This window comes from Cynocephalus volans, chromosome 8 (assembly GCF_027409185.1).
Source record: "Cynocephalus volans isolate mCynVol1 chromosome 8, mCynVol1.pri, whole genome shotgun sequence".
NCBI classification, from domain to species: Eukaryota; Metazoa; Chordata; class Mammalia; order Dermoptera; family Cynocephalidae; genus Cynocephalus; species Cynocephalus volans.
This window is the reverse complement of record NC_084467.1, coordinates 133,963,898-134,027,416: the sequence shown is the minus strand read 5'-3', so window position 1 is coordinate 134,027,416 and position 63,519 is coordinate 133,963,898. Positions and strand designations below refer to the sequence as shown.

The 63,519-nt window shown below is 44.3% G+C and overlaps 1 protein-coding gene across 1 annotated transcript; it reads left to right on the top strand.

Annotated features, from left to right (window-relative positions):
- Nucleotides 1-2,944: 2,944 nt before the first annotated feature.
- SEC16B (SEC16 homolog B, endoplasmic reticulum export factor) lies at nt 2,945-39,248 on the top strand. The gene is made up of 25 exons (XM_063105914.1): nt 2,945-3,240; nt 4,622-4,734; nt 5,497-5,617; nt 6,494-6,602; nt 7,805-7,949; nt 8,621-8,769; nt 9,103-9,164; nt 10,401-10,536; nt 11,018-11,248; nt 14,949-15,046; nt 17,001-17,082; nt 22,332-22,449; nt 23,642-23,753; nt 25,430-25,535; nt 27,809-27,949; nt 29,119-29,232; nt 30,087-30,162; nt 31,387-31,686; nt 32,573-32,640; nt 36,319-36,453; nt 36,639-36,734; nt 37,132-37,240; nt 37,371-37,450; nt 38,459-38,557; nt 39,177-39,248. Exons 1-25 carry the CDS (start codon nt 2,945-2,947, stop codon nt 39,246-39,248), a joined length of 3,168 nt encoding a protein of 1,055 aa, XP_062961984.1.
- Nucleotides 39,249-63,519: the final 24,271 nt, after the last annotated feature.

The following is a 63,519-nucleotide window of genomic DNA, read 5'->3' as shown; positions in this document are numbered from 1 at the left end:
GGCAGCCAGCTAGGTGGCATTTAAAGGAGTCCTTTGTCAGGGCTCACCCACAGGTTCCTTGGTCCTGTAGGAAAACTGCATTGTGCCTAAACCTTCACTTCTAAGACTGTGGCAAGGGTAACAGTCCCAGGATTGGTGCTGGTAGCTTACGGTACCCGTGTCAGGCTAATTGTCTCTGGCGCAGCACACCTCCTCCTAATAACTGGAACTGCTGACTGGCACGGGATGCTCTGCATCTTGCCTGCCACCCAGCTCACTTGAAGGAAGGAGTCAAGGCCTTGGTGGCCAGCCACCGGCTCAGGCCATGAGTGCCATATCTCTCAGACTGGCTTCAAGTGATGGCTTTGCTGGAGTCAAGAAGCTGCTCCTCACTAAACCTTCAGCCCTTGATTCAGTCTTGGAGTCAGAGATCTGGACTGCTGCTGACTAGAAAGAGCCACAGTGCATCCGATGGTGTTGGAAGTGCAGGTGTGGACATTATCCACATCATCATGTGCTACTCTACCAAAACTTAACCCTCATAGTGACCCTGATAATCTCAGTATTGTTATTCCCATTTTAGAGAAAAAGACACTGAGCCTCAGAGAGGCTGAGTAATAGAGCCAGCCCATGGCAGAGCCAGCAGCCAACACTCCAAAGGTGGAGCTCTCCTGGCCACAGCAGACTGCCTGAGGGCTTTCTGGATTTCCACCCCTTGGTGTCTCCTCCATGTTTGCTGTGGGGGTTGGGATGCTTTCTCATGTGAGTGAACCTGGCTCAGCCCACGACCAGGCAAACAGAAGCACCAGCCTCTGCCTGGGTTCTGAGCAAATAGGCCAGGTCAGGTCTGTCCCAGACGGAGATTGCTGGGCTGTACTTTGCCCTAGTGAATCATGGAGGCTGAGCAATTGCAGAGGTAACTAACTGGATGCAGATCTGGAGGTCAGGTAAGTTTCAGTAGATGTGGCACCTGGACTTTGGCAGTTTGCAAGAGGAGAGGAGGCACTCGTGGGCCGGGCCCCTAGAGCAGCCTGCAGGAAGCTGGGAAGCCGTCAGAGCAGGTGCGTGGGAACGCTGCACCCTTCTTCCCCTCCGTTGAGCTGTGCTTGCTGTGCTGTCAGATTAGGAGAGGAGCTATTGCCCTTACTGAGGCCAGGGTAGGCCATTTATGTTAATGTGTGACTGTGACTTGTTGTTGCAGGTGTGATTTCTTCATTTTGGGAATCTTAGGTGCTTTTCATTTGGTGTCCTTCATTATAACTTGAGGTCTAACTTACTGGAGTTGATGTCTGTTGGCACCAATGATGTGATTTCAGTTCAGAGACTGGGTATTTTGCCTTTGCAGCTGGGGAAGGGCTGCCTAGTGAAAATATCTGGGGACAAGGTGAAAGTGGCTTTCTTGTTCCATGTACTTGTGTCCGTATGGTATTGAGTTGCATGGGCCTCCAGGAAAGGTCCACATACCTTTTCACTGTGTCTGGGGCATTTGGCCCTTCCTGGGATTTGTTGGCAAAGGCTCCCATTGCATCTGGCTTTCCCAAGGAAAAGGGCTAACATGGGAAGGAAGTGACGGGATGGAGGGCACAAGTTCCCCTGAGGTGTGACTGACTCTGAGGTGGAAGGCACCTGCATGACTTGCTCTTCCTGCTCATTCTGCTGCCTCTCAGCTCTCAGTTCATAGCCATGGACCCTGCTCCATGGTGTTCGGGCAGAGTGACATCTTGGTTTCAACATATACCCTTTTGACCTTTTGTTTTGATATGAATTCTTATATGAGGCTGGGAGATTCAGCAGTGGGAGCAAGTTAATTGACTTGATCAGACTCTTGCAACCTAACACAATTCCTAAGGGAGAGAAAAGGTGGGGGCGCCCGATGCTCCTGACACGAGAGAATCCCTGAGCAGAGGTAAGGGCTGAGGTGTGCTTTCTCTTTGCAGGTGCTCCTCTGTGATATGGGCAGAGGCACTGGGAAGGTAATCAGTCCCTGGAGCTTTTTCCCATTTGAGGAATACATAGAGAAAATTAGTTTGATGCTAGGGGGGCTTCCAGGATTGAAAATCTCCAGCCAGGAAGAATCCTGAGTTATGGCTCTCCAGTTTCTCATGTCAGCAATCCCAAACTTGCATCTCATTGGCTCCCCTGGAGGAGAGGCATGTATGGCCATATTATAGGGCCTAGTTCTTCTAGGAGGTTAATGTAAGGATTCAGAAAAGGTATCTCTTGAAGAGGACAATTTAAACTTCTTTTTATTTAGGAAATGTCTCCAGCTGCTCATATTACCCTAATCTTTATCTCTGGTAACACTAACTACTATTTATTGAACAGTTACTATGTGCCAGGTAGCGTGTTTAGGCACTTTCTGTTTGTTACCTCTAACTCTGACAATAACCTTGTAAGGTAGTTATTATGGTCCCCATTTTATGGCTGGGGAAATCGAGGCCTTGAAAAAATTAACTAGCTAGTAAGTGGCAGAGTTAGGATTTGAACTCTGATCTAGCTATTTCTATGATAGAAGGCCCACTCTATTTCTATGATACCACAGGGCCTCCATAGCAAGTATTGAATAAATATTTGCTGGAATATGTGAAGCAGCATTAATTGGGATTCCTCGATAGCATTTTTTAACTGCACCTATTCCTGTTATCTGTTCCCCATGCCTTCCTTCCAATCTGTTGATATTACAAATGTACTTTTTAATTTAAGCAACATTAATATAATTGTCTAGCCTGTTATTTATTTCATGTGTCTGCTAGAGATTTTCCTCATATTTCTCTGTATCTGTGCCCATGAGGTTTGTTTTAGATAGATTTTGAGGACCATCGTTGCTCTTTTCATAACACCTAATGAACCAGCATGTTTGGATATAGGCTTACAATGATGATTTTTTTTGTTTTGCTGTATCTGCAGGAACATAAAATAACTACACAACTGACTCAAAACCCAGGAAAGATTCAGAGGGTCCGGGATGGAACCTTGGGTTCCCCAGTGGCCCCCTCAGCCATGGAGGAGGCCTATAGCACCATCAAAGGATTCAGACCAAGGGCTTTGGAGAAATGGACAGCATCGGCCGGTTCCTCACTCTTGGCACAATGGAGAGAGGTTTCATCAATGGCAAGATGTCTGCAGGAGCCCCCAGCTACAGCAGGACCCCAGGGCAGACCACCAGCAGCCCCATGATGCATCCAGGCCTGGGGAATGGCATCAGCCTGTGTCCCGGGCTGACTGCTCCAAAGGTGGTTGTCCCAGTCAGTTGTATTCGAGGTATGTTTTAGGGCTTGGAATGGACCCAACTTTGCTAAATGCTTATGAACAGATTGTTCTTTTCCTTCTTCCTTTTCCTTTTATTTCTCCTCCCTTCTCCTCACCCAAGTTGGTTATTGTTAACTGAAGATAGTATTTCCTTCCTCTTTATCACCTAGTGGAGCTTCTTAAAGAAGCCATCGCAATGTGATTTGGGTATTAGGGGCAGGGCAGAGGATAGAAAAAATGATGAAATTCAAGAAAGCAGATGGGACCCTCTTGCTCTGGAATCGAAAAAGACAATATATGTAGACTATGGCAAAGCTTTTCCTAGGGATCCCCACAAGTTCATCGTCTTTGGACCACTCTGACCTGGGGTTAGCATGACACCACCAGCACCAAGAATAGTTCTCATGCCTAGAACAGTAACTGGAGGGTGATTGGCACACAAAAAATCTGTACGGAATGAATGAAATCTTAAAAAAAAACAACCTCAGAGAAAGCAGATATAAACTTGCAGCCTCCAAGTTCAGAACAAAGAGGTCACAGTGAGGTACTTCTAGGTTGGAGAATCTGGAATTCCTGTTCCTGGGCTCAAACTGATAGCAGAACTTAATACTTCATGGAGAGTTGGAAGCCGTCTATGTTCTACTTTAGATTTTCCAGTTAGGATGATATTTACCTGCCTACAAATTTAGGGTTGAAATTATGACAATTATTGTAAAGAATTTTGCCTCTACGAAATACTGAAAAATTATTTAATTGATAAAAATACTAACAACATGACGTTCCTTTCCTCAATCATTTTGGATCGTTGAATTCTCAATGGGCGGTATGTTAAGGGCAAAGGCAATAAAAGTAATCAGACTTAAGACGGTCCAACTTGGCTTTTTCAACTTCCATGTAATAAGCGAGGGAATTGCAATGATATGTTGGGTTCTTTCACAGTCATCCCAGGAAGGGGTTTTCTCAGATAGGACAGGGTTTTCCAAGATAACATCTCCTTGTATTGATGGATGTGTGTATTTGGGGAACAAGAGTTTAACTATATAACACCAAGATCCAGGGTTCGATCCATGTGCCAGCCAGCCACCCTCCCCCCATCCCAAAAAAGAGTTTTACTGCAAAAATAAAGGAGTTATAAATAGTGTTTTTTTAAAAAAAAGACTTTTAGATTAAAAAAGAAAGAGTTTTACTACAATCCTTGTTATGTAATAAAGGCTATACTCCTGTTCTGATTCTGGATTTTGTATTTACAGGATTTGAATTAACCGTGGCTTTCAAGCAGATTCTAGATGGAGGTTGCAATTTTGTCCTCTGAAGTTGTTTAGTTTGTCAAGTCCTCCATTGGTTTCTCTCCTTACCACACTCATCCTTGCACTGGCCTTTTGTGATATTTCAGGCCTAGCTATGAGGATCTGTATCAGGGCTATCACTCTCCAATACTGAGGGAAGACTGTGCTTATGGAAGTTATTACTATCATGGACACCCACAGTGGCTTCAGGAAGAGAGAGGTATGGAACAATCTCTGAGAAGCTGTTGGGATTTGGAAATGGTGAAGCTGGTCCGACAGGCAGGGCAGCGACCCAAGGAGCCAGGGGCAGAGACTCACCGTGGGCATTCTTTCTTGGCCAGATGAGACCACAGCTGAGACACTACTCCCAGATGTCTTGAAGGGAAGAGATGGAAGGGACTTGTTTTCTTTTGGGTGTGTAGATGATGGTACTGAAACTATCATTATGTTACTAGTATGATGGATAGTTTGCACTTCATCCACACTTTTCTTTCCTCCTACTCCTCCTTAATAGCCAAGATTATAGTCTCTGACCAAGTAACAGTGAAGTCAGTTCTTAAGGGCATGGAGTACCTGCTGGGCTATAATATGGGTCTGACCATCACTTCATGCTGAGGGCAGATATGCAGCCACTGGAGCTTTATACTCTGTACTAATAGGTGTAGAGTGTGTGCTAAGCTAATGGCAACCTGCTAGCAAAGGGAACTTCATTTCTGTGTTGAACACACACACACATTATGCAACTGGTCCCCACCATTGTACGGTTGTATAGAGCCATGCTAACTTGTTCAGAGAGGACCAAAGGTGTCTCATGGGCTTTCATTGTTAGCTCTCACCCATCAATTTAATTCAACTTGGCAAATATGTTTTTATACCTACTGTGCCCCAGTAACTCAGCTTCACAACTCACTAGTGTCTTTCTGATAGAGCTTTCAGAAGCAGGAAGCAGCCTGTCCTAATTTTGTTTTCTCTGAGGGTGCAGGGCCAAGGCAGGGGAGTCCTTATATCTGGCATGAAGATTATCGACATCAAAAGTACCTCAACGAACATCATCATGGAAACCAGAATAGTCCATTTGGAACAAACAATGAGACCCAGTTCCAGTAAGTGTGAACGCAGACGCCAGTTTGACATGATTCAGTGAAACTCAGACTGTTAGGCAAATATTACTGCATCTGTTGCTGGGCTCTTATGTCCAGAAGCCCATCTGCTTTTGTTCTAGCCACAGGGATATGGGAGCAGCTCAGCATGGCCTGGGCCAGCTGTTAACGTGGACCCTGGGAGAAGAGATCCTTGTCTCTGAGAGGCTGTTCCCAAACCTAGGCCAGTCCGAGTCCTGTCAGGTTACTTGAGGTCTGTCCTAAAGGAGGGTCTAATTCTATGTTGCCCTCAAAACAGATGTGGCCTTGCAAAAGTTCCTGTGTAATTTCTTTTTTTTCTTTACTCTGGTGGCTGGCCAGTATGGGGAACTGAACATTTGACCTTGGTGTTATAAGGCCACGCTCTAACCAACTGAGCTAACCGGCCAGCCTGCAAAAGTTCTCATGATTGGGTCCTGTTGGGGCTGGGCATTTCTCCTCAGCCCACTCCTGGTTGTGAGAATGGGATTCCACCCTGCGATATGGAAGAGCAGGGAGGAGACTTTTGCCCAAGCATCTGTCTTGGTGCCCTTGGCCCTGGAACTCACCAACCCCAGTGCTCTGATTTAAGCCATTCCAGGACATCAAGCTGCAGAGACCAGCCCTTGTTCGCAGAGTCTGAGGCCACCTCCAGTACCTGCACTATGGAAACTAAGCACTCCTATTTTTCTGGGATTAATAAATTGAGGTGGCAGATGGGAGGAAAATGCTTTCCCCTGTGGCAGTCAGGCTGACCTGACACCTGCCCACACTTGGAAGAGGGTGGCCTCTGGCAGAGAGCACTGTGGCCTTGCTGGCTTGCCCAGGACTCCCCTCACTGCTCCTGTCACTTTGCTGCAGGTCTAACAGTCAAAACCCTTATAAAGACAGTCCTGCTTCCAACTCTGGACAGGAAAGGCCCAGGGAGCTGTTTCCAGAGAGTCTGCTAATACGGGCCCAGAAGAACAAGGTAACCCGAAGTGATGTGGGGGCTGGAAGCTGGGGCTGTGCATCACAATTGGCACTGTCAGCATTGACAGGGCAAGGCCCTGGGGGATGCATCTCCAGTGGCCAGCCTCCCCTCTTGGCAGATCCTCCACTCACGCCTCCTCCTTCCACCCCTTACTGCTTCACTCTTACAGCTCTGAGGTCTGATCTGGCCCTTTTGCCTTTTTGTCAAATTGGCAGGATCAGGACATGTCACCCAAGTCACTCCAAAGTGCTGGGAAAGCGAAAAGGCTGCCATCAGGTGTTAGGTCAGGGACCCCAGGCGACTAGTGATTGGTTTACCCAGGATGTGGGAAGTTGCTAGAATCTTTTAATTCAGGTTTGAAAAGCAGGGCTTCAAACCTTTCCTGACTTTTTCATCTTTCTCCTCTAAAATTTTACTGTATGTACCAGCTGGGCCACAAAATGGAGCTCTTAATTTTTTAAATAAACTTTTTATTTTGGATTAATTTTAGATTTATGGAAAAGTTGCAAAGATACTACAGAGATGAGCTCTTAATTTTTGACAGTCTTGCATTAATTTTGTCTCCCTGATTAGATTTGTATGATTTTTGAGGGCAGTTTCTTCTATATACCTACTGCTTAATATGGCAGAGAACATATCATTATAACTAATAGAAACAAGACAATAACAGCAGTCACACACATGTGTATAGCACTTCACAGTTTACAAAGGGCTGTTGAATTCATTGTTTAACTCATACGCTCCTGGCACGTAAGATCTATGCATTTCTTGTACACCTGTATTCTACGGGAAAGCAGAGCATCTGGAGCAAAATAGGTGCTCACGAAATAGTTGGTGAATGAATACAGGAGGAAGTACTTGAGGTAGACAGGGACGATATGATTATTTATATCACAGAAGAGGGTATTGAGCTCAGAGAGCCCAAGTCACTTGTCCAAGGCCACAGCAGCTGTGTATTGAACAAAGCTGAGATTTGAATTCAAGTCTCCCTGACCCCAGGGCCTGCTCGCTTTCCACTGGGCCACAGTGCATCCTTTGGAAAACAGCTGTCAACTCAATGATCCTGTCTTCTCCTTTCAGCACATTGGCTTTCACTGTGTTTATTGGAAAGTTTGAATTTTGTTTCTTTGGAAGAACACTTGAGAGGACCAGCTCTCTGAAACTGCTTCCCATGTGTTGTCATTGTTTTTAATTTCCAGCTGTCTCTGGCCAGTGAATCCAACCTTCTCCAGCAGCATGAGTCTGGTCTCAGCTCCAGCAGCTATGAGCTCAGTCAGTACATGGCAGATGCCCCTGAGTGGTATGATCCCATGGCATCAGCAGCGTGGAGTCCGGGTCAGGCTGGTGGGTACTAATGTGATCACAGGAGTTGGTTGAGTCTGATGACGAAAGCCTGGGTGGCAGGTCTCTTGGAAAGTCACCCTCACCCTGTATTTCCAAGAATGGATCTTTGTCCACCTTATGTATTTATGTAGGTCTCCTGAGTGGAGAGGCCAACTTTGGTTCGATTGCTCAACTTTTCTCTTGTAATAGAAATTGCATCCTAGCTGGTTCTTGGAAGGGAATACTGCCCCTAGCCATTGTCAGGCTGGGAGAGGAGGCACTCAGCTGTGCATTTCAGTAACAGGGGAAGAAAGTGAAGACCAGAGAGAACTAGGCAAAGCAAAAGTGGGACACAAAGCATAATCTCTTTGTCTGTATGTAGGAGACTTGTCATGACTATGGAGGCTGTGAGAGCCAGAGACTCCCTGGCCTCTCACTAGCACTGAGAGTCTGGGCTGGCCACATCATCCTTTGGACTGAATCATCAAATTCTTACATTATATTCTGCCATATTTTCAGAGGCTTAAATCTGACTTGGAGTATGAACTTCTTTTACTTATGTAGCCCACCCAGAATCTTATCTTGGTCCCAGGTGGAATTTGGACAGAAATATGTCTGTGGCATATTTCTAAACTAAAGAAAAGTAGTGAAAGTAATGCTAACAATGTCCATCTTTGTCTTTTGGTCAGAAGATGTCTCCGCAGCTGGTCCCAAAGCACCCATGAAGTTCTACGTCCCTCACGTGTCTGTGAGTTTTGGGCCAGGCGGTCAGCTGGTGTGTGTATGTCCCAGCTCGCCCACTGATGGGCAAATAGCCCTAATTGAACTGCACAGCATGGAGGTAAACACAATTCTGTGTCCTTGCAATGACAGAACACTGCCCACCCAACCACTCTTAACATACTTCTCTTCCCTTTGCCCGAGCCTGATGGGTTGGGGGTTCATGAATGCGTGGGGCTCTTCTCTGAAAGCAGTGGTGCTAGGGTTATGTTTTTCCTGAGTTGCCAGTAGCTCATCTTTAGCAACAAGATAATTCACTTTTGTCCTTCTGCTTTCTTCACAAGGCACTGAGCCACATCTTAGGACCCTGAGATCTGATACTGTACTTAACTGAAAGGGGCATTGGGTGGACATAATCTTGAAGACCAAATCTGATTTTTTTTTTTTGTTTTAGGTTATTCTCAATAATTCTGAGGAACAAGAGGAGATGAGAAACTTCTCAGGACCGCTGATTAGGTAAATCACTGTAAGAGCTGCTGAGTAAGGGCTTTTGAAACCTGGAAAATCTTCCTGTTCAAATAAGCATTATGGGGATTTATTCTTAGTTTCCTTAGAAAAAAATGTCTATCCCTGTTGGAGTAGAATTCTCTGTGCTGCAAAATAGAGCCAAATGTGGCCTGAGCCATTTTGACAAGCTATTTGACAGTTGAAGGACAGAAAGAAAAATTAGCCGAATGGTTTAGAAATCTAAAATTGGTTCCATTTTGCAGAGGTTACATTGTAGAAAGTTTTAGTGTTCCCTGTACTTGACAGATAGTACAAAAGTGGAGCACAGCCTGGGAGATCATAGACAAGTGGATCACAGTGGAAAAAAATTTTTGCAACAGTGGCTTTTATCTTTATTTTTTTATTTTAACAGTGGCTTTTTTCTTGAGAGAGAAATAACTTCCTGAGCTTCAAGGTAGTGGTCAGTGTGCAAGTCCGCCCTCTTCAGGACTGATCTGGAACTGCTTTTAAATTCCTGGTCGAGTTTCTGATATTCAGGAAGCCTTTGTTGTGGAGAGTCCTGGCTGGGTGGGTGTCAGAGGACTTGAGGCCCAGGTCCAGACATCCTGCTAATATGGTAGTGGTACCAACATGGTTGGACAGGTCAGTTAGCTCTCTCTGAGACTTAGTTTTTCCTCTGAGAAATGGTATAACACCCATTCTGCCTACTCGCAGGTGGTGGCTGTGAGATTCAAGTGAGATTATGCACATGGAACCCTTTAAATATCATCACAGTATATAAATGTATTCTTTTCCTGAAGCTCCCCCTCCAAGAAAGTCCCCATATAGTATTTTGACAGCTCCTTCAAGTAAAAATGAGTGTTGTCTCTATGTCTTACACACTAAATGTGTGATATGGGGTACAGCACTGAATTGGGTATTCAAATACTGGGGTACTGGACCCAACCTGGCTTCGATTTTATTGGATGATCTCTAGCAAGTAATAATGCCCGTTTATTGAGCACTTAATATATGCCACACAAGTTGCTAATTTATTTTTGTATAGAGGTATGTTCTTGTGTCATCACTTCCTGTTCTACCAGGAAGTGACTATCCTGTAGCTACAGACGTTGCCCAGCCCTGGGTTGTCAGGCTTCTGTCTGAACCCCAGCCAAGCCAGCACCTGCACACTGTTGGAGGAGCCTGGGTCTGGAAGAGGGGAAGTGTCTGCCTGCTCACTTTTTGCTCCCTGAAATCTTTCCATAGGGAAGATGTGCACAAGGTGGATATCATGATGTTTTGCCAGCAGAAAGCAGCTCAGAGCCACAAATCTGAGACACTGAGAAGCAGAGACTCAGCTCTTTTGTGGCAACTGTTGGTTCTCCTCTGTCGCCAGAATGGGGTAGGTTACTGCTTTGAAGGGAGAGCAGATGCAGGCTGAACTGAAATTTAAGTCTTCATGGGATAGCTAACAATTCAGTTTATGGCATGATTATTTATGAAAAGCAATATTAAAGAAGCAGCAAATTGCCCCAAGAGAAAAAATTGCTCAAATGTCAACATCAGTTTGCTAACTTGAACCTTTCCCCAGATGTTCTTCTCCCCTGGCCTGAGATTATGGAACAGCTCCTGGTTATTGCACCAGCCAGATAATACACCTGTGAAATTGTGGTAACCTTTGTGGCTCCTGACAGGCAGAAAATAACGATGATAGTGAAGGTGAAGTGTGAAATACAGCAATCCAAGTAAAGACTGCCTTGTGTTTACATAATTGACCTCCTTGTGAAGAAGGCAGATGCCCTCATGTCTTCCTTCTCTGGCCTGGGCTGCCAGCATGAGGACTAATAGGCTTTTCCCCCAGGATGACCCTCTTTGCCTTACAGTCCATGGTGGGGTCTGACATAGCTGAGCTGCTGATGCAAGATTGCAAGAAGCTGGAGAAGTACAAGAGGCAGACCCCAGTGGCTAACCTCATCAACCTGACCGACGAGGACTGGCCAGTGCTGAGCTCTGGGACCCGGAACTTGCTCACCGGGGAGATCCCACCCAATGTGCAGACGCCTGCACAGATTATGGAGAAATTCACTAAACTGCTGTACTATGGAAGGAAGAAGGCAAGTATACCCTTTTCCCATACTTGTTTTAAAAAAATTAACTGCCATCCCTCCCTATCACTCACCCCTCCTCCAATGATATGACTAATATACTCTGATTTTAGAGAACATCTGAGAAGTTCAGAAAGGTACAAAGAAGAAAATTAAAACACTCATAGTCCTACCATTAAAAGTAACACCTGTTAACATTTTGATATATTTACTTCCACCATTTTTCTATGCATATATGTTAAATATAAAATAAAATTACATATACAATTGTTTATCTCTTAAACTTAAGATTATATGGTGAAATACCCCCATGGCATTAAATATGCTCCAATTAAAAAAATGGTTTACAATATTCTGTCATGTGAATATATCATATTTTATTTAACCAATCCACTATTGTTGAATATATAGGCTATCTACAGTTTTGTTAACCATTATAAATTATACCATTCGAACATCTTGTTACATAAGTCTTTGGCTGATCTTCTTTTATTTTGTTAGGCTAGATTCCTAGAAGTGGAATTGTTGTGTTGAAGCTATACATTTTTAAAAGGTTCGTCATGTATTCACCAGATTAGTTTCCAGAAAGTCTGTTTACACGTGATGTTCTTGCTGCTGTACCTAAGGTGTGCCTACCAATATTGAATACTTTAATCAAACAGATGAAGAGTGATGTTTTCTTTAATTTTGAAATTGTTTGCACTTTAAAAAATTCATAAAATAAATTTAAATATTTGAAGATATGATTAAAATCAGTTTGAATCAATTTTATTCAAAAATCAAAAGATAAAAAGGATATATTTATATATAAAATAGGAAAATGACCCTCCGTGTACCCAATTTCTTTCTCTAAAATATCCAGAGATATTTTATGCATATATAATTATTTTCTCCTTTTTTCCTTGTATCATACTATTTATCATTTCTGCACCTTCCTTATTTTTGTTTCTATGGCTAAATTATAATTAATTTAACTAAACCCCCTACAGATTGACATGAAAATTATTTCCAGTCTTTGGCTATTACAAACAGTGCTGCAGTGAATAACCACTGTCATTTTGTCCAGCATGAGAGAATATATGTAAGATAAATGTCTAGAAGTGGATGTGTTGTGTCAGATGATACATGGTTTGTAATTTTGATAGATACTGACAAATTACATTTTTAGAAGTTGTCCTATTTAGTCTACCAGCAATATATGAGAGTGCCTATTTTTCTACATTCTTACCAACCCAGTGTGTTTTCAAGGTTTTTGATAGGTGCCAATATTAGGAGTAAAAAAAAAAAATTAGTGTAGTTATTTCTCTTATAATGAATTAAGTTGGCTGTCTTTTAATTAGTAAAATTTTTTGTCATGGGTTTTTCATATTTTTTAATTGGGTCTTTGATCCTCACTTATTGATTTGCTTGAGTTCTTTATGTTTTTGGACTTTCTGTCCAAAATCACAGCGTTTGAGGTTATATTTAGAAAGGCTTTTCCTACGTTGAAATTAATTTAGAAAATGAAGTTGAAGTACTTTTGTAACTTCACTTTTACATTCAAATATTTAATCTCCTGTTTTTTTATTTTACTTATTTTTTAAATTGACAGGTAAAAGTTGTATATATTTATGGTGTTCAGCATGGTATATATATGTGTGCATACATACACATTGCAGAAAGCCTAGATCGAGCTAATACAGATATGCATTACCTCACACACTTATTTTCTGTGGTGAGAACACATTAAAATCTACTCTCTTGGTGATTTTCAAGTATACAATATATTGTTATTAACTATAGTCACCACATTGTACAATAAATCTCTTGAACTTATTCTTCCGGTCTAACCAAAATTTGTATCTTTTGACCAATATACTATGTTGTTTTTTAAATGAGTGCTAGATATGTCACCCAGTAAAAGTTAGTGGCATCAAATTAAAGCCATCTCCTATATATATTCACTATGGCGGTAGGGACTTGCAGTCTCACCAGTGATTCATTTATTCAATAAACATTTATTAGCTGCTACTACTTCTAAGGCATTGAACCTAGTGGGGGATACAGAGATAACTCAGTGATGAACACTTCCCTTCAGAAAGATAAATAATGGCCATGACAACAACAATAACAAAAGCAAAGATTTAAAAGATACTTTCTACCTGCCAGGCATTTGCTTAAATCTTACACGTTATCTCCTTTATCTTGATGGAAACCCTGTAAGTGAGAGTCTCTTCTTGTTTTATGTATTTACAGATGAGGAAAGTTAGTAACTGGGAGAGTCAGGTTTCAGATCTAGGCAGCCTAATTAATGCCCGAACCTGGGCTCCTACCTGCCCCCCCACCCCTTTGCACACCTGGACCACAGGTAAGCAAGGGACAGATGGAGTGCTAGACCGATTCATAAGGCTGCTGGATATCAGAATATCTTTAAAACTTTTATTCACATTTGACTGGGGTCTTATTTCTAGCACTGTATGAGATTGGTATCCTTGATGTAAGTTCTCAATTTCTTCACTTACTCTTAAATTATATTTTTGGACGAACAGATTTTGGAATAAAATGGTAATTTCCAACCAAGCATTAGTAGCTCCTTCTTTTGAAACATGATGATAAAATAGTTAAAATGTACAAAAAAAGTAATACTTTGTGGGGAGACGTTGGGATGATCAAAGAACTTATCACTTGGAGGTGGAATTACTTCATTAGTGACTTCCTGTCCAAAAATCGCATTCTTTTTTGGCACCAAGGAAGTTACTAATACCAGCTCAAAACTTCACATGTAAATTAGGCCCTTAATAAATAATTCTGAAAATAAATTTAAAGGTAAATATATGTGTGTATATGTGTGTGTGTTTAAAATTTGCAGCTCTAACCCATCTCACCCAGTTAATGATGTCCTTAAATTGGCATATTAAGGCATTTGATAGTTAATAAGTAGTTAGTTATAGTATTAGGTGGGTAGGTTAGCTGCTATGTGTACTGGTTAAACATAATAGCAGTTTGTTTCTATTTATGTCAGAGTACTGGGCACGTGAACAGATGGTGGGGCAGCCCTCGACTTTTAGTTTCTAAGGTTTCCCGGGAGTCATTTCCATTCCAGGCAACTAGATGGGGAAAAGCACATGGAGGACAAGGTGTGAGTGGTTTTATGGGCCAAACCTGGAAGTGGCGTGTGGCATTTTCACTTCCATCCCATGGCCTAGCGCTCAGCCACACCTGAGTGCAAGGGAGGTGGGAAAATGTAGTGCAGCTCTTTACCCAGGAAGGAGAACGTGGATTTAATGAGCAGCTAGCAATCTCTGCAACAGTTGTTAATAAAGGCACTGTTCCTTCAATATGCCCTCACAAATGCCATTTTGGTATTCATATTTTGAGACTCAGTGCTTGGGGTGAGTTGCTTCTCTTACTTTTGGTGCTTAGGTTCATGCAAGTATTTTGTAACTTTTGCTAAAGAGAGAAAGCTAACTGGCAACTATGTTTGAGGGGAAGCTGATTGCATGATGAATTTTGATAAAGTTAAGGCTGGAGAAGGGGACAACATAGAGAAAAATACTGTGTCAATTAGAGGATGCTTTCCTCCTATTTCTTTTTCACGTTCATATGTGAGGCTCTGAGAGTCTTCCTGGAAGCTCGGCCTCTACTGCTCAGGATACAGTGGTGCCCAGGCACAGGAATTTGTTGTTGTTGTTGGACGAGGCACTATTGAGTGTGATGTTTTGGTTTCTAGGAAGCTTTGGAGTGGGCCATGAAGAATCACTTGTGGGGCCATGCTTTGTTCCTATCCAGCAACATGGACGCAAGGACCTACAGCTGGGTCATGAGTGGGTGAGTTCGACTTACGAAGGAGACCCCAATGGAGCAGACAGGCCTCCTCGCCCAAGGTGGAGAGTGAGGGTAGGGAGAGATGCAAGATGCACGGAGAAGCCCCATACCCCAAGCAGCTTTCCAATTTCTCTTTTCTGAGCTGGACCCATTTCTCTTTTCCGGATTCTTCTAACCTAGACAGAGATACATTCTTTCTACCTGCTAAGTGGAATAAAACATTTTAGTAATATTTCCCAGGGTCAGAGTTTCCAAAAATTAAGTGGGTTTGTACATTGCAATAGTCTTCTCTCTTTGTAAGGGGCTGTTCGAACTAGTTGTGGCAGTGAGGGCATAGGTGACCACTTGGACTTAACTGATAGAGCCTGGGGACTGAGGGCTTTTAATGTAATTGTCCACTGCTTAGTCTTGCAGTGGGGATCTGTGTACTGAGAAGTGGGTAGGGATATGGGGTAGCCGGACCGTGAGCTGTGGTAGGAAAAGGAGTTAACAGCACTGAGAATTAGATCCAGCAGTCTACAGCTATAGCAGTGGGAGATGTGCTAAGTTAGAAATCACTCCAGCAAACCGTGATTTGGGTGCCAGGTGCACTAGGAAGAATGTCCAAACCAGGATGAGATTGGGATGGAAGCAAGGGTACATAGCTAGGAGTTTTGAATAAGGGGGATGAAACAGAATAAAAGAGAATCAGGATCAGGAGGACGTGGTTGGTATAGGGTGTGCTGGAGAAGGGTTTCTGAATTAGTCCTTCAGGCTCTGGCTAGCATCCACGGGTTGGCAGGGACAAACATGTGGTGGGTGCAGTGAGGGACACTCCCGGTAGGAGCAGGCTTGGGTCAGACAGTGAGAAGGATGTTCTCTTGAGGTGTTTATCTTCTAGTGTTGGTGAAAGCTGTGAAGCTCCCCTCCTGGCTTCACTTATATTTGAGTTGGCCATAAATGACGTTGGGCAGAGGTTAGGTAGGAAGACAGACATCTGCAGTTTAAGTTCAGCCCGTGGGTCTAACAGCTGTCACACTACCTGGGAGCCCATTCTTCATGATGGCCTCCATCCAGTGTCTTTCTTATTCTAGCCCCAGTCTTCCCGGGGACTGGTAACACCGCTGTGCGCTTCTTGTGCACAGAGACTGAAATGGCGAGGAGCACTGAAGTCATATTGTGATAAGTGCTCTGAGCTCCTGTGGCAAGGGTGCTATTAACTAAAAGATGGTGTTGTGAGGGATGATTTTCCCTTGGGTTTTACAAATGAACATCCCACAACCCCACATTGCAGCATACATCTCTGCTGCAGATTTTTGCCTTGGGCCATTGATTTTTGATGGGGCCCAGTGAATTGTGAAAAATATCTCTTCATGAGTATGCTTAAGTCTCAAATCAGCTGTAGAGCTTATTATTTCCTTGTTAAGCATATCCGTGGTTTGTCGTCAGCAGGATCATTTCTGGTCTCCGTTCCACGCCTCTTTGGTTACTGAAAATGTCTATTTAGTGCTTGTGAGTAAAAGCGCTACAGACTCAGGCATGTGATGAATCAGAAATACTTAGAACTGTGGGCTTGGCACGGAGGAAGGCTGCGGGGAGTGGGAACTGAGGGTGGCTGGGAGGGAAGGGCTTCCAGGGGAACTGCCCTGGCTCTCCAGGGGCCTTTGAGATGTGGAAGGTCACCTCAGTGGAAGAAGAAGGCCTACAGAATTGGTTACTCAAGAGTTAGGGCACCGGGGCCAAAATGCAAAAAGTACCCTTCAACAATGAGATCTACTCGGGGTGTGTGGTGGAACGAAGATGCTGCCAACCTCCCCGAAAAGGAGGACGCCACAGAAACACCGCAGAAAGCGAAGAGATGCTCACATTCCAAAAGAGGCTGCCGAAACCAAATGGAAATACACAGGCCTTGAACCTCCTGGCAGTGTGTACAAAGCTCTCTGGGCTTGTCCCCACTGACTGTCCCCTCTCTCTGCAGCTTCACCAGCACACTGGCGCTCAACGACCCACTGCAGACCCTCTTCCAGCTCCTGTCAGGGAGGATTCCACAGGCAGCCACGGTAACCTTGGTGACAGGATTCCTTCGACACTCCAGCGTCCTCAGGGTTTGGGGGGGCAGGGAGTGGGGACTACTCAGGAATATGTGATGACTTTCAAGATGAAACGTAAATAATAATAGTTCGTTAATCACCTACCCATGTGCCGAGCCCTGTGCTAAGTGCTTTGATGCATATTGTTTTGTTTAAGGTACAGAGGTCGGAATTATTTTTTGTTTTGCAGATGTGGAAACTGAGGTGCAAGGTGTAAAATGGCCCAAGATCAGAGGTAGTGAGAAGTGGGGTCAGGATTGGCCCAGGTCTGTCTGCCTCTGAAGACCTTGCCCTCTCCACAGTCCCACAGCTGCCAGCTTTGCTGTGAACAGCAAGAGCACCTGTGCCTGTCCCAGGCCTCTCACAGCAAGGCTGCCCTTCTTTTCCCTGGAGGAACACTTCCCTCCATTGCACATTGTCCTTCGAAGCTGGACATAGTAGATTTTATATCTTCTAGTGTTAAATATGACTGAGGAGAAGTCTGAGGCCAGCCTGATAGTTTCCCCGTTGTAAGAGACTTGATCTTTTTGCCCCAAAGTATTCCTTCCTTATCTTTGAAGTCCAATAGCATTACCAGGATATATTTTGGTGTTGACAGTCTGGGAAAATTTTTTCTTGGGGTATATATAGTGTGCGGTTTTTTCCCCAGATTTAAAAAAAATTGACATATTGTAATTGTACGTACTTGTGAGGTACAATCTGATGTTTTGATACTAGCTGTTATGTAGTGCACAAAACTTAACTGTTAACCATAGTTACCCTACTGTGCAATAGAACACCAGAACTTATTCCGCCTGTCTAATTGTAATTTTGTAGCCGTTGGCCAACCTGTCCCTGTTTACCCTTCCCTTCTCCTCTCCCCAGTCTCTGGTAACCACTGCTCTACTCTCTGTCTCTATAATATCAACCTTTTTCTCTTTAGATTCCAAATATGAGTGAGATCATGTGGTATTTGACTTTCTGTGCCTGGCTTACTTCACTTAACATAATGTCCTCCAGGTCTGTCCATGTTGCCACAGATTTGTTTTCTTTTATGGTCAAATAATATTCCATTGTGTGTACATAACACATTTGAAATTTTTTTTTTTTATCCATTCATTTGTTGTTGGACACTGAGGTTCATTCCATACCTTGGCTATTGTGAATAGTGCTGCAATAAACATGGGAGTGCAGACAGCTCTTCTACATATTGATTTCATTTCCTTTGGGAATATACCCAGTAGTGGGATTGCTGGATCGTATGGTAGTTCTACTTTTATTTTTTTGAGGAGGCTCTGCACTGTTTTCCATAACGGCTGTACTAGTTCACACTCCCACCAACAGTGTGCACATGTTTCCTTTTCTCTACATCTTTGCCAACACTTGTTTTCTTTTGTCTTTTTGATAATAGCCATTCTAACTAGAGAGAGATGGTATCCCATGTTGTTTTGATTTGCTTTTCCCTGGCAATTAGTGATGTTGGGCATATTTTCATATGCCTTTTTTTTTTTTTTTTTTGTGGCTGGCCAGTATGCGGTCCTGAACCCTTGACCTTGGTGTGTGACTGAACTAACTGGCAAGCTTTTTGTATGCCTTTTGGCTATTCGTATATCTTCTTTTAAGAGATGTCTGTTAAGATCTGTTGCCCATTTCTCAATTGCATTATTTGCTTTTCTTTGCTGTTGTTTAAATTCCTTATATATTATTGACATTAATCCCTTGTCAGACGTATAGGTTGCAAATATTTTCTCCCATTTTGTAGGTTGTCTCTTCACTTTGTTAACTGTTTCCTCTGATGTGCAAAAGCTTTTTAGTTTGATGTAGTCCCAACGATCTATTTTTGCTTTACTTGCTTGTGCTTTTGAAGTCTTATTTAAAAAATCCTTGCCCAGCCCCATGTCATGAATTGTTTCCTCTAAGTTTTCTTCCAATAGTTTCACAGTTTTGGGTTTTACATTTAAATCTTTAATCCACTTTGAGTTGACTTTTGTTTATGGTGAGATATTGGTGTCTAGTATCAATCTTCTGCCTGTGGATATCCAGTTTTCCTAGCATCATTTGTTGAAGAGACTGTCTTTTCCTCAATATGTATTCTTGGCATCTTTGTCAAAGGTCAGTTGGCTGTAGGTGCATAAATTTATTTCTGGACTCTATTCTGTTCCATTGGTTTATGTGTCTGTTTTTATAGCATACCCTTTTAATATGTATATTCATATCTTATAGCTAGGAAAATTTTCTTGAATTATATCTTTTGATATTTGTTTTATTCCATTATTTTGGTTTTCTTTTCAAGAGCTCCATGTATACATATCTCATATTTATAAACAATATATATTAACACACTTGCAAATTATATATATAACTTTTTCTTTAATTAAACTCCTTCCTTCTTTCCTTCCTTCCTTCCTTCCCTCTCCTATTCCATCCTCTGTGTCCTTACTGTGTTTTCACCAGTGTCTCTTGCTTTTGTGCTCTTTCTGTCTTTGTCTTTATTTCTTTAATTCCACTCCTTTCCTGAGCTCTGCATTTATCTCCTCTTGTTCACAGTCTCTTTCTTGAGCTCTTACAACTCAGATTTATGCTCTTGTTTCATAGAAGCCATAGTTTCATTATTTTACTTAAATTCATGATGAAATGTTTGGTGACAATTTTTCATTTGTTTTGTGGTAACATTTTTGTACTGAATGTTCTCTCTAACCCCCATTTATTTCTTGTGTTACTTTTGTCTTCCTATCTAATAGTACATTTGTACAGATTTTGTGCTTGTTCCTTAATATCATGTACCTTTAAAGGAGTTGAATCTTTCCTGAAAGTTATTTATGAGAGGTTTGTGCTGAGAAGAGGCCAGGGCCGTATTCCAGGCTCTCCAGCATTTTCCGAGTGACCTGGAGTTTTCCATGTGAACCTGTGTAAACTTTGCTGCTCCCCAGCAGTTGGAGGAAGCTGGGGTTCCCCGTCCCGCTCCTGTGTGCTCTCTGCTTCTTCCTGAATGCACCTCTGCTCAATCTCCACCACTTTTGGCAGCCTTTTCTTGTATTTTGAGGCTTGGGTTTTTGCTGACAACTAGTTGTAATGAAAATGGACTTCACACTTTTTTTCTTTTTTGTCCTTCTTATTGCTTGTGGATAATTCCAGAAAAGAGAAGAGAAATGATGACTTTCATGCTCCATCATCAAATCAACTGGCTATTTTGGAACACAGAGTGCACCTCACAATCCAGATGAATGGTTTGTGCTCTGTGATGAAATTGCATTGTGCAACAAAGCACTAACTGCAGGAAATGACACAATCTGCTGTGGTCCATTGGGTTTCACTGCCATGGTAGAGTTAGCTAAATTTTCCCTACTTTTAGGTAAGAAAACTGAGGAGCCAGAGGTGACGTGCCAATGCAGTATTTGATGTTAGAGCATGGGAGTGGTCCGAGTATCTGAGCATCTAGTAAAATGCTAGACTTCAGTTACATGTGACGAATGGTGTGGGTGGGAAAAACGTGGCAACTGGACAACACAGATGTGGGCTTCGTACAAGTTTAACCCAGACTCTGCTCCTTACCACTGTGTGAACTTGGCTTTGTCACTTAATCCCACAGAGCCTCAAGATTTCATCTTTGTGGGGATTTTGGTTCATAACCAATAGAGTTGTTGTGAAAATTAAAGGAAAGAGAATACCTGAATTGAAGTTAGTTAATGTTTGTTCTTTTTCTCCCCCAGTAGATTTGCTTCACAGTGATTTTTTCCCCCCCAAAACACCAGGGAGGAGACAGGAGAATGGCTTTCAAGTTTTTTGTTTTTAAGCAAGGTCTTTCTTCTCTTTTGCTGGTTCCCTTAGAGCCAGCAGACTGGCTTCCACATTGCAATGGAGGTAATAATAGTACCTAGCACATGTGGTTGTTGGTAGGAGAAATGCTTAGAACTGCTGTTATCATTGTGATTTAGAATCATCATCCTCATGCTTGTTTCACGCTGCATTGCTCAGAAAAGCAAGTTATAAGTAGAAAATGGAGTTGGATAAAGCATTTTTTATTCCCTGGGATAATTACAAAGACCAAATAATTGTGAATAGCTCTGATCTCCAAATCTTAGTCTTTACTGACAATCTCCTGCTCTGCCCATCTGTGTAATAAACTGGAAGTTAGGCTGGTCTGCAGAGCACCTCTACCCTCTGCTGCACTTTGCACTGTGTGTGTGTGTGTGTGTGTGTTTTTACACCTACATGTTGTTTATAAAGTGCAAATCAAGTGTGAAGCGCTATGCTATGTTTTTTACATAACTAACTTATTTTGTTATCAATAATAACCCAGTTAAGTAGAAATTATAATCTCCATCTTAGGGGTGAGGAAACAAGGTCTCAAAGACATTAAGAAACTTGGTCAAGGTCACACAGCCAGTAGGATGTAGGACTCAAGTTGAATCCAGGGCCTGTGTTGTTTCCATGAAATTTTGTTGTTTCTTCATTGATTTTTTTTTGCCCTGAAATTCTCCTTCATTTAGGAGAAGGGCAGCCATAGGGCCAGATTGTAGGGACAGCACCATTTATATGGGGCTTCCTCCGCTTTCCCCTTCTCTGTTGACGCTCTGCTGTCCACTGTGGGGTCTGCGGCCTCAGCAGAGGGATGGGGCATAGCCCTTGTCTGGAAGGGAAATGAATGGGGATTGAATGATTTTCTCAGTTTTAAAGTAGTAACAGGAATTCGACTTCATAGGGCTGTTGTGGAGATAGATAAAATGATGTGTGTGAGAGGGCTTTGTAAACCAGAAAACATTAGCCATTTAGTAAGACATTGGGCAGCCTTGTATTCCCCTGACTTGTATTACCCTATAATAGGCTAATATGGTCTCTACTCATGAGCCAAGCATGTTTGATCTTCTGTCTCCCACTGAAACGTCCTTCCTGTTTTTTTCCAGGTTTTGTCTCTAGCTATTTGGGGTGGGGGAACTGGGAAGAAATTTGAAAATTAGTAAGTAACCAATAATGTCATTTTATTTATCTATCTCCCAATATCTGTATGTATTATGTATGTATGTGTATATGTATCTATCTCTCTGTCTATCTATCCTTCTAGGAGTTTTTCTTTTTTTTAAAAAAAGAACTCTAAATCAATGAATGGCAGCCCTGCAGTCAGTATGGTGGGCATTCCCTGAACTCCTCCAGCCAGGAAATAAACTACAGCCTTCTTTATCTACATTCTGGCCAGTCCTAAATGTTCTGTAAAGTTTCATTATTTTTCTGCTGTTTTTCAGTGTTGTGGGGACAAGCAGTGGGGAGACTGGAGGCCTCACTTGGCTGTGATTCTGTCAAATTCAGCTGGAGACCTGGAGTTGCACCAGCATGCGATTGTCACCATGGGGGAAACCCTGGGTAAGCAGACACCAGTACTGTCCCCTCTTCTCCCCTAGGGTGTCTCCAGGCCAGCTTTAGACATCTTGTCCATAGATTCTCAGATTCTGTGTAGTGTCAGAGTCTGTGTCCCTGGGTTTTCCTGGACCCAGGAGTCTCAGTGTTTTGGAGAAAGAAACTCCAGGGAAAGGAGTTCCCTTCTTCTCTGTCTCCCAGGCCCCTGAGATGTGGTGTTCTGCTGCTGTGGGAGTCTCCTCCCAGCCATTGATTCTCTACCCCTGGGTGAGATTCTCTTGTAGACGGAGTTAACACATGGGATACCTCACCTCTTGCTGCTGTTAGTCCCTCATGACCCAGCTCAACCAGATAGAAAATTCTGTTTCTGCCTGAACTGCCCTGAGTGATTCTGTAGTCTTTATTTCTGTCACCTCTCGGTGAATCATTTGGGGGTGACTGAAAATTCCAGATCAGTGTTGTCAAATTTGGTCAAGGGGCAGAACATCTAGAAATCATGATGCTCTTTGTGGAGCTTTTTGAAATATTGCTCTGTTAAACTTAAAATAGCGATGTGGAAGTTGCGCCAAGTGAGACAGCAGGTCATTCTGCACCCTGGATGCAGGGAAGGGTGTGTGTGGAGCCCTTCCTGGGTGTCAGATGCTGTGCTAGGAACTTTACCTACATGAAATATTTCAGTTTTGAGGCAGTGGAAAATGTACAGGAGAACATTTTAAACTTGGGAACAATTTGGTGATTAATGTGACTTTTAGGAGCACTGGGGAACGTCTTCCATTGTTTGGTTTGAACAGGGGAGCAGCAGTGCCCCAGGAAGCCTCGTTTAAGAATTGCTACCCACAGTGGTCTGTTTCTTCACTCAGCTGTAGGCATTTCGGCTGACTCCTCACCCTCAGGAAGAACTAAAATGTTCAGAAAATCCCTAATAAAAAATCCTTTAGGGGGAATGTGAAATAGTGCCTTCTTCTGGCTGAAGAGAATAGAAATGTAATGTCTGAGGCCAAAAACGCCTGTAGGAGGAGTGGGACTTAGGGGTCTGTGACTCAGGCTAGGAGAAGCTCACTCGTTTGTTCCCGCAAGGCTTCTCCCCTCTGACTGCTGAGTCCACTGTTGCATCTCTCTTTCATCCTGCCCAGGACCAGATGATGGGTCCCCACGTGGGTGTGTTCTATGATTGAATCTTGTTTTGCTCCTCCTGCAGCTGGGAGGGGGCTTGTGGAAGCAGCTCACTTCTGCTATCTCATGGCTCATGTGCCCTTTGGCCACTACACTGTGAAGACAGACCATCTGACCTTGCTGGGCAGTAGCCACAGGTATGTGATTGTTTTAGTCCTTGCTGGATTTCATGGCTCCATTTTCATTTTCTTGTGTGGATTTCAGCTACTGCTGGTCCCTTTCGCTGGGACTGTCTTCTGTGCAGGTCTGGGCAAAGAGATACCCTGTGGGCACTGTGTCACACCCAGGGGACCTCAGGCCCCAAGTCCTGCTCTTGAGAAGCTGCCAGCCGGTTCTTTTTGGGTGTATTGTGCTCCTGTGGCCACTGGGAGGCACCCTCACTCCACAACCAGAGACTGTCTCAACCAAAAAAAAAAAAAGTGTGGAGGCTTGTGGCTGTGTTAGGCAGCCCTGGCTTGTTCTGAGAGCCCACTCTGAGCAAAATGGGAAGGTGAGAGTTTATGTTTAGTCTCTCTTAGGGTTCAAGCACCTCTACGATAACTGATGCACAAGCTTCTTAGAGTTCCACTGGTCACTTACTTTCTGTTCGCCATAACATATAACATTAGGGTCTTCACACAGAAGGACCTCAGTAAGCCTCTAGAGAACGAACAAACGGGCAAACGGATGGATCAGTTTGCTCTTAGTGGTTCTCTCTGTTCCGGATCTCACTATCCCTCTGCACATCACAGTTATGATTCACTACGCTCTTACACTGTGCCTGTTATGTCATTTTCTTTGCACTATTTCCTTTAACAGTTACAAATTTACACTATGAAGAAGGTATACTTTAAATCTTCACTTAGAGATGAGGGAACCAAGTCCCAGAGAGGCTAAATAACTTGTCTAAGGTGGTACAGCTAGCATGTGTTTGAGTCAGACTTGGAACCCAGGCAGTGAGGCTGCAAAGCCCTTCGTTTTAGCCATTGCTCCAAAGTGCCCACCTCTACAGCAACGCACCGGGCTCGTAGGCTGGCCTCGCAAGGCCTGGGCCTCTGATGTCACATAGTCGGCTTATCAAAGAAGCCCACCTGCGCCACATGTGCAGTGAGTGTGTGTTAGTGTCTCCCCTCCTGTGTTTATGTTGTATAAGGGAATTTCTGGAGATAAAGTCCTAACTCCCAGGGATAACCCTGGCGACTATGATTCGAACACCATGCCAAGCTATTGAGGGGAGAGATTTCGGGGCACGTGGGACTCTTGTGGCCCCCTGGGATCACACTCTCCCAGTCCTCTTCCTCGCTGGCTGCATGGACGTCACGGAAGGGCGGTGCTGTGCTTCCTGGCTCGGTGGTCCTCCCTATTCCCTGACACGCCTTCTCTTCTCAGTGCTCCTGGAGCGTCACATGGAGTGCTCCCTCTTTTATGCGAGTTTGTTCAGGCTAGAGTGCCTTTCCCAGGTGCGTGCCAGGCTTTGGGGCACAAAGGCCAACTCCCAGCGTGTTTAAGAGGAGGAGCCTGGGCCCCATTGGGCAGCTCGTCTTAAGTTACCCACCTGCAGAGAAGGTGGGGGCCCCTTCCGCGCAGTCTCTGCCTCCCAGAGCCTCTGGGGCAGGCTTCTGTTCCTTCCCCAGCCTCAGTAAGGTAGAGGGAGAGGAGGCGAAACATTCACTCTGGGAGTCCAGAGTCTCCTTCCTTTGGAGCTGCCCCAGGGATCAGCCCAGGACGGAAACTCTACCATAAAAAGATGCAGCTGGTGTTCGGCTGTCTACTAGGACTTAAATTCTGTGTCCCTCATCTCTCAATCTCTCTTATTGTTATTCCCTGGTTTTAGTCAAGAGTTTTTGAAATTTGCAACAACCGAGGCTATCCAGAGAACAGAAATCTTCGAGTACTGTCAGATGCTGGGCCGCCCCAAATCCTTCATCCCGTCTTTCCAGGTAAACCAAACCCAGATGAGGCCACCACCTTAGCTATGTCAGACAGCTGCGGGCAGTTGGATTTTCAGCTTTGCTGTTTGGCACAGAGTACCTGGGGCTGAGTCATGCACTGAACTTTTTCTCATTAGCTTGACCGTGGGAAGGTTTAGGATTTCTTTGTATGTCCCCTAAAGGTCTGCATTTTGTAATATGAAAGCAAAACCTTGCGCCTCTCTGCTGGAGGCTCCTGTCTCACTCCTGACATATGACAATTGTGCCTGCAGTCCCAGCCCCGTGCCTCCCCGCTGCTGTCAGCTTCCTTGGCCCTTCTCTCCAAACAGCTCCACCTTCTCCTGCTCAGCCTCCACGCCACACTGCCTGGGAGGGAGTGGGAGCACCGGGCCCAGCCCAGAGGGCTGCTCACCCCTTTCCCTCCTTCTGACACTTCTTCTTCTTGGGTATCCTTGAACTCTGCCCTCCATCTCTGGAAATTTCTGTGCTGTCCTTGGCCCTCGGCCTTCTTTCGCCCCTCTCAGAGCTTCAGCTGTGCAGGTGGTGTCCATATTGCAGGCTCTATGCTTTCTTTTCAACTTTCTACTTGCTGTCCCATTGTCACTTTACATTCATAAAGACTAATGCTGTTATTGTGTCATCCTCCTGTCCAGATCCTCTCTGTGTTAATGAGATTCAGCATCATTCCTTCCTCTGTGAAGCCTCCCCTGGCCACTCTTACTGGTGGCCCTTGGTGGCCTCCACTGTAAAATGGGATGATAATAGTTCCTGTGTAATGAATGGACCTGGCCTGAAAGGTTAATTTCTGTAATGCACTAGAACAGTGCCCAGCATAGGGTGGCTGTTCTTGGTGTTGACGTTGCAGCCACAGCACTGGCTCCCAAGGCTGGACTCCAGGGCCCCCATTTGACATTGAACTCATGCTGCCTTATATTTCTTTCCTTTCATTTGCAGGTACCTTATCTTCCTGCCTGAATTATCTTCTGAAGGCAGAGACCTTTTCTAATGATTCTTTGTATCTCCTCAGTGCATAGTATTGAGAGTGCACACAGCAACAACACACACACACACAAACACAACACACACAATACCTTAAAAATGAGTTACTATATCATAGAGACATGATCCCCTTTAGTATCTTCTTTTCTTTATGGGTCTTGCCAAAGACCCACCTTTTCCAGCAAAGCCTTGCTTGATAGCACCATTTTGTAGCTCCACTACAGCACTTTGGTCTCTGTTTCTTTCCCATCTTCACTCATCCAACCTCTCAGTTCATTTGGTCCTGCTTTGGGCTGGTCTAATGAGATTACCTAGTTTTATTGAATGTGTTCTACATGCCTGGCAGTGTGCCATTACATTACTTGGGTTTTATTTCTAATCCTGTGAGGTAGGCATGATTATCCCCCTTTCACAAAAGAGGAAACTGAGGCTCAGAGGAGTTATAAGCTATCAGCTCACATCACTTACATACCATTTGTCCTAAGTACTTTACATGGATTACACACTTAATCTCCAAAACAACCATCGGGGTAGGGGGGTAGGTGGTATTATTATTGTAGTGAGGAAACTGAGGCACAGGGAGGTGAGATAACTGACTTAATGTTCCACACCTAGCATGGAGCTTGGATTTGAACTCGGGTCAGTCTGACACCAAAGCCCTCCTGCTTGATAGTGCTCTGTCACTCATGCTTCCATGAAAGCTTACCTGTATTTTTCTGCACTCTTTTTTTTTTTTTTTTTGTCTTTTTTCGTGACCGGCACTCATCCAGTGAGTGCACCAGCCATTCCTATATAGGATCTGAACCCGCGGCGGGAGCATCGCCGCGCTCCCAGCACTGCACTCTCCCGAGTGCGCCACGGGCTCGGCCCTTTTTCTGCACTCTTCATTGGACTTTATGCCCCTTGCACTAGGGTCTATTTTTGCCTCTTTTGTATGTCCCCTGGTGCCTGGTCCTGTGCCCCATGCCCTCAGACTCTCCAGAGATGAGGGCTGCCTGAAAAGAAGTCCATTTCCAGTGCATTTTTGTGGTGACCAGGGTGCAGAAAGATTGAGCTGATGTGACTCCCATACTTTCCTCTGTAAGGCAGGAACTGCAGGCTGGATTTGGAATTGTGCCCATACACAGATAAAATGCCCCAAATGGCAAGAGGCTCTTCATATTTGGATGCCAGAGTTAGTGGAAGCTGGCAGTCAGCTGACTTCCAAGAAGTCTTATCTACATTTCTCCGTCTTTCTATCCCTGACTGGGTGGACTAGTCACTGGCCCTGTTCCTTTTCACAGGTGTATAAGCTCCTTTATGCTTCCCGTCTGGCAGATTATGGCCTGGCATCCCAGGCTTTGCACTACTGTGAAGCCATTGCTGCTGCTGTCTTGAGCCAGGGAGAGAGCAGTCACCCTGTGCTATTAGCAGAACTCATCAAGGTGAGCCTCTCAAAGGGTTCTCTGTAGGTGTTTTATCTTCAGTGTTCAGAGAAAGCCATTGTGGAGCAGCTTAGACTCCACATTTCATCTTCTTTGAACATGCTGTAAAATTGGAGCCCACGGCTGTCTTTGACCGTGTTTGCATGCCCAGATGTGATAAGCGGAGGCCCGGCAATGCACAAAGAAGGATGCTCTGGGCGGGGTCGGTGGGATTGGGGGACAGGAAACCATGTGTGTGCTACTTGAGAAATTCATTCTTGCATCTGCTTTTCTGGTACGGTAAAACTGCATGCTACGGTGAACCATTCTAATTATAACAACCAGGCTTAGAAAATATATTTTAGTGATTAAAGCAGGAAATGATCCTTATTAAAATGCTTTTAAATGCATGGAATATTTTATCACATGTGGGATACATTTAAAAAAGAAAACAAAAACATATCTACCTTTAGTTCCTGCGGAAGAAAACAGTACTAAGGCAAATAGTTGTTCCAATTAATTGAAGAAAAATTCATTAGCTGAGGAGTAAAACGGCAGCCTACCCTTAAATTTTTGTTATCCTTTAAATGAGTCCCCAGAGTACTGGATTTTGTAACCAATAAAATTTGTAGTGCTGAGCACCCATATTCTGACATTTCTGCCAACAGGTTGATGGTTGTGATGAGTTCAGGGACCCAAAATAGATGATTAGGAAATTTTGGGGACTTAATAATGGAATAAAGCCTCAAAACATAAAGTAGCACCAGCACCACCTGATAGCTCATTAGAAATGCAGAATCTCAGGCTCCACCCAGACCTTTGGGATCAGAATTAGCATCTTAACGAGGTCCCAGGTGATTCCTACATACACTGAAGTTTGAGAAGCACTGTTACAGAGCAGAGAGCTTTGCAGGAAAATAAAGCTGAGTAACTGTTTCTGCTCATATTTTATTTAGTATCCAACACCAGGATGGGTTAATTGTTTATTTATGTTGCAATTTTGGGGGATAGCTGCTGTATTTGCCATTTCTCAATTATTCTTTATATCCTAATTGACAAGTCAGTAAAGTCTCTTTTTCCCTGTTCCCTGATTGCCTCTTTCCCCCGTTGTCTTTCCATTTCTCTTATCGGTCTCTCTTCTTTCCCCTCTCTTACTTTCTGCTCCTGACCTGTCTGGAAACCTGGCACAGCTAGCAGAGAAATTGAAGCTGTCAGATCCCCTGATTCTAGAAAGACGCCGTGGAAACAAGGACCTGGAGCCAGATTGGCTAGTGAAACTTCGGAGGCAGAAGGAGGAGCTGGAGGTGAAAGGGGTGGGAGCCAGGGGTCAATGCGGTGGACCCTCTCCGTCCTGCTTCACTGCCCTAGACAAAGAGTAGGTAGATGCTGGCATTGGCAAGTCCCGGGTCCCCTGTATTGCCCTGGTATCTCCCATCACTCCTGGGGCACAGTCTGTGTCCTGGGAAGGGTGGGACTTGGAGCATCCCCCTCTGTTCTGTCCTGTGTGGAAACATTTTCCCATGTTCACATGTGACACGGTGGGGCGCTCTTCCAAATCACTCTTACCCCCCTTTCCCCGAGGTCCCAGAGAATATGTTTTATGGCCATCAAAGCCCTCCATCTCTGTTGGGAACAATGGATCACAGTGGACCTGTGTCACTTTCATGTAATGTAGGGCAATTGCTTAAAAGACTTCCGGGCCTTTCCTTTTTGTTCTGACAATTGCAAAAGCTGCTGGTTTTAATAGGAGCAGTAATTGGAACAGGGCCTTCTCCATTTTCTTTCTTCCACTCTGCTCTGAAGAAAGGACAAGGGGATTTTCTAAAGCATGCACAGCCCTTACTCCCAGCATCTGCTGCACACTCTGAGGCCTATGGTTTAGTTCCTTCCATGGGGTCCTTCCTCCAGGGGAGGACTGATAACCCTGGTCTCAGGCCTTCTCTGCCTGCTCTGAGCACAGCAGGGAGACAGTGTCCCACCCACGTGGCCTGTGGCCCACAGCCCGGAGCACTATCTGAGGTTCCCTTACCTTGTCACTCCTGCTGGAAGTTTCTTTTTGACTTAATTTTTGAACCACCCTGTTCTCTGTTCTTGTTTTTTTTGGGGGGGTGAGGGGGTGGGGGGTTGCTTAAAATGATTTTTACTTTATTTTAAATAGCAAAAGGTAGAAGGAGACAGTGGGGATCCTCATTCTGCTCGCTCAGATATTTCGGGAGCCAGAGGAAGAACAGCAGGTACCTAAAATGAACTGAGTATACAAACAGCTGACACTCAGAATCTGATTATATGGGATAAAGTAATCGAGGGAAACACTTGCCCTGCCCCTCCCAGAGCGCCTTGGTGTCTGCGTGAATCTGACCCACTGGTGCAGGGCGCCCCCACGCTCCCACCAGTCTCACACAGCCCTGCCACCTCCCGTGCCGCAGGTTCTGCCTCACAGCCCAGGTTTTTAAATACATGAATGTTTTATGGGTCACATTGTATTACTAGCTAATTGTTTCACCTGTGTTAATGCCTCCTCCCCAGCTGGATACATTCTTGAGTCCAGAGATGGTGGTCTATCCGCATCTCATGTTAGTGTTGAGGACATCGGAAATTCTTAAGAGTTTTGAGCTATCAAATGCCATGTAACTGTGAAATAAATACGTTCTAAAGCGTTTTCACACCATCCCTACTCTTCCCTCAGGATGCTTCTGCATGGCGGGTTGGTAGGCATTAGATCTTTAATTAACTCCATGCCCTTCCCTCCAGTTACCCCTTGGTAGGGTTGGCAGGGGCCCTCATCTCTTCCCTTCGGCCATTTGCCAGTCTTCTGCACTCTCCTCAGGGCTGAGCCAAGGGCAGGGAAGGAAGGGCAGGCCGTGGTTTCTGCTGACCTGTAAAGGTGAGGTGTGGAAGCGAGCCAGGCCGTGTGTCTGCTCCTGGCAGCCCTGTTGTCTGTGGCTCGATGGGACAGGTGGCTCAGCGCCCACATCAGTCCTGGCCCTTGGGCAATTGTTTTATACGTCTGCATCTTAATCTCATCACAAGGTCCCTTCCTGGGCAAATGCACTCTGATTCTTTAAAAAAACAGAGCTGTCATTTCTGTGGCCAAATTTGGGATTTGAACTGGAAGCTTTCAAAATTTCAAATACCTAAGTCCATTTGGAAATTCATAAAGGAGAGTTTCTCCCAAAATAAAAAAGTGTTGAGTTAGGTGGGATGGTGATTTCTGCCCTCCTGACCCACTGGTTAAAGGCTCAGAGATCATACAAGGTAGTGAGGGAAATATTCCCTAAACAGCCATGGGAGGTGTTACCAATCACTCTGTTTTGTCATTGCATTGTCAAAGCCACATCAAGCAGCTGTCCTTGGAACTGCTTTCCAAAGAGGACACGAGCAGGAATGTTCTGGTGTGATTAGTCTGGACAAATGCCTCATTGCAGGTCTCACTTCTTTCTCTTTGCCTGTGTCTTTAGAAGACACTTCCTACCCGGATCTTGTGGGACATCAAGGCTGCTCAGAAGCCCCTGGATATGGCCCAGCCCTGTGGCCAACACCTGAGCAGACAGGCCCAACCCAGCCCAGCCCGCAGCAGTCCTTTCACCTCCAGCTGGGCCCCTACCCAGCAGGAGGGGGTGCAGGGCAGACGGGGGCACCAGTGCCTCTTTACTCAGTTCCAGAGACCCACCTCCTAGGGACTGGAGGCAGCATAGCAGTGACAGGGGCTCCTGGAGGAAAGGTCTGGGACGAAACACTGCAGACAACCCCAATCCCTGGTAAGTAAGACCTGCCAGCTAGGCTGGATGCCTTGGGTGCAGAGGTTTCGTGGGGAGGATGCAGGTGAAGGGGGTGCAGGGACCAGTTGGAGGGAGTGGGCTTGGAGCTGGTAAAGACATGAGTGGTGGGCTGTGCTCATTACTGAGGCCCCTCTGTGCTCGTGTTCCGCATGTATCCGAAGGAGATTGCTCTGTTCCGGTCCATTTTGCCTCTCCATTGGCACAAGGATAGCAGGACAAATGGCAGCCTCTTCTGCCCTCCCTGTGGGTACAGAGTTTCTAGGGGAGAGACTGCAGGGTGGAGAAGTGAAGAAAATGCCCCCTGTGTCTCACATGCACCTTGGTGTGGGCCATGTCCTCTTTCTGCAGTCTTCCTGCACCCAAGGGCTTACTCTCAGGGACTGTGGCAGAAGCCTGTGTTTCTGTCCTGGTCCCATGTTTCTTCAGGTCCTTTGGACCTTGGACAATAGGGACTGAATGTGGGTAAGCAATGCTGAGTGATGCCAGGGACATGCTGGAAACCACAGAGAAGGATTAGATCTTAGACCTCCTAAGATAAGGTCCTGCTCAAGATGGAGACTCAAATGCAGGGGAAGGTAGCAGAGGATCCCTGGGATCTAGCTGCATGTCTCTCTGATTTCCAAGGTTCCTAAGGAATGACCTTGGTGTTCAGGGATGAGGTTGGGCTGACAGTGTGTCCTGGGGCTGGAACTGAGAGCTGTGCAAGTGGACTTGGCATTTACCATGATCTACTTGAGGTTATGGGCTCTGAGCTACAGCTGCTTTGCATTTAGGAAAGCCACTGTGTCCCCCATTACTCTACTTCAGGATGGATGGGAGAAGCACAGCTTCAAACTACTATTTTTGTTTTTGTTTTTTGCTACAGGAGAGAACACCATGTCTCAAGAAACCTTCCAGCATCCTGATGGTCAAAAGGTCATTTCCAAGCCACAGGTGAGAGGACAAAGTGTAAAAGACGCGGATGCCCACTCTAACCCTTTGCTTGTTACCTATGGCCCTGGTTTCTCAGCCACGTGCAAACCCCTCCCCAGCATGGCACCAGCTCTCTCTTTCACACTGAGCCTTGTTTCTTCTCATTTCTTTCTATACCAAATCCTGTGCATGGGGGAGGAGGCTGTGTTCTTATTGATTGTCGGTCCCACCCACCTGTATCAATGATGCCACCACTGGGCCCGCCACAGCCTGCCCTGTCATGGAAGACTCTTGTGATTTATTTCCTTATTTATTTATTTATTTATTTATTTATTTTATTTTATTTTTTTAAAAAATTTTATTTTGTCGATATACATTGTAGCTGATTATTGCTCCTCATCACCAAAACCTCCCTCCCTTCTCCCTCCCCCTCTCCCCCCCAACAATGTCCTTTCTGTTTGCTTGTCGTATCAACTTCAAATAATTGTGGTTGTTATATCTTCTTCCCCCCCCCCGTTTGTGTGTGTGTGTGTGTGTGAATTTATATATTAATTTTTAGCTCCCTCCAATAAGTGAGAACATGTGGTATTTCTCTTTCTGTGCCTGACTTGTTTCACTTAATATAATTCTCTCAAGGTCCATCCATGTTGTTGCAAATGGCAGTATTTCATTCGTTTTTATAGCTGAGTAGTATTCCATTGTGTAGATGTACCCCATTTTCCGTATCCACTCATCTGATGATGGGCATTTGGGCTGGTTCCAACTCTTGGCTATTGTAAAGAGTGCTGCGATGAACATTGGGGAACAGGTATACCTTCGACTTGATGATTTCCATTCCTCTGGGTATATTCCCAACAGTGGGATGGCTGGGTCGTATGGTAGATCTATTTGCAATTGTTTAAGGAACCTCCATACCATTTTCCATAGAGGCTGCACCATTTTGCAGTCCCACCAACAATGTATGAGAGTTCCTTTTTCTCCGCAGCCTCGCCAGCATTTATCGTTCATAGTCTTTTGGATTTTAGCCATCCTAACTGGGGTTAGATGGTATCTCAATGTGGTTTTGATTTGCATTTCCCGGATGCTGAGTGATGTTGAGCATTTTTTCATATGTCTGTTGGCCATTTGTATATCTTCCTTAGAGAAATGCCTACTTAGCTCTTTTGCCCATTTTTTAATTGGGTTGCTTGTTTTCTTCTTGTAAAGTTGTTTGAGTTCCTTATATATTCTGGATATTAATCCTTTGTCAGATGTATATTTTGCAAATATTTTCTCCCACTCTGTTGGTTGTCTTTTAACTCTTTTAATTGTTTCTTTTGCTGTGTAGAAGCTTTTTAGTTTGATATAATCCCATTTGTTTATTTTTCCTTTGGTTGCCCGTGCTTTTGGGGTCGTATTCATGAAGACTGTGCCCAGTCCTATTTCCTGAAGTGTTTCTCCTATGTTTTCTTTAAGAAGTTTTATTGTCTCAGGGTGTATATTTAAATCCTTAATCCATTTTGAGTTGATTTTAGTATACGGTGAGAGGTATGGATCTAGTTTCATTCTCCTGCATATCGATATCCAGTTATCCCAGCACCACTTGCTGAAGAGGCAGTCCCTTCCCCAGTGAATAGGCTTGGTGCCTTTGTCAAAGATCAGATGGCAGTAAGTGTGTGGGTTGATTTCTGGATTCTCTATTCTATTCCATTGGTCAGTGTGTCTGTTTTTATGCCAGTACCATATTTCCTTATTTATTTACCTTGCTTTATTTCAAAGAAGGACCTATGATACTTGAGCTAGCACCTGCTTATGTCTTTTCTCCACATTTAGGCTGTAAGATCTTAGAGGTGACCGTGTTTAATTAATTCTTCTGTCTGGCTATTGATTGAATGCAGCCCTTCCTCAGCAATGGGCGGTATTGGCCCCAAACTTAAGAAGTCCTTCAGCTTCACCTGGTTGGAGGGTTACATCACATCACTTTTTTTTTTTTTTGTCATTTTTTCGTGACCGGCACTCAGCCAGTGAGTGCACCGGTCAGTCCTATATAGGATCCGAACCCGCGGCGGGAGTGTCGCCGCGCTCCCAGCGCAGCACTCTACCAAGTGCGCCACGGGCTCGGCCCATCGTCACATCACTTTTTGAAGTGGTAATGGGGCTACAAGTCTTAAAAAACTTGTATGGCTTACTGTGTTTTTTTCTGACTAGAAAAGTAGTACATTATTGTTATAGAAAAATTTAAAAATAAAGTATCAAATAAAGAATCAAAAAATATCACTCATAATCCCACAGTAAAATATTTTGGTTATTTCCTTCCAATATTATTTCGATGTATGTGCATATATGTACATATACAAATATTGCATATACGTATGTCTGTATATGAGGGCACTTTAAGAAGCTCGTGGAAAGTTTGTATCATCTTTTAATTCTATTTTCCACAAACTTTTTGAAGTACCCTCATATGTACATACACACATATGTTTTTAACTGGTTAAAAACGTGTATATAAAGCTTTACTCCCTAGGTTGCTTAACCTTTCTGTGGCTTGGTTTTCTGCTATGTAAAAAGGGGTGATGATAATAGGACCTATCTCACAGGACTGTTGTCAGGATTAAACAAATCACTATATTTAAAGCACTTAGAACAGTGCCTGGCACAGAGTAAATGCTGTGCTCATTAAAATAAAAAGCAAAGCTTTTATATTTTCCCAAAGTAAAGCAAAGCTTTTATATTTTCCCAAAGTATTTTCCAGAGTTTGCACCAATTATGTATTGAGAGTGAAAAATGTAAATATAATACAAAAGCACAGTAATGCTGTACGATTCCACTTATACGAGGTACCTAGAATAGGCAAACTCACAGAAACAAAGTAGAATAGAGGTGACCAGGGGCTGGGGAAGGAACCGGAGAGTTAGTATTTCAGGGGTACAGAGTTTCTTTGGGGGATGATGAAAAGTTCTGGAAAGAGATACCTGTACAACACTGTGAGTATGAAGACATTCCTTGACTTACAATGGGGTTATATCCTGATAAACCCATTGCAAAGTTGAACATATCTTAAGCCAAAAGTGTGAGTTCAGCTTACGATATTTTTAACTTATGATGGATTTCTCTGGACGTAACCCCATCGTAAGCTGAGGAGTGTTCTGGATGGGTATTGCTTTTGCACCATCAGAAAGTTGAAAAATCCTAAGTCAGGGACCAGCCACACTTCATGCCACTGAATTGTACACATAAAAATGGTTAAAGTGGTAAACTTTATACTTTGTATATTTTACTGCAATAAAAAAGTTAACATAAAGGGGCGTGGAGCACCCTCCTCCCCTCTGGTGCGCGTGTTTGTGGCTGAGCTTGAGCACGTCGACAGGAAACGAGCGCTAAGCTGAGCGGTTCAGTGCTTGCTCCATTCTGTCGTTCTGGGCTTGTGGGTCTCGGCATAGTCCTGGAAACTTTATGCTTCTGCAGAGGAAGCACAGCAGACCAAACTCTGTAAGGTGAGGGATGACGTGGGGACTGGGTTTGGGCTATGGCCTTGTCTTGAGACCTTCGGCAAGTCACTTTTCATGGCTAAGCCTTACTTCCTCGTCAGTATAATATGATCCCATAAGACTCTCCCACTGATTGACTGAGCAGGTCAGCTGAAGGCGCACAGGTAAGGGTGCTTTGTAACCGGTCAAGTGCTATACAAATGTCAGTTCACGTTTTCTTTAATTCCAGGCACCACTGGTTCCCAGAGCACGGAGTATTTCACAGAGTTCCACTATTTCAGTCCAGGAGGATGAGGAGGAGGCCTCTGATGAGGCAGATAAAACATCTTCCCAACGTGCCACACACGGAGCAAAGCCAGCGAAGGTGGAAGGGTCACTCTTCTCTTCCCGGCCTTCCTTCCCTTTCCACTCCCTTCCTAAGTGGTGGAGCAGAGTTGTTGTCTGGGCTTTGGTTGTGTCCCCTGCTCTTCTCACCACTGTCACACCGGGGTGGGTTGATCTCATAGTCAGCAAACCTGTGGGCCAGAACCTTCCCTCTTTGCCTGCCAGAGCTCGGGATTTGGCTGGTTCAGCTGGTTTCGGTCGAAGCCCACTGACGTGTCCCCCTCCAAAGATGAGGACTCATCTGACAGCCCAGACTCTGAGGTAACTGCCATGGGAGGGGCAGGAAGCCCCTTTTGTGGCCTTTCAGAGGACGTTTCCTCAGCACCTGGCATGGGCTCTAACTACCCTAGTCTGAATGAAACAGAGATTTTGTGATGGGAGACTGTGGGGAAATAAACTGGTCCTGTGAGGGCAAAGGCAGATTATGAGAAGCCTTAAGTCAGCATGAAGAATTTTGGCTTCAGGGGCCAGCAACAGGGAGCTAATCTGGGTCATTGAGCAGAGGAGTGGCACGAGGAACACGGTGTTTTGGGGAGAGCCCCACAGCAGCAGGGTGCAGGTGGAGGCCAGTGTCGTGGGCGCAGGAATACAAGCAGGCTGGCATGAGTGTGTTAACAACCAGCGTCACCAGTGCTGCCTTTCTCTCTCCACAAAGCAGGAGACCCTCAGAACATCTTCTCCCTCCCAGGCCAGCCTGGGCCTCTCACCAACGCGTCCCTGCGAGTCCCCACCTCTGCCAGGTGCTAGCACCTTCTTCAGGGACACAGGTACTGCCACTTCACGTCCTCTGGGCCATCTGTGGTCCTCTTGGAGCTCCCCAGGGGTGGGGATGCCTTCTGGGTGTGTGGACTCCTCAGCCCTGAGCCGAGGAAACAGCCCTGACTCATTGCTTCCTAGGTGGGGGTGAAATCCAAGGATCTGTGTCCAGTGGGGGAACAGCCGAGGACGCTGGGATGGGAGGCGTGTCAGATCCTGAGGTGAGCCACCCGTGGGCTGGAGCCCAGGACCCCAGCAGATGCCTGTGCATGTGAGGACTGATCTTCCCTTGTGGGCTGGAAGTGCTGCCCTGTGAGGGGCTGAGTCATGGGGAACATGGAGAAAGCTTCTGCGTTAGTTTGCTTGTGCTGTCATAACAAAGTGCCACAGACTGGGGAGCTTCAACAACAGAAATTTAGTTTCTCACAGTTCTGGAGGTGGAAGTCTGAGATCAAGGTGTCAGCAGGGTGGTTTCTTCTGAGGCCTCTCTCCCTGGCTTGCATATGACCATCTTCTCCCTGTATCTTTACATCTTTTTCCTACTTTGTGTGTTTGTGTTTAAATTTCCTCCTCTTATGAGGACACCAGTCATATTGGACTAAGGCCCACCCTGATGGCCTCCATCTATCTTAATTATCTCCTTTAAAGACCCTGTCTCCAAATACAGTCACATTCTGCGGTACTGGGGGTTAGGGCTTCAACATATGAATTGTTTTTGTGGGGGACACAGTTCAGTCCATAACAGCTCCCTTAGGTGGAGTCTGGGGAACAGCCTCTTTCCATGTCCCAATATGAGCCAGAGTTCACCAGAGACCTTGGCAAAGGCTGTGATGAATTCTTGATGAGTTGTCCATATCAGTATGGATTTCATGTCTTTGCTGGGAGAAAAGTTTTACTTGTTGAAGCCTGGTTAGAGCACTCTTGTAGTATTTTAGGTCTTTTGAAGTATGTGATATTACTTTCTATGTTGATGCCAATATAATTTATTGTGGGTTTTTCTTCCTGCTCACTTCAGGTGTGATAGCACCTGAGCCTCTGCACTGCTGCTGCAGGCCCAAGGGTTGCTTGTGTTCACTTGAACCCTTTGTTTGCTTGAGTTTCCCTGAGTTCTGTCAATAAACCCTTCCCATCTGCTTCTTTTGACCAAAGTCGATGCTCAGGAAAGCCCTCGACATTCTGGAATCTGGGCAGTAGCCACTGATAGGATTTTCTATTATTTTCCATCACAGGGTATTTCCTCTGAGCTCTACGCCAGCCCTGGTGTCCTGCCTTCTCCTCTTCCCCTGAAAGGGGCTGTTCCTCTTTACAACCCATCTCAGTTCCCTCAGGTAAGGAAGCCTCAGGGGGAGGAATTAGGAGCACAGGTTTTTGGTTAAGGAGACCTGAGTTTATAATCTCAGTTTACCACTTACTGTATGTGAATTCTTGAGCAATTATTTAACCTCTCTAAGTCTCAGTTTTTGCATCTGTACAATGGGGTTAGTATCAGCTAACTCACAGATATGGATGGGAAGGGCCTGGCACCCAGAAAATGCTCAATCAATGTAGCTATTATTAATATTGCTCTTGACCTTTAGTAGGTCTTGAGACATGAGAGACACAGTTGGTGTTGGTATCAGTGGTGTGTGGGTACAGTGTCACTCTGTCCTGGGTGTGAGGGGATCATTGCAAACTTTGAGAGAAGCAAAGCTTCCTGCTGCTTGCTCAGTGACCTGGGGCAGACTCAGCTCTGCTAAGAATGTATCATTTGGCCTCCCCTCTTTATAAATTCGAATTTCTTTTTACCATGTTTAGGAGGCAAAGGTGGTGGGTGAAGGTAGATAATTAGAATGCAACCCTGAGAAGTCAACTGCAGCTGAGGTGTTCTAGACAGATGCTCAGGGTGTCCTGGCTCAGGCCAACCAGTTAGCCCTGGGAGAGTCACACCTGTTCGTTCTTCCTTTCCAGCTGTCCACAGCTGCTAGCCTGAATCGGCCAAATCGACTCACTCAGCGCCGCTATCCCATTCAGCCATGCTGAGAGTGAACATATTCGGTGTGTGAGTTGAAAGTTGCACTGCTTCATGATTTCAGTGGATGTAACTGAGAGTGGCCACCATCCCAGGCTCATTTCCAGGAGTACAACTTTTACATTGCCCTCTGTTTCTCAGTGTCCCAGCCCCTCTGCATATTCAGGCCCTCAAGGGGTTCGTGCTAGCCTGTTGCCTCCACTGGGCACTTAGAAGGCAAGGGGACAGGATCTCCCAAGACACAGCTCAGTCTAGTCTCCTTACGATTAGCTTCAGAATGATGGAAATTATTGCATCATATGGAAAACCTGGGTGTAGGAGCAGACTAAGTGAGCAGAGTGCCTTGGCAGCTGCACTTACAATGGTGGCTTGAGATGCTCAGGAAAGTTAGGGCCCCGCCAATCACACAGCTAGAATCAAGGATGACGTCCCTGGGCTCTACAGCAGGAGATTATGGGGGGAAGGGCAGGGGCTCAGAACAATCTTCTAGACTAACCTTGATTCCTTCCTTGGTCTTAGTTACAGACCGATACATGGCTCTAGTTAGCAAAATTTTCATACTGAAACTTGATTATTGCTGCCTTTCATAATTCTCTCTTCAGTGACATTTCAGCAGTTTTCCTTTTGGTCCTAGTTTTGTGCACATTTTCTATGTGGTTCAGATTAATTATATTTCTCTCACTTTCTTAGCCAGTCCTATTTTTTCACATTCTGGCATCTGGCTATCAAGTTAGATTGCTGTAGGCATCATATTGTCATGGTAACTACTGAACCTAATGATGCAGATGGATGAAACATCAGTATAATAAATGATGGGAAATGTTTCCTAAAAATTCATTCCTTCTATAATGGGAGGGGAAATGAGTGCCTGATATTGTTAATGCCTCCCTTCCTACCTCAGGCCTTTGCAAATTGATGTTCGAGGGTCACTGGAGCCAGAGGGAGGATGGGGACATCTTGGAAATTTCCATTTCTCCTTTCAAACCCAAAATAGGAGTGACTCTTGCTGTCTGTCATATTTGCTGAAAATTGCTCCTCACAAAGGACATTTTTGTATGTGTAATTGTACATACAGGTTTTGTACTTTAATGTAGTATGGTTCTGATGTTGATAGTGATTAAATCCAGATAATTTTATAGCAAATGCTTGTCTCTGATTTTTGCAGAGGGAGAAAGTACATTGATGGTCGCTTCCCTGAAGTCTTTCTGATAATGGTTTCCTTGTGTGATCAGGTGTGACGAGCTGGCAAGAGCCCTTGGTTAATAAAGAATCTAGGGACTGGTCCTCTTAACTTCCAAGTCTACTCTACTACTACTATTTTTTTAATTTAAAAAATATGGACAAAAGCTCCTCTGATGCAAATCAATCACATCACTAAATGTTGCATATCCTGTTCCTGTAGTTTTTTTCACCTCTTAGATTAAATTAGAAAATGCATACATAAGTGTTTTGCACTTGGAAGGCCCTCGGTAAATGCTGTTCCCTTTTCTTCCTCTAAAGTAAGGGTTAACCCTTCAGTTTGGTATGCTGACACCCAGTGGCGGTACTACGGCATTAGCGCATTAGCGTGTGAGTGTCACAGGAGCCAAACTGCCTAGACTTTAATCTCGGCTCATCCACAGTTTACCTTGTAACCTTGGCAAGATTACCTAACTGTCCTGTGCTTTAGTTTTCTTATCTACAAAACAAGGACGATAATAATAATGATAATGATAATAATAATGATAATAATAATAATAATAATAATAATAATAATAATAGTACCTACCTTGTGGGGACATTGCAAGAAATAAATGAATCAAATTCTTAGAAAAGTGCCTGGTACATGCTAAGTCCTTTATAAGTGTGCAATCTTATAAGTAAAATCTTGCCTTTTTTTTTTGCCTACCAGATTTAACTGTGGGTTTTTCATTTTTGATATACGTATATAACAGGAATAATAATTTTAAAATACTTCTCAATATGTGATCTTATTGCTAAGCAAGTTTCACTTCCTTTATCCCATCTGCCCCCAGTGTTAGGCCGTGAGGCTTAGGGCCCCCGGGAACAATGCCGTGGGGAAGTCCTACCCAATAAAAAGAAGCACTGTGGAGGAAGACAGTGAGGACCACAGAGGAAGGCACAGATGCCATATGCCTGTGTTCTCACTTCCTCCTCCTGTCAGGATTATTCCTAAGACCAGTGGTTACTACAGTGCTCAGCAAAGCAAGCCCTGAGCTTAGTTACTTCCCAGGCAAAGGCATACTCAGCAGTGAACACATTTTCTGAGGCGGAAAAGTCAGGGTTTTTATGCACTAGAAAGGGAGGAGGTTTATGGTGTTTATGCTAATTCATGATTGAAAGTTTTTCTTGGGCAAAGTCAGAACGTGTCCATTAATCTGTATATAGTTGGCTAAAACAAGTCGCATTGCTCATTGGTAGGAAAGTTAGGTGCAGTAAGGATCTGAGGAACCGGGGTCACTCACAGTTCTTAGTTATTCATCAGCTTTGGCTGGGTAATGGTGCTGCTGCTAAAGGTCATGGTCATTTTGCAGGTTCAGCTGGTTAAAGCCAGTTGTGGGGCAATGAAGCAAGTGCAGCTGTAAGAGAGAAATATTTTCCCCCTCCTTTTACAAGGCAGAACCTTGAGGAATAGAGCAGGTTGTGATAGAAATATACTGCTAGGAAAGGGAAAGCATTGGGGGTAGTGGCCCCTCTCCTCCTCCATTGGCTGGGGGAGGCTGCAAGACTTGAGGAGAAGCCAGTGTTGGCTGGGCAACTTGTCCAGTGCATATTGGGAGCCATAGCAGGTCAGCGTTGGGGATGACCAGATAAATGATCTGAGGCCGAGCCCCCAGCTCCCTGCAGCCTGGTGGAGTGTGGACTCCAGTGGGGAATAATTGCACAGGATTGCAAAAGGCCAGCCAGGTGGGACCAGTAGTGCCCCAGGAGACAGCAGGTCAGGTCTGGGCCAGACCAACCACCAACGAGGAACAGGGTACACTGAATAGGTCACAGGTCCTCTTTTCCATCACCACGAGCCATAGGGGGAGAGAGAATAAACAGAATTCTCTCTCTTTTTTTAAAAAAGGAATGATCAAAACACATACTAAAAGAGGGAAGATCCTGAGGTATTATTAATTGGCAAGATTGTTTTTTTCCCCCTGTTCCTCAATAGGGTACAAGCTGGAGGAAGAATAGATCAGTTATAGGAAGTAAGCCACATTTTCCTTGAAAAACTGTAGTATTGTGCAAATTTGTGATTCTTCTCTACACATATAATTTAATGTTTATATGAAAACATTTAAACTTAATGTTCAATAATTTGAAAGAGAACAAACCATTAGGTTCCGTTTAAGTGTCTTTATCACAGATCACCATTCCAGTCCTCTGCCTAATCCTCTTACATGGCTATAAAACTGCAAACGAGCCTTGATTCCTGTCACTTACTCAAACGCCCCTTTCAGCCCTTCCTCAAGCTTCAGATTGCTCAGGATCAAAGCCTCTGCTAGCTTTTTTTCTTTTCCCCCATAAAGCTTTTTTCTTTTTAGTCTCTTCCTCTGAGCAACCAAGAAGAGAAGTAAGAGACGGCATCTACCTCTTCGCTAAGTCAGAATATTTTCTACCCAAGAGGGAATATGCAAAACACTCCTGCTTGAAAAGAATAATAGGTGTGTAATTTGGGTCTCTCCACTCACATGAGTTTCTCTGACACGTTTTCCCCGCAAGAGAGTGGAGTGGAAGTGACTTTTCCCTCTTCTATTTGCTGTCTTAAGCTGGAAATTGCATGTAGCGTGATGTGTAAGCAACAGGGTGTTAGGAACTTAGCTGAGGTTGCCCCTCAATGTGGCTTCAGCCACCACCTGTGCCCATAAAGTGCTTACCCCAGGCCGTCGTCCCCTAGGTCCTTCAGAGATGGTTTCTCAGTGAGATTTAAAGTTATTTTGAATCAGGATTAACAGCGTATTAAAATATTTTCATTACAGTCTCACTAAGTGGAGGACTCTGCTTCCCGTACTTCCTTCCTTTTTGTAGATTTATGTCTCCAGGTAATAGTGTTTCTCCGGAACAAGGTCAACATTAATTTAGCTCACACAGACCTCTGCAGACTGATTGTTCTTTTACTTGAGATGCTTTCCTGGCCCCTACCAATCTTAGAGGGAGCCGGTTAACTATCCATTTTTTAAAGAATCTCAAGAGAGGGGGATTCCATGGCTTCCCAAGAGGTTTCAGCCTAGAATTGCATATCCTCAAACATTAAGAAGCTGTTCCTAATACTTTATACCCAAATCCCTCTTGGGGCTCTTGAAGAATCTCAGCTGGTCCTCAGTGGAGATGGAAAACAGCTGCTTACCACCACCTGTGCCTGGAACTCTGTCACTTCCTGGAAGGCCATTGAATCATGCCTCAGCTTATGAAAGAAAATCGTACAAAATGGGGTTTTCTTTGGGAGAGCTGGCGATTAAACTAGATAAATGCTTGGAGTCTTTTGGCAGCTGCAGTGGTCATATATTCTGAATTTCAATAATAATAGTAATAATATTTATTGAGGACTTTGGGTCATGCACTGTGGTATGCATTCTATGAAGTATATATAGCACTGTTATTTCAACATATAATATAGTAATATATGAAGAATCAAAAACTGAAATTTTTTTTAGCTGCATATGCCCAGGGACATTTGTTCACTTATTTATCAAATATTAATTGAATGGTATGTCAGGCATTGTACTGTTTTCTCCACAAAGATGGTCTTGACACTGAAAATATACTCTAGAGGGGGACACAACATAAACACAAAAATTCCTTCATGATGAAATGAAAACTGTTATACTAAACTAAAAGTGAAAGTGTTATACTAAAGATATGTACAAAGAACTTTGTACATTGATATCCCTTAATAATATAAGGACTTCACATATGTATATAATTTGGGGGACATATGTAATATGTTCCAATTGTACCACCCCTTTTAGGGAAGACCGGGGTGAACTTCACTGCCAGCTGTGTAGAATGGCACACCTGTTGGCCTGACTTTCAAGTTGCATTAAGATGGGGTGGATATACATGAAGCCTGAAGAAGTGAGGGTAACAGTGCACTTGATCACAAATACCATTCATGACCTCTGAAAGGAAGATGATCTCAGTTAGACTTGTCAAATTGCCATCACATCCTTCTTGCCCCCCCCCCCCCCCCCCGGCCAAAGGATTCCAAGGCAAGGAAAGATTAAATATTGCTATGGAACTCCTCTGAAGGGAAGAAGCCAAGTGGGGATTGTGTGTGGGATTGTGTGTGTGCACATACATGGGCAGCATTCGGAATGTGCTCTTTACTCCCTAGAGGATTACCCAGAAGACAGATCATCCGTGAAGCATCTTCCAAGTGGCTGATCCTCTGAAGACGTCCGCAGAGTCCCACCTATCAAAACAGGATGTAGTAGATTCTGTGTCAATAAATCCAAACTTTTGTCTAGAAAATTTGAGCTGTGTTCTACAATCATGATTTGGGATTGTGAGGAAACCTCATTGTCCTGGAGTGAAAATAATTTGAATTTTGGGCTTCAAGATTTCATTCCGCCTTTTTTATTTAAATAAATACACTTGAATTAAGAATAAACAAGAGCCTTACAGTCATGACCATCTTTATGTAATTTTTCAGCTTCTTCTCTTTGCAAACAACAGACCAACCCCCCAGCTCACAGATGGCGTTAGTCATCCTGATAATGCACATCAATTAAAACCTTGAGTCAGGAGCCAGCCATGTTGGCTTTGCGCAACAGGTGTATAACTGATTCACTGAAATTTGCTAAAACAAATTAATTTTGCAATGCATTGGAGTAGCTTGCAACTTAAAGGTAATTGACGTTAAACACCTGAAAGAAGGAATTATTTGCAAACAAAACAATCCCTCCCACTTTATTGCTTTGTAGAAGCTGACTTTTGTGGTCTTGGGGAAGACATTGTGATAAGAATCAAAAAGTTTTCAGTTCCAGGCTCACATTTCCCACTGGTTAAACTAGTGACTTTAAGGAAGTTCATTGAACCTTTCAGTGGTCCCCAACTTCTCAGCTAACAACTGGAGATTCGCTCACTCAACCAACATTTGTTTAGGACCTCCTAGGGACAGATGGGTAAGAGCAAAGTCCTAGCTCTCAAAGAGCTCACAGACGAATTGAGAGACTAATAAATGACCAAGTACCCAGGGTAGTTGTCGCTCCAGGTGCTATTGGTCTGTCAGGGTGGTCCTTGCCTCTGCCGATGAGGCAGGCAGGTTATGGGGAAGGTTCTGAAGAAAATAATACTTATCGATGAGAAAACCATGGCCCAGAGAGGCTAATCAATTTTTAAATCCCCTTGATGAAACTTCTGATTTCCAGGCTGACGGTCTTTTCCTTTGAATATGAGAACATAATTTAAAGGGTAAAGCTTTTTTATTATTAACATTGAGGGTATGTTTGTAGCAATAAAAACATCAATAATAATTATAACTAAGATTTTGTACCAGATATTGTTGTAAGAGTTTACATGTGTTTATTCATTAAATTATCTTATCAACCCAATGAAGTATTTGAAGAAGCTAAGGCACAGAGTTCAAATAACTTCCTTAACTTTACACAAGTAATCATGGGGCCAGGAAAGCAACACGCTAGGTGTTTTATATATGTTGGCTTCTTTCATCCTTGAAACAACTCAGAGGTAGCTTTATTAGCCTCAGTTTGTGGATGAGGAAATGGAGACACAGAGAATTTAAGTACTTTCTCCAAGCTCACACAATAAGTGGAGGATGTGGTTTTAAACCGATGCCATTTGGCCTCAGAGCCTGTACCTTCACCTTTCGCTCCACTTAGTTTAAAGTAGGTATGTCTGTATTGTAAGCTGAAGCAGGACCACTGTCCTTTTTTCCCAGTCTTGCAGTGTCTCAGCTATGGTGATTCTCTGTGCCTCTTTCCCATCTGCAACTGAGGGATGTTACTCATGATCTCAAGTGTGTATGTGTAGGTCTATTTTTTTTTCCATTAGACTTGTGACTTAGAGACATGGGCAATATGATAACTTACTCATCTTTGTACTTCCAGCACCTTGCACAGTGTACCTAATAAGTGCTCAATATTCAAAATAGACCTGAATGAATAATTTCCCATCATGAGAACCTCATAACTGTTTGCAAGAAAATGTCTACAAGTCATATCTGGTCTAGAGGTTGCCATGCAGGGTCATCCTGTTAGAATTTGATCCTTCTCTGCACCTTCAGAAGCAAAATCAGGTTTTGGTAAATAGTAAGTTCTAAAAGAAAATCTGTGAATGAATGAATGGCTTAGTAAGGGAGGCAAGGGCTACAAAGGAGAGGATCATTGCAGCTTCTGAGAAACAGACCAAGAGAGGGATGACAGCGGTCTTGGAAAGAGGGAGCCCAGTGCTCTTTGCAGAGATCCTCAGGCCTGTAGCTTCTGGGGCAGCTGATGGGAGGAAGTGCCCCGCTTGAAGTCAAGGCAAGTGATGTCCTGCATTTACAATCCTCATTTGACTCTCAGGGGCACTTATTTCTGGCAGAAGCATTTCTTGGTTTTAAAAGATACTTCACCCCTTTACAACCTGTGTAATTGCTATTGGAATGCTTTGGCCCAGTAGTGTCTTAATTAGGTCAAATTTTATACCAAGGGCTTTAACTTAATGCTGCATTTGCAAATAAAAGCCCCCCCCTTACCCTCAGCACTACCAGGAAAGATTCACATTTTCTAGATGTGGGGGCACCCTGACCCAGAGCCCATTTGGTCACTCTTCTAGGGGGTAGGATGGGGACAGGTTCCAGGAGAGCTAGGCCAAAGGAGATGTGCATGCAAGGAGAACCATTTAAATTCTTCTAGAAGGAAAATCCTGTCTCTTAAATCCTATCTCTTAAGTTACCCTGCTCCAAGCATTGCTTGGATAATTGCAGGATCCAAGGCTGTTCGTGTTTAGTTAAATTGTCTAGTTTTGCTCTCTCTGTGTTAAAAAACCCCCCACCTTTTATTATTTGCTTTGATTAAGCAGAACATGCCCCTAGAGTTACACCCTTCCTCTCCCCATCATGCCACCCCAATAATGAGAAGTAAGCCATCTGCCAAGAAAACAAACATGATATAAAAATTACACAAATACATAATGCATAATCCCCAGCCCAGAAGGAAGGGAGCAGCTGCCACCTGGTACCAAATAGAAAACACTTTAATATTTATCCAGAAGAGAAGAACCCTGAACAGGCTGATTCCTCTGTGGGGTGGGGTGGAGTGGGGGGTCAAGGGGAAGTCAATGATGAAAATCACCTCCAAAGGACAGGTGTAAATAGAGTCCCAGTGAAAACCAATTTGGTGAACTTAATGTTGCTGTCCCCTGTCTTGGGGCACACTAGGGAGGCATTGAAGGAGGCCATCGATCTGTCACCGGAAAGGGGAGAAATGGGGGAGAAAGGAGGTGATTGAAACTGAACTTCAGTGGGACTTTTGCTCTAGCTGGAAGTGTAGCTGGAGAAATAGGAAGCAGAGCTATCCCTGAGGTACGGTAAATTGGGACTTTTGCTCCTCGAGCTGGGGAGTGGTACCTGTGAGTTTTGAAAATCTGGTCTGGCTGTAACATTTCAGACAAGCCTCTTTTCTACTTCCCAGTCTGGATTAAGATAAAAGTTTACCTCTCTCGTCTAAGAAATGCACTTTTATTGCCTCAGTCAACTCAGGGCGTGCACCGATTCATATATAACTCCTCTCTAATTCCTTAATCAAATGCTCTCTGAGTGAGTAGAAATTCAGTTATTGGAAATTATGCAATGCATGGAAGCTAGTCAATCTTCTGTTTTATTGATAAATTGGAATGTTAAAACAACTATGCCAGTGGACATGTCTTTCTAAGACAGAGGCAGTTTACAGAGCTGTGTAAATCAGAAGTGTCCTTAAACTGTGGTTGGGGAGACATGATATGGCAAAATGTCTACCAATAAAGTGGAGCATTATAGCAAATTACCCAGTTTGTACATGCAGGCAAAGCTTCCTTTCTCATACCATGTTGGAGAGCCAATAAAGCTTGCAAATGTGATGGGAGCCACAATTTCTGCCTTTGTGCAGCTGTTTATCAGCAGCTTTTAACACATCTTCACATATTAATGAGGTGGCATAGCAGTTCCAGAATTAGAACAGTGGGATGTGTCATTGTCTGCCTTATTGGAAGATATGCCTGCTGTCAGCATTGTTACCCAGGTCCATACAATGAACAAGGAGCATGTTGGTAAGGGCAGCATGTGCATGCTACCTCACCTCCCCTGTGCCCCAAGCCCCCTCACCTTCTGCCATACCTGGATGGGCCCTGGCACTGCTGTTTGCAGGTCTTTCTGCAACTTTGCCTCCTTGTTTCATGATTAGTCTGTCAGTAGGGCTTGGAAATTCCTTTTTGCTTCCCCATTTCCTAATATAGTCTCTGGCATTCAGTAGGTACTTCATAAATGTTGAATGAATGAATGAATAAATGAATGAATGAATAAGTAGACAGGCAGATGGATAAAAGTGTGCCTTCTGAGACTGCCCTCTGCAGGCACAACCTGTCACTGTGACTTCATGGAACAAAATAGGTGTTTGGTAGGGCTTTTCTTGAATTTGCATATACAGGTAGAATGCAAATAGGATCTTGTCAACTAAGAGTGGTTAGAGACTTTAAGAAGCATTTAACCCAGTGGTTTCCAAATGCAGATCTGCAGTTTTCATTGCAAAATTTTTACCAGTCTGCAATGAAATGACAAAAATAAGGACCATGTAGTGAGTTTTTCGTAGAGCTAAATGAATTCTCTGTTAGAATTCTGAGATTAGATCTTTCTACATTATGTGATATTCAAGTGTCCTTTCTTTTATAAAATTATGGTAATAGATAATAGCTTCTTTTTTTCTCAAATGCCTTTTCTGGCAAAACGACAAATTCCTAAATTTTTGTTGATTCTTGAATCTCCCACATTTTTTGGGGGGGGTGGAGGGAAAGAGGGGACATTTTATTGGTATGTGAAATCCTAACGTCTGGAACCACTGATTTAATTCATCTCTTTCCTTCTGAAAAACAAATTCACTGAAATCACCTCTTGGCCTTAAATGAGACACTGAGCTACTTAAACGAATTAGCTCATTTCAGTAAATGGTAAGAAGCTTCAAGTCTCACAAGTCCCTTTCTGTGTTGTCTCTTCAGAGCAGGAATCCAGGCAGGGTCTCAGCTTGTAGCAATGCCATAACTAAGATGTAGGGGATTTCTTAAGTCCAGGTCAGTCACAGTAACAGAGGAGCACAGAGACCCTATTTACCATCATCTAATGTGCTGTCTTCTGCCATGAATGTAGTTGCTGTTTTGTCTTTAGGTAGAACATGTACGCGCTCTGATTGTGGGATGGGGAGCACCTCTCTGAGCTATGAGAATTCTAGCTGATGTGAAATGTGGACAAATAAAAGGACTCTGCATAAACACACTTTCTTAATCATGTTTCCTTTCTCAGAATTCCCGCAGCTCTTGTCGTCTATGCTGCACAGCGTAGCCTTTGGTTTTTACATTGTCTTCTGCTCTCTGTTTATTATTCACAATTCTTATCTCCCCTAAGGAATGGGAGCGTCAGTTATTAACTGATAAACTTTTCCTCTCATAAACTCAATCTTTTCTGGAGGCTGTTGGCCCATACTGGTTCTACATATGTTGGAAAGATCTGAGAGTCTGGCGACCTGGTTTCCAGCCCTGGCTCTGTGACTGCTGGATGACAAGTTGATGAGCGAGTGCTGAATCTCGCAGCACCTGGCTCCCTGTTGCTAAGAGAGAATAAAGGTACTGACCTGCCTCACCAAGACAAGTGTCATGTGCATTAACTGCCTAATGATGCTAATGCTCTTTGAGAATATGAATGTGAAACATTATCATTATGGTTAATACTAGACTTCAGTTCTTAATTTTTTTTTTTCAAAGAGGCAGAAAAATTATTTAAAGAAGTAGTGAATAGAGGGTTACGGTTTGTTCTTAACTCATGACTGACTTTGATCAGAATGGCATAAGCAGTCGGAATGTGGTCTTAAAGTCCTGAAGGTAATTATTTCTACTTCAGGGCATGAAGTCTTCTCTTTTTTCCTCCTCCCAGTGGGGAAAGAAGAAAGAAAGAAAAAACGAGGAAAGCTAATGCTCTTAAAAAATAAGATGATTTCTATATGTCAGGTCTGAAAATAGTGTCTCCTAAAGCTACTGCTACAAAAGAGGATGAGCTGAAAGGAAAAGAGCCGGCACAGAGCTGGCCTCAGTGCCTCCATCCTGCCACAGGAGGAGCCAGGAGCAGGTGGGCTGCTGTGATTTTTAGCACAGCCCCTCTTTGCTTATGAGAATTCTAAGAGCAGAAGGATTCTTGAAGATCTGATAATCCTTGTCCAGAGCCTTTTCTACTTGATAGACATTGTTGGTTCCTCAGTTATATAAATTTCCTATGGCTGCTGTAACAAATGACCACAGACTTAGTGACTTAAAACAACACAAATTTATTGTCTTGTAGTTCTGGAGGCCAGACATCTGAAATGAGTCTTGGGGGACTACAATCAAGCTGTCTGGGGGGGGGGTTCCTGTGGGAGGCTCCAGGGGAGAGTCCGTTCCCTGCCTCTTCCACCTTCTGGTGGCTTGTGGCCGCGGCACTTCCATCCCGGCTTCCATTGGCACACTGCTTTTCTTCTCTGTCAAATCTCCCTCTACCTCCCACTTATAAGCCTCTTATAAGGAGGCTTTTTATTACATTGGACCCACCTGTATAATCCAGGATAATTTCCCCATCTCAAGATCCTTAATTTAATCACATCTTTAAAGTCCCTTTTGCCATTGAAGGTAACGTTCATAGGTTCCAGGGGTTAGGAACTGAATATCTTCTGGGGCTATTATTTAGCCTATCATACTAGGCAACAGCCCTTATCACTTTTTGCTTTCCTATCAGAGCCCCAATTTTGCTAGGCATCCCAAGACCCTGGTTTCAGGGTACATTGGTCCCTCCCAGCCCTGGGGTGAATCTTGACTAAGCTGGGGTGACATATGATCCTATTCCACTTGCCAGGCACTGGTCAGGAATGGGCAGGGGCTTCCACTCTGCCAGTGGTACAGAAGGAGAAATCTGCTCTTTGATTTCTGGGAAAGCTCCCTTCACTCTTAAAATGATACCCGGGCAAGGGATGCTGTCTCTTAAACAGACTCTGGATAGGAGGATTGTCAGTTGAGGACGTAATGCTTGCCACTGCCACGGCCAACCATGAGGGGGCAGGTGGGAGGACAAAAACCAACATGTTGAGGCTGTCTGAATGGAAAGATGGGAAAATCTGGGTCTTTGACACCATTGTTGAGCTGTTAAATTAACCATGCCTAGAACCTTTCTCTCTATGCTTGTTGTGGAGACAAGGAACCCCATTAATGTTCTAGTCCCTCGGACTTGGATCCTCTGTGACATGAAGCTACTAGGCACCACTAGAGACCCACTAGATTATGCTTCTTGTAAGTGTGGATATGTTTGCCCAAGACCTGTCCTAGCTCTGAACCTCATCAATGACTGCCTTGGAGCATTATAAAAACCTCTTTGGTGGTCTTTGGTAGTGTGTCTGACTCTAGAAACTCATCTTCTTGATTCAGGAATTACAAAAAAGCACTGGGTGTCATTTTTCTGCTTTTTCACCCTACATATTTTTTGAGCACTTGCTAAGTGCCAGCTACTGCTCTAGTCACTGAGATACATCAGTGAATAAAACAAAGTCTGCTCTCATAGAGCATATATCCTAGTGGGAGGAGATAGATGATAAGTAAACAAAGTATAACATGTCAGGTGGTGATAAGTGTTACAAAAAAATAAAGCAAGGCAAGGGAAAGAGAGTGGCGGTTGTAGGAGTTCCTTTTTTACATGGGGATGCCGGCCAGGGAATGGCCTCTCTGACAAAGAGTTGTTTGAGCAGAGACCAGACTGGAGTGACAGGGTGAGCCATGCAGATATCTGGGGAGAAACGAGCCAGTCCAAGGGAACAGCAGGTGTAAAGGTCCTGAGGCTGAGCATGCCTGGTGTGTGAGCAATAGCAAAGAGGCCAGAGTGCTGGAGGTGCTGCAAGAGGAGGGGGTGGTAGGAGAAGAGCTCGGAGAGGTGATAGAAACAGGTCACGGAGGCCATAGAGGCCAAGGTAAGCACTTTGGCTTTTACTCTGAGTGACAGGAAAACTACTGAAGGTTTTGAGCAGAGGAGTGACTGACATGATCTGACATACATTTTATTCACTCTGGCTTCCTGGTGGAGACCAGACAGGGGGTGCTGGGGTGGGGGACATGAGGCTCTTGCAATAATCCAGGCATTAGATCATGTGGTTGCACCAAGGTGGTAGCCATGGAGACGGTGGTGGGAAATGGTTGAATTCTGGATATATTTTCAGGGTAAAACTATTAGAATTTGCTGGTGGATTGGCTGTGAGGTGTGAGAGAAAGGAGTAAAACCTGACTCCTAGGTTTCTGGCTTGGGCAGCAGGAAGATGGGGAAGACTGCAGGAAGAGCTGATTTGTGGAGAAAATCCAGAGTTTGGTTTGGACAGACTTGATTTGAGATGTGTGACGCTAACAGGTAGAGACATGCGAAGTCTGGCCAGCTGGACTGCTAGTCCACAGTTCAAGAGAAAGATAGGGGAAAGTCCTCAGAAAATAAATATTCAAAACCTATAATGTCTGCTTTCTTGCTAGAGGACAAAAGCCAAGCCATTTAATATGACATTTAAGATTTTCTATGGGCTGGTTTTAGCTTCATCTCTCCTGCACCCAATGCTTCAATCACTGATATTTGTCAAAACCCCATGCCCTTTCATGCTTCGTGGTCTCTACCCATGTCGTTCCTTGACACAGAATGTGTTTCGCTTCCTTGCCACAAAACTCCTGCTCATTCTTCAAGGCCTGTGAAACCTCTTCTGATTTCTTTAGTTGAAATCCATCATGATTCTGTTCTGTTCCCAGAGCACAGACTAACTTATATCTGACTACTCGTGTATAAGTCTATATCCCTACTAGATCGTATGTTCCTTGAAGGAAGGAAAGGATCATGGTTCCTTTGAGCCATGATCATGGTTCATTGATCCAAGATGGAGAGAGACATGGGTGGGATCCTAAAAACCAGGATTCTCAATCAGTTGCAGTTCACCACCACTGGTTTTGATGTAGAAATGAAGAAGAACAAGGCCAGACAGTAGCACACTATTTATTACTACAGGCTGTTGGCCAGCACTCCCACATGGAGCCCATACCCTGGGTGGGCTGGCTTCACCACGCGTGGGTCAGGGCATCCTCTTTCATCCCAAGGAGTCAAGGACTGGACTGAAAACTGTCTTCTTTTGTCCTTTTTTTTCCCCTGAGGCTCATGCCCAGGTCTTGATTACTCTGATAGTAAGAACAGAAAGAGCAGCTAAATCTAACAAGGAGACAGGCTCGGAAAATAGCCTAGAGCAGAGCTTGCCTAAGCCATGCTCCTGACTCTGAGAGTTGGTTGGGAGGAAGCCAAGGGAAAGGCTTAATTTACCAGGCTAACCAAATACGAGGACACAATCTGGAAATAAAGTCAGGGACTTAATAAAGTAGGGAGAGAGCAGGTCAGGGATACAAGAGGATTTGACTTCTTGCTCATTGCACAGAACTTCCCACCCAGAATTCTTGGAACATTAGTGTTCCAAGTCAGGTATGTTCTGCGTTGGTGCACCTCGTCCTCGGGGTGAGCCACAATAAGGAGAGCCCCAACTCCCACCACTAGATGGCGTCCGCCCCTGCATCTTGTCCTGATTTCCACGTAGCAGATGCTGGGTAAGGTTTCACTGGATTTACTGAATTGGATAAATCATCAGGGACACACATATACTCCCAATGGAAAGATTGAGGGGTTACTGTGTATCAATGACAGCAATGGATATAAAAAAAGAGGGCTTCCTTGGGTTCCTAACAAGATATGGTTTAGTACAGTGTGTAAGAGTAAGAGTTCCAGAGCTGTGTGATTTTGGATGAGTTAACTTCTTAGGGCCTCAGGTTCCTCATCCATAAAATGGGAGTAATAATGTTTCTTACCTTGTAGATTTTTTTTTTTTTTGCTTGATTAAATGAGTTAATACTTGTAAATACCTGTAACGTGCTGGGCATATAGTGAATGTTGGATATGTTCTAGCTATTTTATAAAAGTGGGATAGCTATAAAATGGCAGAGAAAAGCTATCTCAGAAGACATCTCTAGGTCTTGGTGTCCAAGAAGGTTTGAAATACTTGGGGAAGAAATACATAGTTTTTATCACATCCTCAGCCTCTTTTATCTGTATATTTCTCCCTGCCTCATAGCCCATATCCTGGCAGCATGAATGACCCATCTCATCCAGAGGGAAATCTTATTGGAGCCAGTTATGAGGCTGTTATTTAGGCAGCTGCTTTTTGGCATGATCCCAAGTGAAATGTTTGAGCTGGCTCTTCCCTCAAGCTCAGAAGTCACCTGGCTAGTGTGAACTTTGATGACCAACTTTGGGATGCTCGACTGAAATCTCTGGCTTATGTCACACCAAGCAGGTGGTTTGGGACCCAAGGGCACAGCATTTGGCAACGATGGTTGTTGGAAGGTTACCAAGGCCCAGGAACATTCTCATCAGTTATGTGTGCGTGCGAGTGTGTGTGTGGTCTCTCCAGATCAGTGAAAAAGGTCTCACTAGAAATCTTTGAAGCAGCATTTTCTTCCCAACTTGCCTGGTTTTCATTGCTCAGAGTGTCGTTTTTGCGTTGGCAGTCTGAGGGTCCTTTGCAATGCAGCTTTCTGCTCTTTTCTCAATTCTGTTTTGTCTGACCAGTTAGAAGTCTGACCTGGGAGTCCTGCATACTTTTTTTGGTGGTGTCTTTTTACCTCTTTTATTTACCTTTTTTTCAGCTGCATTTCCCCCATTTCTGTGAGGACCATCCCTGAGATGTGAAAACTCTTCCTCCTAACAGGCATCTGTCAGAGACCGAGGGACTCTTAGGTAAATAAAGATTTTTGTTTTGATACCTGATTAGTTCAACTTCCCCTTCCCCCATATTCCAGTGTCAACAACTCCTACCACTTTCTGAATCCCAAGATGGGGATTTACATTTAGAATTAGGAAAAAAAAAAATCAATGCTTAAAGGCTTCTCTTCTTTGAACCTTGTTTAGTTAGATCAGTCATAACTTTTTATTTCCCATGATAGATTTTACACAAGAACATTCATTCAGCTCATATTTACTAAGCATATCGTATGTTGGGAACAAGGCCCAGCTCTAGGTATTGAAGGGGAATATAAAATATATACTGCATCTCTAGCTCCATATCTACACATAAAGTGTAGATTATAATCTAATAAGGGCATATGACATATGTGAAAATGAATGAAATGGTGAAGGCAATATAGTGCCACAAAAATGATACAACCTGAGTGTTTTGAGAGGAGGGAGGGTTTATGTCTGATTGAATGGGAGTGAGGGCTGGTGAGAGCTTCCTGGAAGAGGTCGCATTTCAACCAAGGCTTCTTGCAGATTATCTGGCATGTTTTTCTCCGGGAATCCCAACAAGCTGCCTCAGATATCAATATTCCCCAAATAACACCTTAGACTATTATGTGTGCTTCTTCTTGCTCTTTTGCAAGCCACACTGGGTGCAGACTTCCTAAATGGAATAGAGTGTGTCAGTGTTTATTTGCATGGTTGGGTCTCTGCCTGGCTCTTGCTGAGCCCAGGCATATTGGGCACCACCACTCCAAGGCCATTGGTCATTGCCACGTGTGTGTACAGACTCCTATGCATTTCCAATCGGCTTCAGCGTCTGTTCTGAGTAGGGCACTGGGCTTGGACTTCATCTTGATCAACACCTTTTGCTGAGATATGGCCAGGGTTACACTTGACCCAATACCCTGGAAAGGGTATCAGGACACCTGGCTTCTTGTCCCTCTACCACTAATAGGGCCATATGAACTGGGGTGAATTGCTTCCCTCTGCATCTCACTTTCCTCTTTGTAAAACGAGGTTAGTCAGAAGAGATCACAGGCACTCCCTGTCCCAATTGCCTGGGGCTCTCTGATGTGAGCGCGGACATACCTCAACACGCTGTTGTGGGTGGGCCCGCTGGGCCAGCCTTCCAGGGGTCCTGGTGCCTCAGGGCAGGAGCACTGTGGACACTCAGGGGGCGGTGGAGATCCTCTTGGACTTGAATGGGTTCTGACCCAGCTCCAGGGAGTCTACTTCTCTGGCAGACCCTGTCTCTTCTATTCTGCATCTCTCCTAGCTTCCAATAGTTCTCAGCTTCATTAAGCTTCTCCTTCTCATCAACGTGACAATCTAGAGGCCATCCCACCCCCCTTCCGGGATGGATGAAATGCTCTGGTCTAAAGCCCATTTACAGAGTCTACAGGAAATGTTGTTGAGTGAATGAAAGAACTGCTGACCCTGCCTTGCTAATGGGAGCAAAAATTGGTAGGGGGTGGGGGTGAGCAGCAGGGGGCAAAAAAGTCTTACTCTTTATAGATATATATAGTATATCTGCGGTAATGGTGGTTAAGGGAAAATGTCTAAAAAGGCTGCTTTAGGGGGACCACAGTGAGGAAAACGTTGAGAAACAGTGCTCTGGGACCACATGACTTTTCCTCAGATTGTTACAAATATCTCTTTTCTCTCCTAACAGGGAAGATGCCGCTGAAGTGTATGAGATGTAGGAAGACTCATTCCTCTCTCCCAGTGTACTTGTTCAAAGGGGGTGGCCCACAGTCCAGCTCCACAGGGCATTGCTCATCACCCATGCGGCCCTTTGTGGCTGCCTGCAGGGTCCCAAGCCATCTTCTGAGAGGAGGCAGCTCAGTGTGAGGCAGACCCAGCTTCCAATTCCAGCTCCTCTGTTTGCTGTGTGCTTTTGGGTCAGTTACTTCACTTCTCTGAACTTCAATTTTATCATCTGTAAAGCAGATAGTAGCACCTACCTCATGATATAAGAATTAAAATGAGATGATATATTTACTATACATGGTACACAGAAGATGCGCAGTGTAAATTCCCTTTGTTCTTTCTTACACCAAGATTTACTTTCTCTTCTCTCCCCTCCCCTCCCCTTCCCTCTTGTAGAGGGGGTGAGTGCCCGAATCATTTCGACTAGTCCTTCCGGGTTCCAGGCACATCTGAGATTAATATCAGCCAGAATTTGATCATTGTTGCCAAATCCTAAACAACTTATTCTGACATGCGGGCCACATGAAGGGACTTTTCTCAGTGCTAGGTGATGCTAATTACCATTTGATCTGAAGCCAGAGTTACTTTCCTTTGTTTAATAATTTATGTCTTCTCTGAGAACACTGAGCTAAAGTTAAAAATTACAGAAAGGGATGATTAATCTAAATGCCAACAAAGCTAACCTGCAGTAAAATTGCCCAAACCCTACGAGGGCTGCCACTCACTTGCAACCCGAAACGCCAGGTGGCACTCAAGGGAGTGTGCCCGGGAGACAGTAGGAGAGCTGAGCTCTCGAGATGTCAAGTCTCGGTCAAGCATGCTCTGTGGGTGTCACCAGCCCCGGTGGCTGAGAGGCATGGCAGGACCCACGGAAGTGAGCAAATGACAGTACCAGGCTCCAGTGCATGGTGCTGCACCTTATTTTTCATTTATTCTTTCATCAGGTGTTTATTGGTTATCTACGATGGGCCAGCTGCTCTACTGGGCAGTGTGCGTAGTCACAGGGTGGACATTGTTACTCTCAGGCTGCTCACCCGGCACAGCCTCCGTGTAGCCTGAGGATGGAGTGCAGAAAAGATGCACTGATGCTCAGTTGTCTTTTCCTTCCCCCGCCCCCCCCACACCCCCCAAGTGGCAATGAGTAACTACCCTCTCCAGTACTTTTCCTCCTTTGTAGCAATTTGGAAGGGTGGGAGTTGGAAAGGCTGAGAGAATAAGACTGGAATAACAGGAATAGCCATTTAAAGCAGTTGCAGTGTGCCAGGTACAGGTCTAGGCATTTTACATACAATGTCTCATTTAACTGGTACATATAGTAGGAAAAGAGGTTTGTGGTATATAGACAGAAACAGATCTGGAATTTTCTGGAGTGTCCTTCCTGATGAGATTGAGAAACGCAGCTTCACTCTACAGTTATACTTTAGTTGATTGAGGGCTGTTGCTATTGGATTGTGCGTTGACTTTGTGGAAGAATCCATCCCACAAGCTGACCTCGGCCACCCGGATGCTGAAGGAAACTATTTTAGTGAAGCTGTGACAGACGTCCCCAAGGTGTCACCAGTCAGGGTTCAGTGAAAATAAGCTGATCTTTGCACTTTCTGTTCCCTCTGGTTGGAAGGCTCTTTCCCCTGCAGCCGCATGGCCGGCTTCCTTACCTCTTAGGGCTTCCTGCAAACACCGCCTTCTCAGACAGGTCTTCCCTGGCCCCTCTATTTACAGTGCAGCATCCCCTGCTCTCTGTCACCCTCGCCAGTTCAATTTTTCTCCGTACCCCAGAACATTATCTAAGATAACATATTTAACTTTATTTTGTTTATTTATTCATTTTGTCTCTTCCCCGTAACCCCCCCATGAAAGGTAAGCTCCATGAGGCCTGGGAGTTTTGTCATTTCTATTCCCCTGCTATATCCTCCGCACTCAGAACGCTACCTGGCCCAGAGTAGGTGATGAATAAATATTTGTTGAAAGAATTAATGGCCCGATGCTATTAGGAAGAAATTGCTCCGTGTAGCCTGAGGATGGAGTGAGGCCCTTCTACAATGGCAGGATTAGAGAATGTAACCTTTGTTCACCCACTCATTCATTTTCTAGGTGCAACTAATTGTGCCTGGCACAGTGCTGAGCTTTGGGGTAAAACAGTATAATAAGACATGGTTCCTGCTTTCAGAGAACTCAGTCTACAAAGGAAATAGACACGTAAGTAGTACTGAGAGTGAAGATGACGACAGCTCACATTCAGCGGGGTGTAATACACGCCAGGCTTTATTCCAAGCACACTTGTGTCTATTAACTCTAAATTCTCACAACAAAAATGAGACATTACTCTTATGCCCATTTTTCAGACAAAGAAACAGAGGTGCAGAGGCACAGAGAGGCCACACTCTTAGTTACAGGGTGGCATGAGAAGTGTTCTGGGATGTGTGAAAGCAGCTTGTATTTATTCCTTAGATTGGGAGGGGGAGGTGGCAGCTTCAAGAGGCCTGTTTGAAGTCATCCCTCTCTCCTCTGCCATATTGCTGCAAACTTCTATCCTCCCTCCCTTTGGTCCTTGCTCCTCTGGACCTGCCTCCCCTGGGCTCCACGAATGCACTTGTCTGACCCACATGATTCCCAGCTATTTGATCCGAATCTGCAGGCCCCTCCAGTGTTCTGCAGCAGGCAGAGTGGCTCAGCCAGGATACCCAAATTCCCCACTCTACACTCACAAGCTGTGACCTCAGACATCCTTTTGAGTCCTACTGTCCTCTGTGAGAGAGAGACACTGTGAACTGCCCCCAGATTCTATAATGGCTCACTTTGTAGGGGCCATGAAGTTCTGCATTCATTGAAAGGATCTTAGGGCCGGCTCGTGGCTCACTTGGGAGAGCGTGGTGCTGACGGTGCCAAGTCGAGGGTTGAGATCCCCTTGTCGGTCATCTTTAAAAAAAAAAAAAAAAGAGAGAGAGAAAGGATTTTTCGTGAGTTTTCATGAGCAGAAAGTTTAATTTCTTCAATCCTCTCACCTTGTCTACTCCTCTCTCAGTCCCTTCTGGGTCTTGGGTGACCACCCTTTGTGCTTCACAACTCTAGAAGGTCACTGTCTTCCTCACCTAATGATGTGTTACAGAAAACAAGCTTCCATTACTTGCAAAAGTGTGACGGGAACATGAATATTAATAACTCCCACTGGTTCCCTGCAAACATCCATCAGCACAACTGAGAAGGCTTGTTCTGACTTGCTTGGCATGGGGGTAACCGCTCAGCAGAACAACAATAAAGCATTCATGAACCCAGCTTAGGCAGAGCCTTCCCAGGACTTTGAACTCCAGTGCTTCTGCAGGGCTGAGGCGGGGAATGTGCTCTCCTTCACTTGGGTTCTGGCAGGAAGATGCTTGACTTTGGTTGGGACCAGGACCTGGAAGATGTGCCAGGACCCAGTAGAGCTGGAGCAGGGATTTCTCTTTATCAAAAAGAAAGTTCTCTTTGATGACAGCATCTTGGTGATCAGGCACATTAGATGTAGACCAAGTCATGTTAGTGAAGCTGGAATCCAGAGGTGGGGAGCTGGTCCAGTGCAGAATTATAGAATCTCAGGGCTCAGAGATAATTATTTTGGGTAAACTGAGGCCACAAAAGGAAGAAGAGTAGTCCAAAAATCAGTGGCAGGGCTAGGAGCAGAGAATCTAGAGATGATGGGTTTTCTTGGAAAACCTAGCACAAAGGACATTAGGACAATGTCATTGCTGTTTATTCAGGGTTTCCACTGAAATCCACAGACATGTTCTTTCCAGTGAAAGTCCTTTTCTCCTGGAAATTCCCCATTATATGAAATTTTCTGACCCTGGGTTTCAGGATCTCACAGGGTTGACACAGGCTGTATTGAGGTTGGGAGGCTCATAGGATTCCCATCTTGGGTAGTCCTGTTCTAGTAAAAAGTGCTCCCAGGGTATGCAGGGCATTCCTGCAGGGGTTGTAGAATAATGGATAGAATCTAAGAGGACTGAAGCCCTTGGGGTTGAGAAATGTGACAGCACTATCTCTTGGGTTCTGTTGCTCTAAGAACCCTGTGTGATCTTTGGGGATTGAGCTCATGGTCTGTTCAAGAACACAAAAGCCTGAGTCCCCTACCTGAGAAGCCACCGTTGGAATTTATTTTAATGTGTAATGTGCATGCTTTTTCTATTTTTCTTTTTTCTCTTATTTAGGATTTCAAAAACATCCTTATCTCTAGCTCACAAAAATAAAAAATCGTTTGGATTTTCTAGAGAAAAATATCTTCTTGGTTAATTTCAATCTAATCAAAGCGGCTTCTCTTTTGCTGAACTTTAGTTCATTCATTAAAGCTATAGTGGGTAATGAGACTGATTATTTTCTTGGGCAGCAGCTTGCAAAATCCCTCTGCTGTACAATTAACAGTGGTGGGGGGAATCTCGGCCCTTTGTTCTAGCTGTCGGATTTTTTATAGTTGGAATTCCAGTGTCCTGCCTCAGAACAGGCCATGCAAATAAAAGTAATTGAAACATTCATGGCTTTCTCCCTAAAAGATTTTATAGCAAGAGGTCATCCCTCTGAAGGGTTCTGTCGGAGGATGCTCCAGAAACTCTGCAGCCAGAAGATCTGCAAAGTGGATCGTGGCCAGGAAATTTGCTCGCTGTGTGATTCTGCCCTTTCTGAGCTTCAGTTTTCCCATCAGGAAAATGAAAATAAGAAGAATAATTGCTCTTTCTGCCATATAGAATTGTCCTGGGGATAATGAGACCTTTTATGAGAAATAGTTTTGAAGACTGTGTGCATTGCTAAAGGGTTGTTATTTTTGTTGGATATTGTATAGAAGTAGATTGGTCAAACTTTTTCTAAGGGTATCCAAAATATTCTCGAAAAACATCCTTGCCATTTATTGGTTACTGGGTATGTGCAACAAAAGTTTGCAATACCAGAAGGCTCTTTTTCCAGTCAAAAGGGGAAAAATTAACATGGTGATTGTAAGAGGTAATGTGGGCTACCTACTCAACATCTATTCTTCCATCCCTCCTCTCTCCTTTATAACAGAACTCTGATTTTGTTCACAGATCCACCCTCCTTCATCATGACTACATATTTCAAGAGAGGCAAATTTTAACCCAGAGACAGGTCCTGATTGGTCTAAGCCAGTGTCCCAACTTTAACATGCACTAGAATCACCTGGAAGCCTTGTTAAAGCACCAACTGCTGGGACCCACTGCCAGAGTTTCTGAGTTAGTGGGTCTGGCTGGGGTTAGAGAATTCGCATTTTTAACTTCCCAGGTGATGCGGATGTTAGTCTGAGGACCATGCTTTGAGCATCACTGGTTTAAGCCAATCATGATGGTCCTATTCTTCTTGCCAGCTACTGGTTATATATAGATGCATGATGCAGTTCTGGCCAATGAGATGTAGTAAGTCTGCTGAGGGCTTATGGGAAATGCTGTCTCACTCTTCAAAAGAGACACAGGGAAGAGATTGTTCCTGTTCTATCTCTGGACATTGTCTCTGGATGGGGCACCTGGAACTGCTGCAGATATCTTGGAGGACTCTGAAGGGAGCAACCCTAGGGGCAAAGTGGACTCACTGGGAAATGACTAGGCAAAAAAGACAAAAAGCATCTGGGTTCTTGATGATGTCGTTGGGTTGCCAAATTAGGTGTGGAGCTGGCCACTTCTTATTTGTTGAGCCAGTTGAAGTTGGAGTTCTCTATTATGTTTAGTCAAAGGGTACCTGATGGATAAAGTGACAATGTTAACATTTCTTCTCCTTCATGGGGATGGACATGGGGATGGGATATGTGGGAGGAATGCTGAGCCTTGCCAGAGGCTATGGGATGTGCCTGGTGCTAGAGACTGCACTAAGCCGTAAACCATGTACATAAGCCAAGTTCCAGGTATGAGCAGAACCGGGAAGGGACCTATTCTAGGAAGGGTGTGAGGTGGTAAGCAAGGTGAGGTGTGGGGCACGAGTAAAGAGTTCACAGCCTGGGAGATGTGACCACATTAGAACAGGTTGGAGGCACCTGGGAGTGTGGAAGTTAAGCTGGGTGACTTAAGAATAGCAAACTATAGAGGATTTTGCGGTCTGAGTGGGGACATGGTGGATGAGAAGGTGAGCCCAGGGTTGGAAAGAGCAGCTGAAGAAAGGCAGGCCAAAGGGATGAGAACTGGAAAGTGAAGACAGAAACATGGCAAGAGGATGTGGGAACCTTCGTGGCAATTGAGATGTTATGCCCCCAAATGATACATTTTTCCTACTGTTGTTGACACCAGTAAAGCTTTTCTCGGTTAAAAGCCTACATGGGGTTCTGAAGTAGTCTTTATCCTGTAGTATATTTGCCATCAGGGACAGCCAGTGATTTCATAACATTTACTAAAAATTCACTTTTCCTTAAGCTCCATGACTTGTTGCAAGTGTATTCTTCTGTCACCTGTGGGCTTGATCTGTGACCTTCTGGTGTTTGTCTCATTTCCTTCCTTTTATGTGCCTGACTGTAACCCTACCTGTAGGCATTACTTACAATGATTCTGACTCTACCTCTCTCTCCAGTACCAGGCCCCGGGGGGCTCTGTTCTCAGCACTGGAGATCAAGCAATGAA

Bases quoted from the DNA above. Each gene is read 5' to 3' on its own strand.
- SEC16B (XM_063105914.1), top strand. From the start codon at position 2,945: ATGGAACCTTGGGTTCCCCAGTGGCCCCCTCAGCCATGGAGGAGGCCT. The intron at 3,241-4,621 runs GTATGTTTTAGG...GTGATATTTCAG, and splicing joins CCCAGTCAGTTGTATTCGAG to GCCTAGCTATGAGGATCTGT. The intron at 10,537-11,017 runs GTAGGTTACTGC...TTTGCCTTACAG, and splicing joins TCCTCTGTCGCCAGAATGGG to TCCATGGTGGGGTCTGACAT.